At 45.9% G+C, this 70,873-nt stretch overlaps 4 protein-coding genes and 1 non-coding gene across 5 annotated transcripts; 3 read left to right on the forward strand and 2 right to left on the reverse strand.

Moving 5' to 3' along the window:
- Positions 1-11,543: 11,543 nt before the first annotated feature.
- trnae-cuc (transfer RNA glutamic acid (anticodon CUC)) lies at positions 11,544-11,615 on the reverse strand. The gene has a single exon. It is a non-coding gene; the product is annotated as a tRNA-Glu (tRNA).
- Positions 11,616-13,889: 2,274 nt separating this feature from the next.
- Positions 13,890-23,764, forward strand: smad3b (SMAD family member 3b). The gene is made up of 9 exons (XM_062462409.1): positions 13,890-14,288; positions 17,161-17,354; positions 17,469-17,603; positions 17,846-17,920; positions 18,030-18,080; positions 19,218-19,430; positions 19,545-19,682; positions 19,777-19,921; positions 21,666-23,764. Exons 1-9 carry the CDS (start codon positions 14,086-14,088, stop codon positions 21,787-21,789), a joined length of 1,278 nt encoding a protein of 425 aa, XP_062318393.1. The 5' UTR covers positions 13,890-14,085; the 3' UTR covers positions 21,790-23,764.
- Positions 23,765-23,843: 79 nt separating this feature from the next.
- Positions 23,844-27,057, reverse strand: aagab (alpha and gamma adaptin binding protein). The gene is made up of 10 exons (XM_062462411.1): positions 26,856-27,057; positions 26,050-26,237; positions 25,861-25,957; positions 25,655-25,744; positions 25,483-25,566; positions 25,290-25,369; positions 25,063-25,159; positions 24,832-24,936; positions 24,600-24,649; positions 23,844-24,428 (listed from the first exon to the last, which is right to left on the reverse strand). The coding sequence occupies exons 1-10, from the start codon at positions 26,947-26,949 to the stop codon at positions 24,351-24,353; spliced, it is 963 nt and encodes a 320-aa protein (XP_062318395.1). The 5' UTR covers positions 26,950-27,057; the 3' UTR covers positions 23,844-24,350.
- A 215-nt stretch (positions 27,058-27,272) lies between these two features.
- iqch (IQ motif containing H) lies at positions 27,273-47,252 on the forward strand. The gene is made up of 21 exons (XM_062462412.1): positions 27,273-27,528; positions 27,764-27,886; positions 28,046-28,143; positions 28,231-28,306; positions 28,448-28,567; positions 30,339-30,456; positions 30,551-30,670; positions 30,906-31,087; positions 31,219-31,788; positions 32,449-32,515; positions 33,500-33,583; positions 33,694-33,884; positions 34,808-35,080; positions 35,215-35,403; positions 39,687-39,807; positions 40,264-40,550; positions 44,075-44,242; positions 45,443-45,568; positions 45,695-45,756; positions 46,140-46,248; positions 46,461-47,252. The coding sequence occupies exons 1-21, from the start codon at positions 27,478-27,480 to the stop codon at positions 46,566-46,568; spliced, it is 3,243 nt and encodes a 1,080-aa protein (XP_062318396.1). The 5' UTR covers positions 27,273-27,477; the 3' UTR covers positions 46,569-47,252.
- On the forward strand, positions 47,174-47,925 carry c5h15orf61 (chromosome 5 C15orf61 homolog). The gene is made up of 2 exons (XM_062462413.1): positions 47,174-47,540; positions 47,638-47,925. Exons 1-2 carry the CDS (start codon positions 47,174-47,176, stop codon positions 47,763-47,765), a joined length of 495 nt encoding a protein of 164 aa, XP_062318397.1. The 3' UTR covers positions 47,766-47,925.
- The last annotated feature ends 22,948 nt before the right edge of the window (positions 47,926-70,873 follow it).

Consider the following 70,873-nt stretch of genomic DNA (forward strand, 5'->3'; position numbering starts at 1 on the left):
TGTTGTTTTTGGCACCTGTCAGTTTTTTTTTCTTCATGCCCCACCACAGGTCTGCCAGTATTGCAGGTCTCTGGCAGAGGCTCACACGCTGAGGTTCAATATCAGGGGATTTCTGCCCTCTGGCAGAGTGAGTGGTGTGGAGGCCTGTTCACCGCTGACATCCACAGAGAGACTCTGTCTGTGGATGTGTGTGATCAGTGTTAAAGGGAAACAGAGAATAGACAGTGACCCATTAGGGGAGATGGACTGAAGCAGCTTTGCATCGAGTCAAAGAGCTTTTTTATTTTGTTTTGACTGCACAAATATTTGCAAGTCCATTATGGGGTCACACCTACAGACATGGGCTTGGGAGACAGTAGGAGTTTGTTTTCCTGCATTTCATCTTTCTCTCACTCCCACCCTCTCTCCACCACTGCCCCCCCCCTCCCCCCGAGCAAGTTTTTAATATCAAAGTGTACTGTCTGACAGGGGTAAGTCCCAAACAAGGAGGCTTTTGTTGGATCTCTCTCCATCCAAACAGGAATGACAGGAACTTGTCAACCCTTGTTCAGTGAGAAAAATGCAAGGAAAAAAGTTTTGAATTGAGGTGTCTGGTATTGATTCTGAAATGACACTTTTGAACTTGAGCTCATTAAAATCATCTTCTCACACTTATCACACTTATGGGTGCTATATGTACAGAGACAGGCATGTCTATTCTACTCTTTATTTTGATAAATAAAATGATTTGTTATAATACAGGCATACGTTGTAGGCATACAGGCATACTATGTTTATTGTCTGCACCTTATGTTTATTTTCTGCCCCTTTGCAGACAATGGGGAACATTCTGATTCTGATACATTTATACGTCCATTTCCTCATGTCAAAGTTTTCAATAATAACTTGGTTGGAAATCCAATTTCATCTGTTTTGCTATAATGTTGCACCACTGCTTTAGAAACATTGCAACATTCACATTCAATAGCTCATCATTTAAACAATTTGGGAGATCAAATTGTTTTCGACAGTATCATAATAAATAATGGATGTAAATGCAGCCTCACTGAAATGTGTCCTCGCATTTCTACGAGCCAATGAAATAACATCCACACTTGCAACACTGAAAGCTTGAATGATATGCTTTGATGTTCTGACTAACCAAGAATTCCACGTGGATTTTGGTGCTGAAATGTGATAATTTCCATAGTTCCAAGGAGAATGGCTGTTGAAAGAGTGTGAGAGCTGATCATTTCAACTGTCAGAGCAGAAAATGTCGGTTGTCATCATAATATGTGAACGTACAAACATCTCAACGTTCTTTTGCAATGCTATCCAACCAGAATTCTTGCATTGCTTGTAAGACTTTAATGGGTAGATGTACATGACATGTTTGTGGTTGCGACGTCACATGACAAAATCTATCCATAAAATCTGTGGTCTTCACCAGGTGTAAACACACAGGGTCACAGCTTCAGAGACGTGTTGTTTTGGAAGCAAGATTGTTTCTCACGGCATTTGAACTTTATTTGACCTCTGCCCAACAGTGCCTGCGAGTGGAAACACAGGCCGTCTGAGTGAGAATGTACACTAGCAGGGAACCGTCAGGATACACAGAAGGTGTCTGTCAGTTAGCCAGCTGAGGTTCCAGATGTTCAGCCATGTTTTGGGCCTTGTTGGTGCCCTGGTTGTGTGTGTATGTATGTGTGTGTGTGTGTGTGTGTGTGCGTGTGTGTGTGTGTGTGTGTGTGTGTGTGTGTGTGGGGGGGGGGGGTTGCTACTGGACAAATCCAGCGGAATCTGGGCTACAGATGACTGCTCGCTGCTCCTAGCTTTTCAGACAACAGCTGTCACCGAGTCTGTCATGTCTATTCTCACATCCAGGTGTACACAACATTTTCAGTGGAACACGATAGTCGCCAAGGGAATTCTACCATCTTGTCACATATACTGTATATGTCTACCGGTTTCATTGATTTCCCTGTTATATTATCTAATCCAAATACCTTAAAAGGCTTTGAAGTTAAGAACGTATTAAGTTGAAACCCTGTGTCCTTCTTTTGGTGGATTGTTGTTTGGGGTGAGTTCAGAGTGAAGGTTGCTCTCTGTATTGGTGAAATCAGTTTGTTAAATGTGGGTTTGGCTCAGTGGAGCAGCAGTAAACCAGGAGTTCTCATCACCTCATGTTGCTCAGCTGGAACATCTTAACACGTAAAATATTCCTCCCAAGTTTTCTCCGACGTCCCAGAAACGAACGGTGTCTTCAACTCTCGCCGTTTCTCAACTCTCATTGCTGTGTTGTTCCTCCCCTTTCTCTCGCTCGCTCAGACCCATGCACTTACATGAACACACACACACAACATTGGTATATTCGGTTTGTCTTCACAATGAGCTGGGTTACCGCCGGTACCTGGGGCCCTGTTGTGTTAATCTCCCTCTCCCTTCCACTTTTCCTCTCTCTCTCTCTTCCTCCCACAATTCTTCCTTTTACCTCTCCCTGCTCCTATCCCTCCCTCCTGACTATTCCTCTATCCTTTCCTCCCTCTGCCTTCCCCTTCCTTCATCAATTCCTCTCCCTCCATCCCTTGTTCTCAGCCTCCCTCCCTCCATCCTCCCTCCCTCTCCTTCTATTGGTCCATGCATCAGCGCTGGGAGACTGTGTATCCCCACCTGCTTTGGCTTGGACTTTTCCCTGCAGTCAGACAGGTATGTGTTCCCACAGCTGCCCCCGGACACGGAGCAGGCTGGCCGAGGTAACGTTCATTCATCTTCTCTCTTCTTCTGTACTTTCCTTTCATTTCCACCGCAGTTCATAACAAAACTCCCTTACTCCATGAACACAGAATGAACCTGTACTATTTCACTAAGACACTTTTTTGGGGGGAAGGGAAACTACTCCACCCAACATTACGCAATGCCTAAAGATGACAACATTCCATATATTTTACTTCAGGTTTTCTAGAATGCTCCGGGACAACCATGTGTGGAGTGCATGCGGAGAGAGAAAGGGATGGGGCTTGTAGAGGACAGCGCACACACACACCCTCGCATAAACACACACACATTGCTCTGGAACTGAATGGAAGTCTGTCGTCATGCTTGAACATGGACGTCTGGTGGTGATTAGATTTTAGATTTGTGTCTGTCAGACCACATACCTGTAGCCCCATGAATGACAAATGAATTAGTGGAAGGATTAAAGAGAACATATCAATGAAAGACATAGAAAGCATTGTTTACTGCTGTGGGATGTTAACTAGAAAAAGGAATGAACTGTACAGCTGATGTCTTATTCAGTTGTGTTTACAGTGTACTATTCATGGTCAAATGCTCCCCAGGCTTAGTCTAACACTGCTCCTCTTTCAGTCTTTCTTTCAGTCTTTTCGTCTCCTTCCTTAAACACACGCCGCCACAATCTACACCCAGAACACATATATACAGACACACACACACATAATAAACATGCCGGCTGAGGACCTGGCTAATGCTCGTTCCTTCTGTTGAGAGACAGAGACGAAGACTGAGAGCAGAGGGTCGAGTGGTGTGTCCCCCCCTCCCCCCGCCCCCCCTCTCCCCTCCCCCCTCCCCCCGCCTCCCACCCCCCCTCCTTCCCCAGGCCTCCCCGAGGGGATCGGATGTTCTCAGCAGTTAGAAGCAAGCAGAGACGGCGGCCGGCAGACCGTCTGGCACCAGAGTGGCCCGGGCACACAGACAATGCCAGACCTTCTGTCATGAGGTTCACTTTCACTGAGGTCAGCTAAACAAGCCTGCAGGCCTCAACACTGACGTTCAGCCACACACTCAACCCCCTCCTTGCTCACACAAACACAAATGCACAATTTACCTTTTTACTTTACCTAATTGTTGTTGCTTGCTTTCCTTTGTCAACCTGAGGAAGCCATGGCTGCAGTGTATCTGTCTGTGTTTGCATTGTCGTCCTACATTCTGTCTGTAGGACCTCTACGGCTGCCTTTCTGGGACAGAAGTGGGGAAAACAGCTCTTCCATTAAATACGGAGTTGAAGGATTGTTGGTTCTGGTCCTGGCCGGTTCCGTTTAGCTGGTCAGTTTCATGTAGCTGTGTGTGGACTGCCAGAGACTCAGTCCAAGGCTTTTGTTTCCGTCTGAGCGGCTCCTAAACTCAAACACACACCAGGTCAGGCCTCCACCTGGCAGGCACAGCCCTGACGGTGCCCAGATCCAGGAAGATCTCATCTGCTCAGCTCGGGCCAAAGGCCACAGAGACCCTCCACAGCAAACCAACCAGGAGAGCAGCAGGGGGGATGGGGGGCTTGCCTACAAAATCAACTCTTTTGCTTTTGCCATTTGATTTGTAGTTTATTACATGTTCACAACCGAGAACCGTAACACATAAACTCTGCTGTATCTGGATACCAGCGTAATTTTCCACAGTCAGGTCCACAACATTTCAAAATGTTCCTCTCACATTCTGTGGAATGAGTTGTTCATTCAGGTCTCTGGAGACCTAGACCCTTTCGTAGCACTTCCCAAGTGTACGTGTATGTGCGTCTGTTTGCGTGTGCGCGCAAGCATGCTTGCTTGCACATATGTCCCTGCATGTGTGTGTGTGTGTGTGTGTATGTGCGTGTGTGTGTGCATGGAGAGTATTCCCCTCTCTGCCTGAGGACACTGAAGAGAAGGAGGTGCACGGCGGGATCGGTCGGCCCTCCTCTCCTTCATGGGGAGAAGCGCCTGTCTGCCTGCACTCAGGAGAAGAAGAGTAACTTTTGAGAGTGAGTTATTCCAGCTGAGGCTTCTTTGTGGGACGCTGGAGCTGTTTCTGATTTCACAGTCCAACCTCCTCCTTTCCCATATCCAGCTTCCCACAATGGATTCTCTTACAAATACCTCCCCCCAAGCCCCCCAAATAACACATAGGCACGCACACACACACACACACACACACACAAACACACCATTCACACAGAGGCATGCGCACACACACTCGCAGAATGGAGTCCAGACACGCACCACAACAGGTGTTTACACTTGCCTGTCTATCCGCACAGGTCTAATGGTGATTTATGAAGGATGAGAGGAAATTAAGCGTGAAGGATTACATTGTGTTTCAGACACAGGCGCGGCCGGCCTTGTGTGTGGTGTTAGTTCTCTGAGGAGCTGCTGCTGCTGTTCACTGATTCAGCTCTTTCAGCAGCTAGACCAGGTCCACACACAGCTGCGCCTTGAAGAAATAAGCACCAAAGACATTTACCCTGTTTTGTTTCATTGCCTTGAATATATTTATTATTGATTTTCACATAGACTAGCCCCGGTCTTCAGTTTCTGACAAGGAATTCTATACTTGGGTCATGTTCAAAGGCTGGTGTACAGTCAGGGCTGTTGCAATAGGTATTTGCAATGTAGTACCACTAGTACTAGTAGATAAAACTGATCAACATCAAAGAGGAGCACTGCAGAGTGATCTCGCCTGTCCAAATAGAGTTCAATAAATATCAGCTTGAGTCCAAGGATTTGGAAGGAGAGAACAAACAAATCTTCCACATTAGATTGAACTGTCTGCAGAGAGCTAGGCTGCAGTTCTGGGCTCAAAACATGTTTCTTTTCCCCTCCTCCCTCTGTCACTCCTTTCTCCTCTCTCCCTCTCTTTCAGTTTTTTTTTTCGGTCTCCATCTCACCCGCCCCTCTCTTTTCAATCATGCAAGCCATTTATCTCTCCATCTCTCCGTCCCTCCATCTTTTCCTACTCACCCCCTCTCTCTCTCTCTCTCTCTCTCTCTCTCTCTCTCTCTCTCTCTCTCTCTCTCTCTCTCTCTCTCTCTCTCTCTCTCTCTCTCTCCCTTCCTCCTTCTTCCCTCTCTCCCTCTCTCTCTCTCACTCTCTCTCTCCCCTCTTCCTGTCTTTCTTCGCTCTCTCTCTCTTTCTCAATGAGTCGGCCTAGATTATTAGGGCTTGTGGAGGTCTATCAGAAACATGTGTGGAGGTTTGGAGGCAGTTGCTGGGAAGTCCTGCGTCAAATGGCTAACGCTCAATTCTCCCCCTTCCAAAAACCCCACTTGCCAGTGGAACTGAAAACTTTCATCAAGTTCAAAGACAGTAATATATTGGCTTTTATAGGATATTATTTTCTGTTACGTAAATGAGGACAAAACAGGAAAAAACATTTCACCCCCAAAGCGCTCAAAATGAATTACAGGAGCTTGTTGTATGAGTCCAGCTCTTTCCTTCCTTACACCATTTTTTCTCTTCATTCGACTTCTCCTTTCTTTGGTCCTCTATCTGTAACTCTCTGTCTCTTTCTTTGTTGTTGTCTGCATAATCATTCAAAGCTGTTTCTTTATGTTTCACTTCCTCAAGGTGAAACATTGAAACCATCATTAGTTTCTTAATAAAGAATCATTTCAATCAGACCACACACTCATGCCAAGATATAAACAGTGTTATTTTACTCACTTAAAAATGTTAGCCACTATACCCAAGAATCTAAGGGGTTGCATAATACGACACAGCAGGCAAGTATACCAAATTATCAAACCCATTCATAGTGCCAGTACTGATTGTTTTTCTCTGGGTAATTTTGATTCATAACACCCTCAGAGACAGATGGGGAGGTGGCACCGTGAAAAGTTTCACAACTGCTCCAGGATATTCCAGTAAAGAACATAGACCCGCTTCATGAGCATGACATCACCATGACATCACATCGAAGGCTTTGCTGGCACTCCTGTGGATGTACTCCTTGAAGGGGTTATTTACCCATTTTACATACGTACTCAAGCCTATATATCCATAAACAAGCATATCACCGACCTGGAAACACGTTTATAACATAAACTGTGTATTCTGGTTTTTAAAATAATGTTTTAGGATTGTGTATCTCCTACTGCCATCTTGTGGTGCACATCTAAAACTGCTCATTTTCAAGAGGAGGGAAAGTTTTACACATTATTTGCTTAGTGTGTGTGTGTGTGGGTGTGTGTGTGCAAGCTTTGAGGCCTGCTGCAGCCTGAGGTGTGGGTGATGGAAGCGTCTAGCCTGGGTGGGAGGGCTGTCCTCAGTCGCTGGCACTTTGAGCCCTGGCTTTGTCTCTGGTCCCAGGAAGTCTCTCGTTATGGCCTCTCTACCCACCCTCCCCACCACCCTACCCACCCTCCCCACCACCCTACCCACCCTCCCCACCTCTCTACCCGCCCTCTTCACCTCTCTACCCACCCTCCCCACCTCCCTACCCACCCTCCCCACCTCTCTACCCGCCCTCTTCACCTCTCTACCCACCCTCCCCACCTCTCTACCCACCCTCCCCACCTCCCTACCCACCCTCCCCACCACCCTCCCCACCCTCCCCGCCTCTCTACCCACCCTCCCTACCTCTCTACCCACCCTCCCCACCTCTCTACCCACCCTCCCCACCTCCCTACCCACCCTCCCCACCACCCTCCCCACCCTCCCCGCCTCTCTACCCACCCTCCCTACCTCTCTACCCGCCCTCCCCACCTCTCTACCCACCCTCCCCACCTCTCTACCCACCCTCCCCACCTCCCTACCCACCCTCCCCGCCCCTCTACCCACCCTCCCCGCCCCTCTACCCGCCCTCCCCACCCCTCTACCCGCCCTATCCACCTCTCTACCCTGTTCAATCTCTGTCTGAGATTGAACAGTCAGGCATTACTGAACTTGTGTGTAAACAGGACATTCAATGAGAGTTAGAGTGTCGCATTCTGATACAACTGACGCACGTTTATCAAGCTAAGCAATTGTGGGTAAAACACAGACTGCTACATAAGTATCCACAGCAAAAAGCCTATCCGAACCTTCCCAACCCCCTTGTTGGAAAATATGTCCTTATGGACATTCTTTTAGCTGCTGGTTGCAAGACTGAGAGCGGGCCAGGAAAGGGGTGGAAAAATCCATGGCATTTAGGTAGAGCCATGTTGTAAAGGATGCAGTAATGAGCCTGTGGTTTTAAGAGGGGATGAGGAGGAGGAGGAGAAGAACGGGAAATGGTTTACATATGGATTTGAAAGAGCACAGCTATCAGAGGTATGTTGTGTATGTGATGAAACGTAGTCGTCCCAGTCTAAATGCTTCTGCCTCTGAGTGGGTTGATCCCCACAGATTCGGGTCTCTGGTATAGAGACAAACACTACAGCCCATGAACATGTTTCTCTCTCTCCCTCTCTCTGTGTTCCATGCTAACGTTATCTTGGCCTTTCCTTCTGGCTGGGGGAACGTGTCCTCCAAACACACAGTTCAACGTCATAGTCAGAGTGTGTTCTTTTAAAGTAGAAATGAATCAGTTGTTGGTGATCGTGGTGTTGTGTTTCCCCCGAGCGCTACTCTCCGTGACTGTGAGATAACCATCAGCAACACTGCAACACTTACATGGTGTCTTCATCCACAGCATGCACAAGTGCATCAGACACCAGCGTTTCATTCATTCACACCATTTCATCCCCCAGCCTATGTACATATTTCTCCTTGTTCTCCCAAAAAGGTTAAGTCCCGCAGTGTTGCCAGATGATAACGGTATCATCTCTCATGCTTTACACCACACATTAACCCCTTGCCTGCAAGCACTGTACACCACTTCTTCATTCACTGTGCACACTTACAGACAAGTGTAATAATGTGTGACGGGCTCAGTGGCCGTACACCTTGTGCTTAGATCAGATCATTGGCCCCACTCTGCAGGTTTGATGTGCCATTAACCCCATGTGGGATACAGTATGTGGTGGATATAAAAAGGCGTGGTGCTAGTTGAGGTTGGGCTAGGGCTAGGGCTGGGGCTGGGGCTGGGGTCGGGGCTGGGGCTGGGGCTGGGGCTGGGGCTGGGGCTGGGACTGTGGCTGGGGCAGGGGCTGAGGCTGGGGCTGGGGCTGGGGTAGGGGCTGGGGACGGGGCTGGGTCTGTGGCTGGGGTCGGGGCTGGGTCTGTGGCTGGGGCAGGGGCTGGGTCTGTGGCTGGGGCAGGGGCTGAGGCTGGGGCTGGGGTAGGGGCTGGGGACGGGGCTGGGTCTGTGGCTGGGGTCGGGGCTGGGTCTGTGGCTGGGGCAGGGGCTGAGGCTGGGGCTGGGGTAGGGGCTGGGGACGGGGCTGGGTCTGTGGCTGGGGTCGGGGCTGGGTCTGTGGCTGGGGCAGGGGCTGAGGCTGGGGCTGGGGCTGGGGCTGGGGTAGGGGCTGGGGACGGGGCTGGGTCTGTGGCTGGGGTCGGGGCTGGGTCTGTGGCTGGGGCAGGGGCTGAGGCTGGGGCTGGGGTAGGGGCTGGGGACGGGGCTGGGTCTGGGGCTGGGGTCGGGGTCGGGGCCCTCCTGTCTGGACTCCATGGAACGATTCAAGACAAGACACAGACCAGATTTAGACCTCAAACTGTAAATTCTGCAATTGTTCCATTTTACACAGTCGCTTTCCTAATCTGCATAGACCACTGAATGTATTCTCATCACATTGGCTTGAAACTTGATATTTAAAATGTCAGCAACATTGACGACACAAAAACAGTTTATAATACTTTGGCTCTTATCACCAGTCTCGTCTCATTACAATAAATGTCAAGATGATACAAGCGTTCATTGTCTAATAAAATTTAAAATTATCATATCACACAGCCAAACTGAAATTCACATCAGTTATGGTTATGGATAAGTACTTATCTCACACCCTGTGGAAAGGGTTTTAGAAGCATTAGAGTTTTATTGTATTGCTTGGAGCATCAGAATCAAAGGTGCGTAAACTTAATGGCACAATGTATGAGGTAAATGTCTTTTTCTACAGTGAACTAATTAAACAGTGTAGCATTTTGTTCTTTTAGATTAGTAGCTTAATGTCTAAAGATCTTTTCCATACACCATTAGAAAAAATAACTATAGCAGGGAAGTCTTTCCCCTGTCGACCAATGAAATACAAGGATGGATGGGCCTACCCCATCCTCTGTCCTGACAGGAGAGGGGCCTTGCCAAGCCTCTGGCCCTTCAAAATAGGCAAGTTTTCATGTTCGTGAGTATTGCTTAATTATCCATACATAGCCATTTACAAGCATAGCCAAAGGGTTCTGACTCCACAATAGTCCCCTGTTTAATGGGAAATAACATTACGACGTGCAGCTAAAATTATTCACTGCATTACCCACGTTTCATAACACGTATTAACTCCAGCAATTTCATGCATATGGATAGTGACAGGGATTCTTAGCAGGGGAGCTCCTGATTTTACAAAAACTAATTTCACAATGATTAGTTTGGGTGGTGATGTGAACCATTGTGTGTGTGTTTAGGTGTGTGTGTGTGTGTGGGGGGGGGGGGGGGGTAGGGGAGGGGAGGGGAGGGGGGGGGGTCGAGACATAGGTTGTCATGATGGTGTTGTTTTGATTCTGCATTAAAGCAAGAGAACACATATCACAACCATTGTGTGTCCATCATTTACAGCAGCTTTGCCAGCTCTTCAAAGAGCTCATCCAAGGTAGAGATACTAGTCATAAATAAAGGGCTGAGCACAATGCAAACCATTTAGCCTCAGGAAGAAGTTAATGAGTCATGGCCAAGTGCGGGATTCCATACATATGTAAGTTTAGGAGATATTCAGCAAAGCTTTAAAATCACGAAAACATTACCAGGGACCATTGCTCACAATAAATATTTTAATTGTGTTTATGAAATGGGATGTACTGGGATGTACTGGGATGTACTGATACTAACAATTCTCAATAGTTCATACTTAATAGTTTGTTTCTTAAAGCTGCAATAGGTGAAATAATATAATTAGTTCTAATATAAAATATTTTCATATTTCACATACTTTCCTCTTGCTCGAGTTTGATTGACAATGGTTTCACAAATTAAGCCAAGGCAGAAGACAAGCTTATATATTCTTATATAACATCATATTTACATTTAGCAGACGCTCTTATCCAGAGCGACTTACAGAAAGTACAGGGACATTCCCCCGAGGCAAGTAGGGTGAAGTGCCTTGCCCAAGGACACAACATCATTTTACACGGCCGGGAATTGAACCAGCGACCTTCTGATTACAAGCACGACTCAAGCCCGACTCCCTCACCGCTCAACCACCGCTCAACCACCTGACTACCTATCATATGTATATATAAAGGCATTAGTGTAAAAGTAACAAATGATATCCCTTGAAACATAACTCAACTGGTTCGAGCCATGAAATTGACTTGACTCCCCCTTTATTTTGTCAGAATTTGTGTTGCAAGGCAGTAATGATTGCACAACACCACTAGGTGGCAACACACTATCTTTAACTCATTGCTTCAAGTTCTGAACATGACTTTGAACACCAAGTATATTCGTTAAGAATGTTACAAATCTGTACAAGATTATATATCTAAAATACATTGTTATATCAATATATATATGTATATACGAGACATTGTGTATAGCGAGACATTGTTATTGTTATTTTAATGTTCGTTCCTTGCTTTCGGAATATTAACGCCAAACACGGCACTGTGGGTTTGCAGATTAGGGACAGAGTGCGCGCTTTGTGTTTGTGAGGTCCTCCATGCAACGCTGCCTTACTGGGGGAAAAATCAGAGAATGGATTGTTTTCACCGCTTTTCAAAAAGTAGTTCCCTGACCGGGAATCGAACCCGGGCCGCGGCGGTGAGAGCGCCGAATCCTAACCACTAGACCACCAGGGATACTATAGCGAAGTAAAATGTCATGAGCACCCTCTGGCTAAGGTCTGCTCTTGCAGAGTTTAGGATGAGTTCAGACGATTGTGTTGCGGCGCGTGTGGACGACAGAAGGGCTCGATAGGAAGCAGAGAGGGAAGGAGGGGTATAGATGACGACGAGGAGGATATTAGGAGGTTTGGTTCAAGGCAGGGAGAGCGAGGGGGTACATGGTCACTGCTGTCCCAGATTTGGAGGTGTCACCGTCTGGGGAGAGATTGATGACTGCGAGCAGTAGATAACAGCTTGCAGTATGAGGGCAGATTAAAGCAAGTAGAGATTTTGCGGGGGAACCTCACCCCACCCTGACTGGGCTGTGCAGTAATAACAACGGTGATGGTCTCACATCCTCAGAGACTGCAATTACTTCCAAAGTTAATTGCAGGGTATTACAAGGAAAATGTATGCTGCTTTTTTTAATGACATAAGGAGCACAGTGTGAAAATAAAATGGTATGACATATACTCAGACACACAAGTTTGGGCATAGTCTGATATGTGAAAAAACGTTCTTAACAAGCATCTCACTTCCCTCCCCCTTCAGCTGCCAGACCCCACTATATTGCAGAGTTTAAGTGCAGACATACAAGCCCCTGTTTACTCTCTAATCCATTACCCCTCTCTGTCTGAACATTGTAAGGACAGTCCAGCTGATAACGTCTCTCCCCCTACCCTGCCAAGCTTGCTTCCCATGAACACTGTGAGAGGTCCACCACAATGCCATTGTTGTCCATAGGATTGTCTGCAGTCATTACCTATTCAGCCAGCCGTCATGCCTTTTGTCCGAAATCATTCTTTACTCCGGCCTTAAGACCTCTCCCTGTCTGCCTCAGCCCATCTGCCCCCTTCTGCAGCACGTTCCGCTGATCCCCCACTCCCAGCCCCCCGTGCTTCTCAACCTCACGCACACTCACACACACTCACACACACTCACGCACACTCACACACACTCACACACACTCACACACACTCACACACACTCCACACCAGCTGTCCTGCCCCTGTCCCTTGGGTGTAAACAGGTGCTGGGCTTGTGCAGGCCTCTGTAGAGTGCACATGGTAGAAACACTCGCACAGTCTCCATCCGGCAACTAAAGCTCTGTGAAACACATCTTGATGTTACTTCCTTTTTGACAGCCCTCTTGTTATGTCCTGTTGTGCTCTGTTCATTTCCTTTTACCGCTAGTGCTTAGATTGTGTTGGTAAAGAGAAATCAGAAAGGAGGTGACAAAAGTTGAGTAACTTTTCATTCAACTGGAAATCTATAATATAATGTGTCATCATTATTTTGAAACAGGAAACATTGAAGTTAGACAAAAAAAAGTAGAAACTAGGGTGAACACAAACAAATGCTATTAGTATTGATATGCACTCTATACATAATATAACTTAGGCCTAATAGTCCACATGCGTATCAGCTGATATTTCCACTGAGAAGTGCTATCAGTATCAATTTGCTTTGGATTAAGGATGAAACCTTATATTCCAGCTCCTGTCCATGCATGCGGACAGGATGTAAGGTGCTGGCCAAGTGGTTATGTAAAAATAGCTCCCAGTAGTCATTGATGGGAGTTAAAAATAGAGAGAAGGAGAGGGGGCTATCATGAGGAGCCTCTGGTTAAGGATAATTATAGCACAGGCACAGTGTTGTTTACCAGGAGGCCGCCAGCTAGGGGTGTACTTATCAATAACACCATACAAACAGACCAAAATAGACCTGCAAGCCCGGTCACCTCCGTCATTTGTGGACTGATGCAGCCAAGGTGAAATTAAATCACTTTTATGAGGGGCATCAAAGGATTACTCAGAGAGGGTCATCTATTTAAGGATGCCATGGTTGTAAATTAGGAATTGGTCTCTTCTCCACAAAATACGGCCATCATATGTAACATTTCTGTATTTAATAACCTTTGTAATTGTTGATGGCAATACAAAATAATTAATTGTAGTAGATTAAATTTCGAGACCATCAATGACACTTGCATATATTTGTGCTCTAGAGTTTTTATTCAACATATTGATAGGGTTTAACTGTGTATCGAGATTATGACAGTTTAACTTGTCAAAACCGAAGGTTTTACACAATTAATATATAAAATGAAGCATGTAGGCCTACTAATCTCACATAACAAAGTACACAAAAAACATGCAAAGTATAACGGAAAAAGTACATTAACTGAACAAGGTTGTATTCTCTTGTGTGTAGGGGGAGGGGCAGACGGGCGCCCGGAGAGAAGTCCACAGAAAAGAGAGCCAGTCAACTTGAACTGAGTACCGCGAGCGGCCGTCGAGCGCACACAGCATTCCCGTTGCCAGCCAGCTTTAACATTTCTGACAAGAAGAAGACCGCGACGTTTTTGTGAATTGTGTGTCTAGATTTTTAGGAGGGCCATAATACGGTCTTGAAACGTAACTTACTTCTCACTGACAATCTCAAGATGTCGATATTGCCCTTCACTCCTCCGATTGTAAAGAGGCTTCTGGGCTGGAAGAAGGGGGAGCAGAATGGACAAGAGGAGAAATGGTGTGAAAAGGCTGTCAAAAGTCTGGTGAAAAAGTTGAAAAAGACGGGACAACTGGACGAGTTGGAAAAAGCCATTACAACGCAGAATATAAACACGAAATGCATAACTATTCCGAGGTAAAAGTAACTAGCTAACCTTCTATTTGGGTGGCTCTAACGAACGTCACAAGCTAGACAGCTAGACTAGTAGCTTGCTAGTACTGACTAAAGTAGCAAGTAGTAACCGCTAGCTACTGTACTGATAGCGAGCTGCGTTGTTATGGTTTAATACTTGTTAGCTTGTATTAGACTGCATGATGAACAGTTCACCGCTTGTTTATCACTCAACATTGCTATTCAACACTTGATTTTTTTTTCGAATGTTAATGGAACGACATATTTAGTACCCATTGATTAGTTATAAGTACTGTAGCATATCTACGCTAGTTATCAATCTAGTACTAGCTAGCGAGGTTTTGGCAAATGCAGCTATACGCAGTATTTCGATTTTGCTAGCTACCAGCCCCTTTATATTTGAAATGTGCATGTTTGCACTTAATTCTAGTTACAGCATAAATTACTGTTACAAGGTACTGCACAATTCTACTTTTAATTGATTGTGTATATGCTAAACGAACGTTAGCACTAGGTAGCTCATATCTGGTAAATACATCTGTGTCGTGGCCTCACGACTAGTATTTGCCCAAGCTAGTAGCAGTTAGCTAGCGTAGCTAAGCCTGTTACAGTATGTCCTAATGCAACTTGCTGGCTAGGCCGGTTTGATGGCAGCTACCCTTATTAACCGTTATATCAGGGCAGATGTCAGTAGCCTAGCCAAAATATGACATGCCAGACTAGTTATCTGAAATTATCAATATACTTATATATAAATATGGAGAGAGAGAGAGAGATGTCTTCATTAGTATGAAGCCTGTTGCCTTGGTTAGTTCTTGCGCTTGAGCGAGGTGACAAGCCATAACGATGAGTCTTTTTCCCTGAGGGTTTGAAATGCTTCTACAAGTCCTTACAGGACAGATGGGTGGCTGTTACTGGTGAGTCAGTGGGCAGGGTCAGTGTTTTGACTATAGAGTGAGAGTTGGAGTGAAGCTGGATGTGGGAACTCTCTAGTTATTTATGTAATACAGTTTAAGAATTATGTGGAAAAAAATGGCACTGTGAAGTAATAATTATTCAGAAGAAGAGTTATTCTTTATTTTATTTCAAGCCTTCGCCTCAACACACATGCACACATAGGAGGTGGAACAGGAGACCTGCAGACATCCTGCTTCTCTGCGACAGCACTGTGAAAGCCAAGCCAGTCCAGCAGATGCATGGATTCCGCTACCAGTAAAGACGCATGTGTATCAGTGCAGGATAAGCTCTGGCGTAGTGTAGCTTGACGCAGGCCTCTATGCTCATATCCGGCGTCTGCGCTGCACGGGTTGTGGGAGGGTGTGGACTGCTGGTTGGTTTGTGGTGTAGCCTCAGGCCTCAGTAGCAGGGACTGCTTCATTATCTCCTGGGGCCGTTCTGCGCACAGACAACAAGCCCGCTTTGTGCTGCACTGTCATCACCTTGTGTGATGTGGCCATGGGAGAGGCTGCTTTTCCAGCGTTTGGGGGGGGGGGGGGGGGTCAAGGTGGGGCGCCAATCCAGTTTTCACCCATCACTAGGCTGTCCAGCCAATATGAGACAGTGTATTATCACCCTCTTATCCTTATCCATAACCTTATACCCAGAAGGCTTGGTGTCGGTGGGTAACTGGTGATCATAATGAACCAACCTCTTCCTTCAGGCTATGGTGACCTACACCCCTGTCCCTAGAGTGTAGTGTGACTGTAGGTTTGCCATGAACCTCAAAATACCAGTGTCTCCATGATGGAGTGCAGTCAAGCAGGCTACATGTCAAAAGGGCCGATAAATGGATCAGTTTACTCTGTGGGCCTCTTGGTTTTGGGTTGCTAAACTCACACATGCACACACTCTCTCAGGAAGTAGCTGTCTATGCGGGGGTGGTGGTGGTGGGGGGGGGGGCGGCAGAGCAGAGCAGGCTTATCGTCTTGGCTGTGACAGGAGGCTGTGGGGGGTTCAGGGTGTCTGTGTTTTTCCTTCAGTCTCCCCCCTGGTGCCTGGTCAGAGGAGGCAGAGCCACCGTGAGGAATGAGAACCACACGTATCCCGTCTGTGAGCCCTTCAGAGGAGGCTGGGACTGGGGGAGAGAGGGCCACCACACTGGGGTCTGTGTAGGGAGCGGACCTGACAGTAGGCAGCAGAACGACCTGTTCTGCTCGCAGACAAGCCTTTACCAGACAGGGCCGCTTGTAGCTCTCAGTCAATGTATCTTTCTTCCACTGCCTGAGGGGTTTTCTGTGAGCTTGAATTGGAACGTTTACACCTGAACGTTTACAGCGTCTCGTTGGATTCATATTTGTATTACTAGTCTGGCATGTGAGTGTTTGTATACTGAGACGGCTCATAGCTCATGTTGAGTTGTGTACCTTGTTTGGAGAGGGCTGTAGGGAAGTCTGGTGTAGAATACCTTCTTTCATGCCCATGCTAATACACTGAATTCATAAGCAAACAGTACATTGAAGGCTTTTGAAAAAGCGCAAAACTTAGGGCCTGCCTACTCTGAAGGTATGTCCTACAGTGTTTCCCCTAGGTTTACAGCTTTGGGGGGGGGACCGACCATGTAGAGACAGAAATGAAATGCCGTCGTGTAAATAAGATAAATAACATAAGGCCATTTAGTTTGTTTAATAAAACAGCAAGCTATAGACCTGTTTTATAGGAAAGATAACCTTAAATGACTTATTTTGTGATCTGGCACTATAGAATGTTTTTTTTTTTTTTTTTCACAAAATGAACTTGACCTTCCAGGGGGGGCGGGGGGGGGCCCTAATATAATGGTAGGGGAAACACTGTCCTATAAGTGGTGGTTGGGCTGCCTGTCCATGACAGTAAAATACTGTAGCTGGAGGCTAATGTCCTGTGTGGTGCGTGTCCTCAGGTCTCTGGACGGGCGCCTGCAGGTGTCCCACAGGAAAGGCCTTCCTCACGTCATCTACTGTCGCCTGTGGCGCTGGCCGGACCTGCAGTCCCACCACGAGCTGAGGGCCATCGACCTCTGTGAGTTTGCATTCCACACCAAGAAGGATGAGGTGTGTGTCAACCCATACCACTACCAGCGCGTGGAGACACCAAGTGAGTACAACAGCCTCGTCCATGGACCAGGCCTGAAGTGTGTGTGTGTGTGTGTCCAGGTCTTCTGCTGCTGCTGTGTGAGAGACTGAGTACCCGTGTGTGTGTGTGTTGCAGTCCTGCCTCCTGTCCTGGTACCGCGCTACTCTGACGTCCCCACAGAGTTCCCTCCTCTGGACGACTACAGCCACTCCATCCCTGAGAACACCAACTTCCCTGCTGGGATCGAGCCCCAGAGCCACTACATACCGGGTGAGAGCCTCTTCATTCTGCATGAAACTGTTCATTTAGCACACACACACACACACCAAATTGGGCATACTGTAGAAAAGTTAAGTCTTTAAGGTTGTTATTTAAATTGAACTAAGGTGCTAGTCTAACAAGCTTACAGTAAACTAGAAAGGAAAGACCTATGACATACGTCTTAAAGAAAGCACATGGCTGACCTGTGCTCTGTGGTGAAGGAACATGTTGTTTGTGAATGTGTGTTTCAGAAACCCCTCCTCCAGGGTATCTGAGTGAGGATGGAGAGACCAGTGACCACCTGCTCAACCACAGCATGGACACAGGTAACACACACACACACACACACACACACACACACACACACACACACACACACGCATGTACACACACGTTAACTTCTACACTCACAACCTCCTCACTCTCTTCTTGCAGGTTCACCCAGTCTGTCGCCCAATCCTGTTTCGCCAACTCACAACAGTCTCGGTAAGGACTTTCAACTTGCTTGCAGCTAAACCTGGACAATTTGTGATACCGTGAAAAGTAAACGTACATCTGTGTCTTCAAGGTCCATCCTTCTGAGGTTCTAGTGAGTTTGGAGCCCATGTCGATCCAGATCTGGTCACAATCACACGGCTTCCTTCAGAAGGTGGAACTCTGGATGTTGTCCAGCTGACTTTATCCCAGCCACAGCAGGGACCTGCTTGCCTGACCGTCGAGCCCGTACCCCTCAGTCTGCTACCATACAGAGCTGGATGTGTCCCCTCCTCAGGGAACTGTCTTATCTCTAGAAATACCGCCCTCCCCCAACCAGGAAAGATATTAATCTGCAGGATTATATCTGACATGTCCTGGGCATAACTGGAGTTCACTGGGCCTCTGTGCAATTAGGAGCCCAGTGTGATCGTGCTACTTCCCTGGTGCTGGTCAATCGAAGAGATTAGCAGGCCCAAAAGCAAACAGCTGACTGCCAGCAGCATTCTTATCAGGGCTGTGTTTATAAATGGTTGGAACCACCTGCCAACAGTCTTGCCCAGATTGGAATGTGTATCTAGGTGTGTGTGTGCGTGTGTGGGTGGGTTGAAGGGAGAGAGCGAGGCAGCTGAAGGCCCGTGCTGGTATACTGCAGGTCTGGGAAGCTTAGCCTGGGGGTGGGGGGTGGGGGGGGGTGGCAGAGGAAATACACTATGAAAGAAGCCTTTGTCTCTAACCCTTTGAGGTCCTCTGGTAGAGTTGACACAGACAGCACAGGGTAATGTAATGTAATAATGATCATATCCTGTTGCCTGGTTATTCTATCTGGATGGAGGGCCACTAGGGGGGTCACCAGCAGAGAAATGAGAAATGGTTATTTCACGTGGCTGGCTGGTCTGACCAGGCTAGGCCTGACCCGACTCCTGGGAAAGAGGCAGCGTTGTGTTCACAGAGCTCTAATGACCTCAGAGCATCTCCTCCATCGATTACCGGTCTGTCTGTGGACTGCTTTACCTTGCCCCCCCCCCACATCGAACGCCACTTTAACCTAACTTGTTTATCACAGAGCTCATTCCTTGTCCTCCCTCCCTCACGTCTCCTATTTGCTTTCGTCTCTTCTCCCCCCCCCCCCCCCCCTTCTCCTCCCAGACCTTCAGCCGGTGACGTACTGCGAGTCGGCCTTCTGGTGCTCCATCTCCTACTACGAGCTGAACCAGCGCGTGGGCGAGACCTTCCACGCCTCGCAGCCCTCGCTGACCGTGGACGGCTTCACCGACCCGTCCAACTCGGAGCGCTTCTGCCTGGGCCTGCTGTCCAACGTCAACCGTAACGCGGCTGTGGAGCTCACGCGCAGACACATCGGTACAGCGCCTCCACCCCTCCCACCCTCCCACTCCCTCTGCCGTGTTTGTTGGGCCCGACCCCACAGGGAGGGTAGAGCTGCTCTGACTGCCTCTTCCCTCTCTCCCCTTCCAGGTCGGGGGGTGAGGTTGTACTACATCGGCGGGGAGGTGTTTGCCGAGTGTCTCAGCGACAATGCCATCTTTGTCCAGAGTCCCAACTGCAACCAGCGCTACGGCTGGCATCCTGCCACCGTCTGCAAGATCCCCCCTGGTACACACAGACACAGACAGACGCTCGCACCACCGACTCAGCACGCACACGCACACAGAGAGTCAGGATGTGGTTGTGTGTTTGTATTTCCTAGGTTGTAATCTGAAGATCTTCAACAACCAGGAGTTTGCTGCCCTGCTGGCCCAGTCAGTGAACCAGGGCTTTGAAGCCGTCTACCAGCTGACCCGCATGTGCACCATCCGCATGAGCTTCGTCAAGGGCTGGGGAGCCGAGTACAGGTACACACACACACACACACAGCTCCTTAGACTTTTCATGAACTCAATTTGAACAACTCGATCCCTATGCCATGAATGTGAAAACGTTGCATGCTCTCTCACACACAGAGAGTCATCGTTGTTTTGAGAATACTGTCAAAATGTCAACTTGTTAATGCAAGCTGTCTGTCGAGGTTGAGTCATATCTAGGGGTTTAAAATCCTCCCTGTCCCTGGCTCAGTCCAGACGACAGACTGCAGCAAGAGAATGACTCACCTCCCCTCAGCAGCTCCACCACAACCTCTTAGATAAACACATAAGTGAATGTGGGAGCTTGCAGGCTCTCTGTCCCCCCCTCTGTGGTCTGTGGTCAGGGCTGTCCACTGGGCCGGGGGCCGGCCGGCCGACAGGGGGCCTGCCCTGGTCCTCAGGAGAAAAGCTGTCTGCAGACACCACAGCATGTGGAGCCACTTACAACCTGGCTCTGATTACACCCGACACCCACTCTACTTTTCTCACGCCTACTCCATCTCCTCGCTCGCTCACTCTCACTTTTTCTCTCTCCTTCCCCAGTTCTCTCTCTTTCTCTCCCACTTTTACTCCCCCCCCCCAGAATTGTAACACATACTTACTGAACTAATACTTCAGGTTTTCCTGTGTTCAGTGTGTCAAAGCCTACCCTGTGTATGTATGAGGTTGCCATAATTGTTCCAAGTAGAGGGCCCACCCTTTTTCTTTATCTCATCTGATAAGACATTTAAAAAGGCTCTGAGCCCTGCTGTTCTGAGACTACTTTTGTTTCAATAAAAGCCTGAGGTGTAGCCTTGTGGACGTTGTGGTTGAACGTGGCTGACTGCCTGAGAGCCATGGCTGTGTGGCTGATGAGGTGCCTCCAGGGAGGCAGAGGAGAGCTGGGTTGCCGCTGGTGTGTTTGGCCTGGCAGAGCCTCCTGTGTTTGGGGGAGTCTGAGTTCCACAGCATTAGAACGTCACATCCTGGCCCAGACGTGGAGCTGCCCAGGCCAGGAAGGGCCACAGTCGACCGGTGGTCAGGATAGGGGACTCAGGAGCCGGGCAAGAGCAGGGCAGAGCAGGGCAGGGCAGAGCAGAGCAGGGCAGAGCAGGGCAGGGCAGGGCAGGGCAGGACAGAGCAGGGCAGAGCAGAGCAGAGCAGGGCAGAGCAGGACAGAGCAGAGCAGGGCAGAGCAGGGCAGAGCAGAGCAGGGCAAGAGCAGGGCAAGAGCAGGGCAGAGCAGGGCAGGGCAGAGCAGGGCAGAGCAGGGCAGAGCAGGGCAGAGCAGGGCAGGGCAGAGCAGGGCAGGACAAAGAGCGAGAGGCCTTTGTGCTCCGGCAGGCCTACTTGGAGAGGCCCTGGTGCGAGAGGTAGAGGGCGGGGCGAGACGGCTGGAGAGAGTTGAGTAACTGGGGAGGAATGTTGGAGGCATGCAGGGGTGTGGGGGAGGAGCGGAGGGAGGTGAACGATGCACAGAGCACTAGGGGGATTCCCACCGGAGTCCTAGTGGCGTGTGTCACGTTTCAGTCTCAAAACACCCTGGAAGTAAAACAGACCTGCTAGAACCATGGTTGGCTCTGAGAGTGTCTCTGAGTGTCTCTGACTGGTCATGTTGATGCGCACGTCCAAATATATATATATATATTTTTTCATTTCTCAAATGAGTCATCTTATGAAGAATCATTTCTCATTAGTCTCAGAGTTTATTTGGATTGCCCCATGGTGCCGTATATTAACTTTGTCCTCCCACCAGGCGTCAGACGGTGACCAGCACCCCCTGCTGGATAGAGCTGCATCTCAACGGGCCCCTGCAGTGGCTGGACAAGGTGCTCACTCAGATGGGCTCCCCCAGCATCCGCTGTTCCAGCGTGTCTTAGGACCAGCTCACCCTAGCGCCTCACACTCAACCTCACCCTCGCGCCTCACACTCACCCTCACCCTAGCGCCTCACACTCAACCTCACCCTCGCGCCTCACGCTCACCCTCACCCTAGCGCCTCACACTCAACCTCACCCTCGCGCCCCACACTCACCCTCGCGCCTCACACACCCTCACCCTAGCGCCTCACACTCAACCTCACCCTCGCGCCCCACACTCACCCTCGCGCCTCACACTCAACCTCACCCTCGCGCCCCACACTCAACCTCACCCTCGCGCCCCACACTCACCCTCACCCTAGCGCCTCACACTCACCCTCGCGCCCCACACTCACCCTCGCGCCCCACACTCACCCTCGCGCCCCACACTCACCCTCGCGCCCCACACTCACCCTCGCGCCCCACACTCACCCTCACCCTAGCGCCTCACCCTAGCGCCCCACACTCACAGCAGACAAGAGTCAGGATAGGTGTAGATTAACAAGTCAGTATTCAGATGCAGAAGACTGCATTCAGGTGCATTATTTCCTATTAGTACCATCAATCCTACTATCTGTTAACAGACTCCTACCATTACACCACACACTCACTGTCAAAAGCACTTTCTTCACAAGAGTAGCATTTAGCGTGTCCATTTGATGGTTGTCTAGATTTGTACGTTGTGTAATTTTGTTCTGAACAGTCAGACATAGCATGTTAGCCATAGTTCTAAGAGAAGTAACAGACACATGTCTTGTTTTTCAATGCATGATTTTATAATCATGTCTTTCAATTGTGGTTCTTTTTTATCATATCTGATAAAGGAAAATATTACAACTTTTTTTTGTTACGTAAAGAAAAGTAATTGTATGATTTTTGTAACTATTCTTTCATGTTGGGTTCAGAGACAACAGCCGAAAGGGTTATGAGCAGATGGTTTCATGCGTATTTGGAATGTCTAAAGTTAATGTGTTCTCAAGATTAGTAGATGGATATAGAATATCTTTGTATAAGGACAAATTTAAAAACTTGTGGGCTATACATTTAGTGTTAATAGTTTTCTAAGTACTGAGTACTTTCCCCTCATATCTCAATAACGATATAAACAAACTGCCCGGTCAGTCACTGAATTTGTATTTAAACTATATTGTTGATAGAGAGAATCCTAATGTGAAGTGTAATTTGCTCAGTGAAAAGAGACATTTTGTCAATTATTTTGCAAACAAAATATATTTTTACTGTTTCCCCATTGAGGTTGAACAAACCTATTTATAGGGTAATGAAAGATGGCTTGTATTAGAAACACTTGAGCCAAGGAGTCGGATCCGCTGCCACAGGGATTTATCTCACAACAGTATACCTGCCAGACAGACGCATGACTTTTTAAAATTGAGATTTTAACACATTTGCCACAAAGAACAGACTATTTTCAATAAATTGCGCCAAAGTTGGCAGCTGTAGATATATTTTTGAACTAAGAGGAATTTGGCTACATTAATCTGAGTCAAGCTCTGTTTTATTTTTACTAGAATTTAGGATCTATTTGAGAGTATTTTTTATTAGTCATGCAAAACCCCAATGTGTCTGAAAAAAAATCTATAAATCCTGTATGTAAAAAAAAAAAAAGAAGAAAATTGGTATAGTATAAACCAGCGCTTGATTGGTTATGTTTTGTCTGCCAAATCACCACATTACTGTACTCATTGATTAAAAGGAGACTGGTGAGTTATGTAATATATTTTAGTAGTTATGGTGCTTAACTGAAATACTGCATAAAAGTAGTTTGTCTCTCCAAAAGGAGATGTTTTGTAAAGAATATGTATGAAATAATGTGTTGTCAAGTATCAGTACTTATTTTCCTTTGTACTCTTAAATTGCTTCGTTTTATTATAAATGTTACTTTCCTTGTTATTTACTTAATGTTTAGTTGAATCTGTTTTGTTATCCATGACCATTTCATTAAATGTTCTTTAATAAAGTAAATAATGTAATGTTCTGTCACTTTCCAACTGATGTATCAAGTTCAAGATATTTATTTAAAGAAGAGTTAAGACCGGTAGAAATAGACATGGTGCTTGATTATAGAGGAAATTTATTCAGGAGCCTTTAACGATGTATGTAGAAGTGAAATCCTGTAGATTTACATCTTAAAAATGATTATCTGATGAGGCCATTTGTGCCCTGAACAAATATGGACGATCAATACAAAAGCTAAACACAAACCAGACTAATCCACCTACAGTACATGATGATTCTTTTGAACTTTTACCATCATCAAGTCTTCAGATTCACTCATGGATGACAGACCATAAGAGGAGACACCGTAAGCAAGCGTTACCACAGCAACCCACTGAGCTTTGTGTACTTGCTTCCAAGTTCTCTGTTCTTAATGAGAAAATCCAACAGCATGAATTCACACTGAGACCGAAACAAGTAAGTAAATATCATGATGAAGTCTCAGTCTGGCGTGGGTCCTACCCAGTCTCTGGTCACTCTCAGTGTTAGGAGCTGGGGGGCTGGGTCTGGGAGCCCTAGGGTAGGTGTCAGGGATGGACCATAGGAAAAGAAGACTTAATCATGTTTTAACTCTCTTCTCCAGATGAAAGGCCTTCGATCTCATCCTGGTCTCCTCCGATTGCCATCCAAAAAGCTTTAGCAACCTGAGAGACAAGTAAACTTGGGGTTACTCGTAAGATGCACAGTCATTGTTTGAATCTGGTGACATCACATCCTGTCCTTAAACGATAGCCTGGTACTGGTTGACATTTTGCGTCTCAAATTGTTATTTTGTATTTTTTTTATGTTTTCAGGAAGAGGATGATGTTGCCTACCTTTTCTGCATGAACTTTTCTCTGCTCATGGGGTAAGGAAGAGGCTTTATCTACGACGAAAAAACAGAGTTTATTTGTACACAAGTTTGTTGCAGCTAACTTACTAGTTTTAGAGCACTGAAAAAATCGAATTCAGGCATCCTGAGTGGCATCTTTACTGGTGTCTAATTTATGTTAATTTTAACCTGGAAGAATGCATTTGTATGTAATTGACATTCATGGTTTTTGGCACCTTTCATCTCCTTTAGTTTGGTAAAAAGACGTTCAAAGTTCTCCACGTCTGCATCTCCGACTGTTAGATTGGCCAACTCCTGAATGTCCATGTCAATCATTGGATCTAGAGATGCAAATGAGGGATAATAATGAAGCAATTATTTGCCTAAAAAACCCCCACAATGATTTTTGATTATGGTAAGAATAATACTAGATGCTTTGAAAGAAAAAAAATGCAGCTCAAACTCACCAACTAATGTGTCAATCTGTGTCTCTGAGTTCTCACTGGTCTCTGTCCTTGCTGCCTCTTCGCTGTCATTTACGCCCTCTCCTGGCAAACTGGAGCACTGCCGATCAAAACGAGATTCAGTGGTGCCTGTTGCTATATAACCACACAGATGGAAAATCCATACAGAGATGGATACCAACTCACAGACATACAAATACATTACAAAGCGGGCTGAAGATGAGACTCACGGAGGATTCTTGGCTGGGCCGTGGGTTGTTGTGTCTGGAGGCCACTAGGCTGCTCATCAGGCCAAAGCCCTGATTGTGCTCTATGAGAAGGAGATCATGAATGTAATAGTATGGCCATCTCTAGTATCATATTTGACACATATCTAAGTGACACGATAAAATTCAATAGATATGGTATTTAACGGCATCTCACCATCCTTCATTTCTACACTGGACCACACATTAGCGTTAAGGGCCTGGACAATCCTCTTCACTCCGGTAGACTCTGGGAAGTCATCTGACAAACAATATGAAGACAGCGAATGTGATGAATGCTTTAGATGAAAGTAACCATGAAACTTTTTTTGTCAACAGTGCAGTCTTACCATCTTCATCTGGTAGGTCTAGAGGGTTGAGTTCCACCAGCTCAAAGGCATGGCCTAAACACCACTGCTGTGCCTCGTGTCTAGTAACACCTGGGACAATTCATACACTTAGAATGGATCTCCAAAATCAGATTTAAAATGTAACTGAGTGATTCCATTGTAGACATGGAAGTGTCCAAACCGTAACAAGCTGTAGTCCAACTCACCGCTCTCACATACACGGTCACACACCAGGATAAGCACCTCAGGAGCAAGATCTTCCACCACAGACACCCACGGGGACAGTCTGTCTAAACCATCCTTCTGTGAGGGGGAAAATAAGGTTGCGGAGGCAGCTGATGCACCTGTTGTGACCTTCGGGTGTCAATGCACATTTCAAATATAATGTGACTTACCACTGTACTGTCAAAGTAAGCTATGAAAGCTTGCATGGACTGCGCTATCTCGGATGTCATTTGGAACGTGCTGGGCACTACACATAGACTGACGTCTGCTGTGTAGTACTTGTTGTTGATCGTCCATGGATACCAAATCACAGATTCTTGCTGCTTTGAGGGCTCTGGCAAAGACGTACCAATGATTTCTAAAAAATAAATAAAAGTGAGGTAGATTCAAACTTTATGGATAGCTATTGTTGGAGTGATTGTATTTGCGTATCAGTTACTAAAGTGTATAACCTGAACTCTACGGATGTGGCTAGCCACTAGGTGGATATGACGTGACAATGACAGTTAGGGGTAGATATATATAAAGACCTGAGTGTTAAGACTTGTCTACATGTCTTTTGTCCCATGAATATAAAACAGTTCTGTATCAATGACATGCTGCATCCATGATGATTAGAAATTAACCTTATTATTATGTGTGATACTGGACAGTTGAGTGTGTGCTCAACCTTATCATTGACTAACGTTGATATTAGCAAGGCAGTTGACAGCTGTTAGCTAATACTTATGTCGACGACAATGTAAAAACATACATAGCACACACGAATAAGACGATCATTAATTATCTGCTTCAAAAGGGAAGCTAGCCAAAGCTTATTTCCTCAAATTACTACTAAAGAAAATTAGCTATCTAGATGAAGTGAAGACATATATAGCTAGTAATGCTAGCTAGCTAACTCACATAGCCTAGACTAGGGCAGTAGTACTGTATACAGTACCCGGCTTCCAGTCACTGTCTCGTTGTTAAAACTTACGTTTTATTAGTTCCTCCTCTTTAAAGCCAATGTCACAGCTTGTAATGAGGACTGACGGAACAACAGTTGCTGTGCCTTCTTCAGACACTGACATATTGCAAGGCTCAACAACCGTTAATATAAAAAACTACCCGGCGAGCTAGCTCAGCTGTTACTAGCAAAACAAACCTTCTTCGCAACTTGACTCGAGTGAGTCACGTCCTCTCAACTCTGAACCTGCAGCGGTAGCGAGTATTTCCGGTACCAAAATGTCCATACAGAAACAAACGCATTTTTAAGCGGCTTGTGAATGTGTGTCTAAATGTATTTAATATCTACCAGTTTGACATGTTTGGTAATATCTCCAATATACACGTTTGTATTTAGCTAGTTTGATATTCAATTTAATGCACGATGTTATTTCTGCTTCCGGAATAAGTGTCCCGTTGTCATGGCTACTGTGTTACCAATTTTGTAGCTAGAAATTATGTGGAAAGTGACATGCTTTCAGTAACAACAAGTGATCTAGACAGACGTGGTATTAATGGATGAAGAGGGGAAGCAATCAGATCAATCTCACTTTACCATGAATCTCTGAAAAAGTTTTGTTTTACAAAGACTGTAGACTTTGTTTTACAAAGAAATGGCAGATATCCTTCACAACACAGATGAACTGGGAAGTGTTTTAATCCAGGTAAATGTAGTCTAGCTAGACTAGCTACTACGAAAAAATGTGTGAACCGGCTTTAAACAAAGTTAGCACTACTGTAGAGCTAGGTATATCAATTAATTAATGATTCAGAACTGATATAAGAAATCATAAGGAGTTTCCATAGAGCTATATGGTTGCCTTTTATTGAGCTATGTGTGGTTGTAGAAGACCTGACGGTTTTCATTATCAACGTTTTATAATCTCTATGATTATCCAGGTTCAAGATGATTTGAAAAAACTGAAGCGTAGTCTTGGCAGGATTACACTTCATGAAAAAGGAGAAACATTTAACATCAAAGCTTTGGACACTGCCATTCACAGGACCGAAAATGGAATCAGAGTGAGTGCTTGGTGGGCCTTTCTGTTAGACCATTTTACAGAATTGGGACCCTTCACATTTATTTGATGACAGATGTGCTAGCAAATTAAAAAAGAACATCCACATTTTTTGAAATATAATAGTTATTTCTGCATTATTATAATAATTATCTGTCAATAGAGGCGAGCTGAAGAGTATTTAAAGACAGTGAATAAACAGGTGCTGACACTTCCAAGCATCGAAGACTTGGAAAAAAAGAAAGTTCAGATATCCAAATGGTAAGCAAGCAATAGGACTGCCAAACCATCACTCTGACCTGTCACTCTTTTGTGAGAGGTATGAAAAACTTGTGGTCTTTTACACAGGAAACCATCTCTTGAGAGTATCCCAGACATGCGCCCTCAAAGAGGGCAGGGTGTGATGCCTTCAGCTGGGGAGAAGGTTAAGTATCCTCCTGCACCCACTAACCTTCAGGACTAGATTTTCTTAAAAACCGTCACGACTAGAACAAGCCAACATTATGACAATACATTTTAGAACTGACAGTTGGGTTGAATACGTTTCTAATGCTCTGTTTCACAGCACAAGGCGGCATTGACGATGCGCTTGCTTTGTAATCCCGTTCACCCAAAGAACAGAGTTGTCATGCACCAGAGCTATGGAATACAGCTTCCTGACCTGCCCAAAAGATCAACCATCTCAGTGAGTAGTAGTCTTTACTGTACGTAGACTTGTGTGAGAATTTGTGATATTTCTGCTGCATATTTTCTTCAGAAATGACAGTAAATGATAGTAAACGATCTGATGTGACCAGTAAGTATGTGGATTTTGCAAAGATGATTGAAATATTTGGCCGCCTCTAAACATGTTGCTATTAGAAGCCACTATTTGTTTATGTACTTTGTAATATTTTTCACGTTTTAAAAGGTTGATTCACTCAGCACATCTTGGCTTTTGTTGATGTGGCACATCAATACATACATAAAACACCTACTTCTGGACTTGATTAGAAATTATTTCAGGTTTGTAATTGAGACGAATTAGACAATTGGTGTTCAACGATGGAAAGTTTCCAGCTCCAAATCATTGCCTGAAACCTAAAGGCAGATGCCACCCGCTGAAATAAGAAGTGATAGGACAGTTTATGTTAACAGATGACTCAATTCCCCATGCCCAGAGACAGACTGTGGTGTGAAGGTCACATGGTTTAGAGATGACAGCCAGCACATGTCTTTGTAAACAAATTAATCTTTTCAAAGGTCGCCATTCGTTCCAGACAGTTTTCATGCTCAGCTTTCCCCTCCAATCTCCCCCCTGCTCCCGTATACTGGGCTTGTCACGAGGACCGAGGCTGTCACTCTGAATAAGAGGAGGACGTAAGAGCTGGCTGCAAGAAGCGGAGAGGAGCAGATTGCAGTACATCAGCATTCTATTAAGGAAACCTGCGCCTGATTGCTGTGCTATGGGCTGCTGGTTTACAGCTGTCTCTGGACAGGAGTGGATACCTGCTCCAGCATGCCAATAAGACAGCCGTAGCCTACCCAACTGGTAACCACTGGCTCTCTGCCCGTTGCTTCCTCTTGCTGCTTCGGCCAGCTCTCCTCTCCTCCAGTCTGGGAAGCAGCTTTTGCACTTTTGCAATTTTTCGCAAAGATGCCCCTATTCCCCCCCCCCCCCCCATCACGTCTGAAACAGATGTGTGCCTTTAAGGAGTGTCTCTCAGCACCTGGCTACTGCCAGAGGTCTGTCAGAGAGCTCAGTGGTCTGAGGAGACACAAGCAGGCTAGCATCAGGTGAAGAGTCTGGAGGAACAGCAAGGCAGAAATGGTGCAGGCTGCCTTCGCTTCAGTGTTCTTTTCAAGCACAAGTTTGTGCCTTGTGTCGGGTGAAACCGTATAAGAATTTCATCCCATAGGTCGTATCTCATACATCGTTTCTACAGTGAAGCTCAAAACGTCCAGCTTTGGCTGGACGTTTTTGTATTCCAAAGCAATAAAACATCTGTGTAATTTTTGTAGAACAGTAAAATGAATACGTTTTATCATCTCCGACTGATTGACTGCTGCAGGGAGGGAACTTATTTGCCACGTTACAATAGTTTTAACTGCTGTGTTTTTAGCTTTCTTTCCTTTAATGAATGCAGAAAATCTGTTGGTTGTAATCACACAGCATTCCTTCCCTCCCTTTTACACTCTCGCTGCCAGAAAGTCATATTTCCTGACATCAACAAGCTGCCACTGGTCTGATTAATGGATGGTTGCCTCCTAGCCTTTCGCAAAGTTTTGTTTTGAGGAAACTCTAGTCAGTGATCCGAGACTAATAGCCCTCTAGTTGAACAAGCTATCAAACTTGTAGTTTGATGTTTCTTTTTGATGGGCCTCGAGGCCAGTATTGTGCTACAGTCAGGGAGGGTGGTGGGTTCATTCCAAGATCCATACAAAGCAAGATGTTTCCTCCTGTTTTGTCTCATTAGGTTCCATCACACAAAGTAGTCACAGGGCCCACCGTGGGAAGTCTATCCATCGTGCCAGGGGCCACGCGCTGCAACCTCTACTTGGCTCCCCCACTGTCTGAGGATGACATGAAAGCAGGTGAACACACTTCCTTCTCTTTCCATACAGCAGTACTGTCCGCAAGGCGCTGGGAATGCTCTAGGTCCTGATGTGTAGTCTTTTTTTATTCCAGGCATGGCGAGTCTCGTGGAGAAGGGTTTCCCCCTGTCAGCTGCAGAACTATGTTTGTTTCAGACCTCTGTGCATCCAAAGGCAGCTCCTCTCCATCACAGAGAGCAGTCCTCTAAGACCGGTCAGTACCTTCCTCTAATCTTGGAAATGTAACCCAGAGAAAAATGAACATAAGCTGTCGTTTTGCTTTGGGCCTTTCTGTCTAAATCCTTTACCTGAAGTCATCTGTATTTAAAGAGCTGGCTTGCCTGTAGGGACAGCTGCCAGTCAGATTTGACAGTGATGTCTGTGCCTGGTTAGCTACAGTAAACACACAGCCTGTGTGATAGAGTGGAAATGCCACTGGTTTTCTTCAGCTTCACCAGAGAGGACGTCCAAGTGTCTGAAGGATTTTACTTTGGGTAAGGAGATGACGAAAGCTGAACACGAACGGCCACCCACCTGGACCCACACCCCTCCCCCCTCCGCCGCCTCCAAGACCTCCAACCAACGGCACCTGTCGCAAGGCGCTGCCCGACTCGCGTCTCTCAACCCTCAGGTATCATCCTTAAACCAGCCCCTAATTACAAACGAGAGCGAACGACCAGAGTAATGTTAGTACTTAATGTTTACCTTGAATTTCGTTCAACCACAGCGAGTTACAGTACTGCCCCCCGTGTCTCTCCGCAGTGTCGGCCCTCTCCAGCTCCCCTGGTCATCAGTAAATTGTCCTTTGTCATCACAGAGGGGCGGATCAACCCCACAGCACCTGATTTCTGCTGCTTCAAGCAGCACTACTGCCTGAGCTGGAGCACCGTGGTGGAGGCTCTGTGGAGCCTGGAGAGGCTGCTCCGGGAGTTTGCTGTGCCCAGGGCGCAGGTGAACGGGAGGCGCTTGGTGGAGCTGGCCCAGGGTAGGGGGCCGGCCCAGGGTAGGGGGCCGGCCTGGGCCGGAGGTGGCGGCAGCTCTGTGGAGCGCCTCCTCTCTGTGTTGGAGAACAGGGAGGAGGTGTGGGACCTGGTGTACCGCCCAGGTCAGCGCTACAAGGGGGAGGGCGGCACAGAAGTGGCCGCAGTCCGCATCCAGTCCTGCTGGAGGCGGCACACCGCCCGTGCTGCCTACCTGCTTCACCGCAAGCGTAAATGGGCAGCAGGGACCATAGCCATCTCCTGGCTGATGCACGCTCAGCTGGGCCGTGTCAGGAAGGCCCTGCAGGCAACACGCCTCAGACACCTGGAGAACTTCCGCACCAGAGCCCAGGTGCGGCTGGTTGTACAGACCCTGTCTCTACCTTGCAACACACATACAAACACCCTTGACGCACGCCAGCCCTTTCATGTGGATATAACCTTCATTACCGACATCTAAATTAACTGGAGTCTAGTAAAATGAATAGTCTGTTTTTGATGAGGAGTTTTAGGCAGGTATATGACAGCGCAATCCTCCCATATGCAATGTGTATAATTTCCATGTGTCAGCGCAGATGTCTTGTTTAGGCTGTCATCTTGCTTGTAACATCTTTATGATCACAGGCAGTCAGTTTAATTAGCCTCTACAAATTAATTTATTTTTACCAGAATTTGGTGCATGTATACATGCACGAATGTATGTTCTCAGCATTTAAACATTCATACCCTGTTAATTAAGCCCTTAATCTTCCCCTGGCATAATCATCATGTACCTTACTAAGTGAATTAATTTAGAGAAGATGTTTCTAAGTAAGCACATAATTTAATTAAGGTGATTTTTTATGCTTGGTTGGTCCTGTTAGGCCCAGAGAAATACAAGCTTGATGTGTTTTAGCTGTTCAGTGAAGTGTTGAGTTTGTGTGTGTGTGTGTGTCTGTGTGAGTGTATGTGTGTGTGAGTGTGCATGAGCAGACAGTCCTCTCACTCATCACTGTTCCTATCTCATCTCCAGCATCTGGCAGCCAACTGGAAACACATCCAGTCTTCCTGGAGGACCATTATCCACATCCCCTCATTAGGTAGCTATCTCTCAGCCTGCCTGCCCTCAGCCTGTCTGCTCTCAGCCTGCCTGCTCTCAGCCTGCCTGCTCTCAGCCTGCCTGCTCTCAGCCTGCCTGCTCTCAGCCTGCCTGCTCTCAGCCTGCCTGCTCTCAGCCTGCCTGCTCTCAGCCTGCCTGCTCTCAGCCTGCCTGCTCTCAGCCTGCCTGCTCTCAGCCTGCCTGCTCACACTGCACCTCTCCAGGCCTGCCTCACCACACTGCTGCTCTGCTCCGATCTGGAGCCTGACTGCAAGCTGCCTCTCCCCTGAATGTGTCTCGGCTGGGAAAAAACCCACTCTGAACATGATGAGAGTGCAAATGCCAGGGAACTGAACAATTTAGCCTCAATTGCCATTTAATTTGGAGATTAAGCGAATGAAAATCCATTATGGATGGATATTTCATAAGGGACACTAGAGAATTGAAAGCAATGGACTAAAAAAAAGGCTACTCGAGAAACAATCCCTCCCTTTTACTGTAAGCAGAACGGGCAGGCTAGAATCCATCGTTACGTCAGTTTGAAAAAGTATGTCTCATTTTGACAGTAATCAGATGTGCATTCTAAATCATTAAACAATAGTCTGAAATTATTAGGCCTAATTACCAGCAGATGGAATGCTTTATTTGCACTTAGGGTGGCTGAGGAGAGTGCTGTGTGAGCAAGGATAATTAGGAAGTTGAACCCCATTGTTGTTAATTAGCATGAATTCAATCATTTAATTACCTTTATTCATTGGAGAATCCCCTCACATACACTCCAGAGTGAACCTTTCTCGGTCTGGCCCTGTCTGTTTGTTCCGGAGCTATCTGATTTGACATTGGTCCGCAGGGCTTATTATGGATATTACTGCTAGTTAGTGGAGGTCACAATACTGGAATCTGGAATAAGCCCTCATTTGATACTACATGTTGTATTCTACCACGGCGGTAAGCGGTGATTGTAACCCTGCTGTCCCTGTGGCAGGCTACCCGCATCCCCATCGCTTCAGCCTGAAGGGCTTCGACATCCTGCAGAACATCCAGATGGGTCGTCTGTGTGACGTGAGGGGTAGGAACACACACACACACGCTGCCGCAATACACACTGCACTGTTTCACGCTACAGCAGCCTCATCTGCGGGGCTCTGGTGCGCTTGTCCCGGCTGCTGTGTTGTGCAGATGAGAAGGTGCAGGTGATCTATGTGTCTCCGGTGAACCTGGGGGAGGATCTGGCCCTGTACTACACCAGACTGCTGAGCCTGCAGGGGAGCAGGGAGGGGGACGGGGAGGGGGGCAAGGCAGGGCCCGCTCAGGCCCCCTGCGTCGAACGCTTCACCATCATCACGCCTGACGCTCTGGAATACTTCCCGGTAAGGACTACCTCATCCATGCAGGTTCCCCAGATGTTTCTCTTAAGTAGGTTATTTATTAGGCTAATTGTATTTTTTTTTTTTGCAGATTAATTATTTCAAGTATTACTCTTGCCTTACTGGATGGAGTCAGGCACCAGTTGATTTCTGTGCCCATCTGAAGTTTATATATTCTCCTCAAGGGGGTGCTGGAGGAGGTTTCTTTTGAAGCCCACCATGAACAGTCCGATTTGATTCATCCATGTTAGCATTTTTATTACCTTTTAATGAGAATGATCATGAGACACATATTTCATGTTTTCATGTTTCATGTAAGGCTGTTAAATAATTAATCTAGGTTAAACCTTTAAGGGAATTCGAAATCACGATTGGGTAGTTTAATGCTCTTTACCATATACAGTACATTTACTTATTTGGATATTCCTATAGACACCACCTGCTTCAGCAGAGCACTGATTTGACGAGATGAGTTAAATCACTTATTATTCACTGCTTCATGTAAGTGTTTCTTGCTCCAGATGAAAGTGTAGCATGGCAGCATTCGTTTTTCTCTATTGATTTTCCTGCTGCTTTGTTGTTAAACTATGCCAGACGTGTTGCTGAGATGAATCACTGTTACCCATGGCCGCCAGCGCATTCTGCCAGTGACAGAAGGCATAATTCCATGTGGATCAAATAAATACAGATGTTAAGTAATTAGTTGTTTTCCCAAGGAACCCATTGCTATCACACATTAAAGATGTGAAGGATAGGGGAAGGCTTCGCATTGGCAGCTTTTATCAATTGAACCCGCTGAAATACAGGAGAGGTCACGACCCCCGCTGGCTGCTACCATGACGGAGCAGTTGTGTGTTTGCTGTTGTGTATCTATCAGGACCGAACGCACACGCGACCACTCTCCTCTGTCCTCTCCTCTCCTTCAGACCCACAACATGTGCCTGTCCACGCTGCTCAAGTACAGCCCCCACACCCTACGGCGCATCCAGAACCTGATCCAGGGCAAGCGGGCCTACATAGTGGGCGGGGTGGCCCACGTGGACGACCTGGCCGTGGCTGACGAGCTGGGGGTGGCCATCCTGGGCCCGGAGCCCGCTGTGGCCCAGCTCTACGGCACCAAGTCTGGAGGCAGGAGGGTCTTCACCAGTGCCGAGGTTGACGTCTCCCCCGGCCAGTGGGACATCTACTCCTTACAGCAGGTCCTCACAGCATCCCTACCAGACCCCCCCCCCCCACACACACACACACACACAACTGATTCTCTCCCAGTACTTCTGGAAGTTTCCTTTATCGCTGTTCCTCCACATGAGCCTTTCCCTCCCGTGTCCTCCAGCTCCACGACACCCTCGCCCGGCTGATGACGGACAACATGGACGTGCGGCGCTGGCTCTTCAAGATGGACGCGGAGCTGGGGGGTCGAGGCACGGCGTTCTGCGACGTGTCCCACCTGAGCTGCTACGCCTGGGCCCAGCAGGAGTTCCAGCGCCACGGGCCTCAACGCTGGAGGACCGCCTGGGCTCAGGTACGAGAGGTGACCCTTTCCCCCAACACGACCCCTCCCTCCCTCCCCTCCCCTCCCTCCCTCCCTCCCCTCCCCTCCCCTCCCCTCCCTCCCTCCCCTCCCTCCCTCCCTCCCTCCCTCCCTCCCTCCCTCCCTCCCTCCCCTCCCCCACTCTTTCACTCATTTATGACAAGCGACCGCTTGAGAGACTCCACGGAGGGGCCCACGGTTCTGTGCAGCACCATTATCATACGATTATGTCGGGAACAGTCACAGGCGTTGCGATCGCGAGAGCCTACATGCCAGTAGGACATGCCATAGAACTGCCTAGGGTCAGTTCTATGACTCAAATCATCCAAAGTCCTTACGGCACGGTATTTCCTCACACAGCAATCGATAAATGGCGTGAATAGATACAAGTTCCTCGAGCCAATATCCATTATTTACAGAAGCGCATTAGTTGGATTTTAAATGTAGAAGAGGACAGCAAACTAAGTGCAAAGTAGGTTGAATGAATCCAGTAATTCACCTTGGCAGTGACAGTTTCGAGCCGTCCAGAGTGAACATGGCTCAGAGAGAGCTTCACTCCCACTCACAGATCTGTGCATTCATTTTCACCATAAATCCCTCTTCAACATACCGGAGTGAATCATGATGTTAACATGGTAATCCATGGCCAGTGAAGGTTCTATTGTGGTAGACTAATGTGTGAATACTACTGTAGTGGACTATGGAATGAACTTGAATTGAAACGTTTATAATTGAAGCACCAGCATATGAATGAAAGTGTATCTTTGTAGCATATTCAAAACAAAAAGTGGCATGCATGTGTTTAACAGTTAGCAATGCATTAATGGAGCACCCTTCTAATGAGTCCACACAGCTTCTGGGCCTGTGGCTCCTATTCCGTATATGCTTTCAAAGTAGCTTTTGATTTCCTGTCATGTGTTAATTACTTGTTTTGCCATTTAACAGGATGCTTTGTGCAAACTAATTACAAGCTAATCATTATGGGCTTGGAGCACACTGCTTTTGCCGTTTTTATACCGTCCCTTAGAGCAGCCGTCATCTCAAGGTCTGGAGACCCAACTCTCCCTTTTAACCATTAAGTCTGTCCCTGATTCACGGAGCGAGTGGGCCTCGACCGGGGCTGTAATTGTTGGAACATCGGTGCTGTTAATTACGACACAGAGTGGTTGAGCCACAGCCAAGGTCCATAATGGCGGCTCGGTGGCGGCGGCGTAGAAGGCAGAGTAAATGGCTTTTTTTCCCCACCAGCTGGGGTCCCAGGGAGAGCCGGGCAGCAAGGCCCCCTGCCTGCCCCAGGCCCACAGCCCTGGGGCTCCAGGCCCACAGCCCTGGGGCTCCAGGCCCACAGCCCTGGGGCTCCAGGCCCACAGCCCTGGGGCTCCAGGGCCATATGGAGGCAGCACTTTGCCCAGGCCCAGCTCTACACCTTGCTCTTTTAATCAATGACAAGATGGGGTGCATTGAGGTTATGTTACTGTTAGTCTCTCTTCTCCCTAAATGATCGCCTTGCCTCTCTTTTTTCACGATGCTTTGTGTATCTTTCAGAGTGGGCGCTCGACAACTAATGGTTGTAAAGTATAACAGCTTGCCTAGCCTGTGCATTGTCCGTTAGATTTAAGGCAAACTCAAACACATCAATATTTGATGGGTCTTCTAACTTATCTTCATGGTGGGAAATACAGACAATCAAACACAGCAACAGATATTGAGATAAAGTTCTCATTACTGTAGCATGAAATGCTGCAATTGCAGTAGTAATGGTATAAATGCCACTCTCAATGAATTGAATACATATTGCTATTTGTAAACAACTATCCATGAATAGGTGCATACAGTTAATGTTTGTTGATAAAGACAATTGCTGTGTTCATTAAAAGAAATGCAGCTCACAGTTTAAATCAATTATTCATGAAACACCGTAATGTAAAAATGTAAATAACCATATTTCCTAGGATCTGCAGTTTTGCCGGGGGCAATTGTTATGCCTGCCTCACACCTCAAAGATAAACCATGACACTTCAGAGAGGGGAGGGAGCAGAGAGTTGCCCCTGTGTTTTTAGCAGACTGTGCGCATATTGTTTAATTATTGACTGTTGTGCTGGGCTCAGCGTGAAGAGAAGGCTGGCTAAACTCACAGAGAGGAAGAATAGAGGAGCGCCATGTGGCCTGCTAGAATAATGCCTGGGCCAGCCAGCTCCAGGCTGCTGGACGGGGCCAGCCCTGGAGGGGGCCAGCCAGCTCCAGGCTGCTGGAGGGGGCCAGCCCTGGAGGGGGCTGGAAGAAGGACATGGCTGCAGAGCCCCCCTACACATCGTGGGGTCCATGGGCTGCAGCCCCCCCCCCCCCCAGGACCTCCACACCATTTACACAGAAAGAAGTTAAAGACGTGTAGATCTGGACCCATTCAACGCCTGAATGGAGCCGTAGACACACTCACGCTTACAAACACACAGTCTGAATGGATCATTAGGTTGCAGAGGGAAAATGACACGTAATAGCATCAACAGATGGAGTGAATATGGCCTTTCTCGTCGGCTGTGTGCAGACAAATTGAGTACGACAACTTATTTTAGTTATTCACATAGACACGATGTGGGATAATCACAACATGTAATATCTTTGTTAGCGACCATTAATGTGACCTCTATAGCAACTTTATTTCCAAATGGGCTCCAAGGTTCCTGTTAGTACAGATGATATCCAAATGGATATGCCTAATAGCCTGATTGCTCAGACTAAGAAATATTCACTTATTGCCCATCCCTATTTCCATGCGGTCCATTTACAACACAGTACAGGCTTATTCCCCACAGAGCTTTGGACTAATGCAACGACTGTGTTACTGCTTAAGAATGAAACCAGTCAGGACTGTCCCACTGTGTTAAGGCCAGAGACTGCACTCAGGCTAGTTCCAGGACATGTCCCTCGAGTTGTTACAGTCTATAATGGAGAGATCAAACGACAATGAAAGAGCCAAGGCAACATCTATTTTATTTATGGCCAGATTGCTTAGTTTTATGTGGACGCCAAGCAAGGCATGAATCCTCTCATATAGTGGCGCTCGCAGTTTAAGTCCAAATAAAATATTGTAAAGTACCCCCCTTTTTCTTTTTTTCCGAGCCGTCGTCCCTGTGAAGCGCAAAGGCAAAGTCTCGGGGTGAGGCTGCTCTTCCGTTGAAAACGGCACCCGTTCCCGCACACTTTTTGCCGCACCATTGTGTGCTTTATGGCTTGTGGAGGAGGGAAATCACTGTGCAGCGTTTGACCTCGACTCTTACAGTACTTGAATACGATGATGGCAGTTACATGACTGGAATATCAACAGCCTAATCTGCTCGCGCCTCTTACCCAGCGAAGCCAAACAGAACACGCTCCAAAACAGATTTCAGTTAGAGTATGTAAAAGATGACAAAGGAAAACGGCCTTCTTTTCCGGAAATGTATCCACCCTTTCTTTTATTCAGTAAATGGTGTTGTGTGCTCTTGTTGGTTTCAAATTACAAGGATAGTTTTTTTAATATTAAGCTTTTATTTGCAATTTGATGCACACAATTAAAAGTACACAGAAAAAGATCTTTTGTTCTTTTAAAAAGCCATAAAAATGACCATAAACAGTATATTTTATGGTAAGTTTAATATGTTAATTGCGCCACGATATATCAGTCATGTTGTCAGGCACACCACTTTAGTGCATGAGAGTATGCGGTACATTATTTATACAGTAAAAAAGGTCGGACGAGAGTGTGCACTAATTACTAAACTGTTTTCGGGACACCTGCTGAAAGTGAAACTTGGCAATTAACAACATAATTAAGTGGCAAAGCCATTAGGGCATTTCCTAGTTACAGAAACAAGAGCAGTATTGATCATAGTCAGGCCCTGATTGATCCCCTGATAGATGGGCCTAGCTTTGGTATTCATCAGGCTGCAGGGAAGGCAGTTGTTATTGAGGGCAGGTGCTGTCTCCGTGCTTGTGAGTTAAAGCCATTAGACTGCTGAGGCCCTCTGATAATAGACTGTCACTCAGACCCCCCCCCCCCCCTCTCTCTCTCTCTCTGGCCATCTGAGACTCACAAAGGGATTGGTCAGCCATCGAGGGTTTGAAGGTTAACAGCCACAGTTAGTACTCGTACAGACACTCTGAGACATGCCTTAACGGTGGACACTGTTATGACGTTAACATTTGTAGGGCTGGTGTATTGGATGATGATGTGTGTGCCTGTGCCCACACACACACACACACACACACACACACACACACACACACACACACAGGAGGTGGTTCTAATCAAGTACCTGGAGGAGGTGCCAGTGTGGTTGGCTCGTCACGCCAGGCCTGTCCGGACCTCATGTTACCCAAACTGGGCTGTCTTCCTGGAGGACTTCCTCAGACAAGGTCACACACACACACAATTCAATAAATATATATATTTTTTCATTTATTTATTGGTCATCCCATTCATTCCCTTTTTAAATTCCTTATTTCTGACTCATCTACCACGCTTGTGTTGTACCCCCCCCCCCCCCACACACACACACTCCTCCTCCACCCCCCCTTCCTCCTCCTGCACCCCCTCCTCCACCCCCCCTTCCTCCTCCTGCACCTCCTCCTCCACCAACCCTTCCTCCTCCTGCACCTCCTCCTCCACCCCCCCTTCCTCCTCCTGCACCTCCTCCTCCACCCCCCCTTCCTCCTCCACCCCCCCTTCCTCCTCCTGCACCTCCTCCTCCACCCCCCCTTCCTCCTCCACCCCCCCTTCCTCCTCCTGCACCTCCTCCTCCACCCCCCCTTCCTCCTCCACCCCCCCTTCCTCCTCCTGCACCCCCTCCTCTGGCCCCTGTGTGTGTCCAGGTGGAGTGGTGGAGGCCTACCCCCCCTCTGACAGTGTGACCTGCCTGACAGTAGACCTGCTGCTGGAGCCTGGGGGGGAGGTGACCATGCTGTCCTGTGGAGACCAGCTGCACGGCCCCAGCGAGCTGGAGGCCGCGGGCTCCTCGGTACCCCAGAGCTCCGTGTGCCCGGACGTCCTGCACTCCGTCTGCAGCAGTGTGGGCCGGGCCTGCCTCAGACGCCACATCCTGGGCTACGTCTCCTTGGACCTGGCCACATTCCTCGACCCCCGAACCCTGGAGCAGAAGGTGAGAAACACACACACGCATTATTGGCTGTCTCTCTGTCTCTCTGTCTCTCTCTCTCTCTCTCTCTCTCTTTGAAAGCCAACCCTTTAGCTGTTGAGGCTGTCTCTCTCTCTCTCTCTCTCTCTCTCTCTCTCTCTCTCTCTCTCTCTCTCTCTCTCTCTCTCTCTCTCTCTCTCTCTCTCTCTCTCTCTCTCTCTCTCTTTGAAAGCCAACCCTTTAGCTGTTGAGGCTGTGAACTGTGGTGTGGCTGTCGATGAAGCGTTCAGTTTTACCATGCTGGTCAGAGAGATCAATTTACCGTGGCTAGGGCACCGATCCGCATCAGCAGATAGACGCCTCCCCTACTGGCCCCCTGGGGGCTGTGAAACAGGACAGGCAAACAGTGGACAAGGGGCCAAATGTTTCACAAGGACATCTAATAAACTGTCAGGTCTTATTGTGTCAATGAACTGATTCCCCTGTTAAAGACGTGCCCTTTAACCTCGGAGCAGCCCAGAAATTCAGTGCTTGTAGACGATAGGTCATTCGGAGGTGATTTGCTGGCTTCGGGAGGTGGGTCTGTTAGTGTGCTACCATGTGATGGATTAGTGACATGTTATATTCTGATGATCTCAGTGTATTTGCTCTAACAGCAAGTCTTGGTCCTCTCAAATGTGGGTTTATTTCTGGCTTTATTTCTGTTGACAGCTTTGATCTATGAAATTGGAAACAGAGCGCTTTATGATTGTTTAACCTCTGCTCTTAGCATGTGGCTTCATCGACTGCGTATTGATCTGCAGCTATAAAATGAAATAGTTCTGCGCACGATATGGCCAATGAAATAATGAAACAGAGAGGACAGTCTACATCAGGTAACAAAGTGGAGAGCGGGATAGTGGCCCAGCGAGGAGAACCTTTGACAAAGATACTTCTTATATCCTTTATCCAATAATACCAGTTGTATTCCTACAGGATTTTAGATCCTGAACAGACTTTCCGTCCAGTCAGTGGTTTGTTTCTCTGCCACTAGAGGGTAGCATCATATGGACTGAGGCTAAGCACTGTGAGCCTACTTTAGACAAGTCTTTGTCATGAATTGTGCTCTCTAACACTTAGAAATCTGATGGAAGAACTGAACATCTTGAGTGGTACCACCACTGACAGTAAGGCAGGGGGAGGGGCCTGGCACACATGGGGTCTTCCTTTACAAAGGTCTAATGGGATCCATTTAGACCAGGGGCATTTAGAAATTGGAAAGGCTTTGCAGAGCAAAGAGGCTGGCACTATTTGATGTGATTTTCTTTGGCCCTCAGGGCCAGTAGGACTGTGCACCAACCCACCAAAACCACTGAGGAGTCTGGATCTATTACTTACTACTAGCATGACTCAAAATTATACGGAGAGTACAGCATATAATGAAGGCTGTACTGAGGTGCAGTGTTTTTAACGCAGGAGGAGAGCTGGGACAGACCATTTCTGAACCCGTATCGCTCCTGCTGTGCTGAGGCTGGATGCTAGACCTGTGAAGCGAGACCTGTGTTTAACAGGCTGAAATCCAAAAGTGGCATTGAACATGAATGGTATTCTTCTTCCAGTCAACATTTTCTAGATCTTGGGACAATGTGGTTTGCTCTGTCCCCCAAATTACCTTTACATTTACAACAAAGGGTTAAAAAAAAAATAACCCACTGAATTATGAATGACTCCCAAACCCTTGGTTTCATACAATGAAACCGATTTGATTGCAATGCAATTCCAATTTCTGGGAAGAGCATTTCATTTGGAGGTTCAATGATGAGGCGTGCATTCAATGGGATTCAAAGACGGACGCACTGAGAATAAACTGTGTACTTCAATAGGAGTGAGAAGAGTGTGCTTGCTCCTCCCTGGGTCCCCACACAGAGAGCCCAGCCTGCCTGGGCAGAGCTGTCTGGATTTAAACATCAATTTGAATTCAAACCTGTTGCTAAAAGCTGCCCACTTTTATTTGATGGGGGGGGAAGTGGGTCACATATGTTTGCCCTTGTAGTCCCTCCTCACATTGTGGAATGGTGGAGCCACAGCTGCTGCCTGGGAGCCTTGTAATGAAAATGCTGGGCCATAGAAACCAGGTAGAATCAGGGCTTATATTTCAGATGGCTTTGTAAAGTATAACAATAGGGCGGCAGAGGAGGGAGAGGGTTGATTCTTTGGGGCCTGTATGAATGGTTCTCTGGTGTCTGCCCATCTCCCAGCTCCAGGTAGCACCCGGACAGGACTCAGCTAGGCTTCCTCTGGATATACTGGTGTCATAGAACAATCTGGGCTGATGCCTTAGTTAATGCCTAGATGTCCTGCTTCTTTTTTTTTTTTTAAAGCAGCAGATAAAAAAAAAAAATGCAATTTCTTTCTCTATCCCTAAATGAAAGTATCGCTTTTCCTGATTGCTCCAATAACTTATAACTTGTAATTTGACTTAATTCACATTCATTAGAACTGATGCATTATTCAATAGGGCTGTAGTATGGTCAGATGTCCGTGCTGTTAATAGAGTTGGAACCATCCGGCAGCCAGAGTGTCGGGGTTCAAGAGGCAGGCAGCTATTTGCATTCAGTGGCAGGAGCGTTTACTTTGACAAATAGGAACGACACAGAGAGGCAGTGGACTGCCACTTAGTTATTAACAACTCCTTTGCCACTGATTTATTTGCCACTTTTTGAAGAGAGGGCATAGCTATTAGGTTATTATCGGGAAAATTATCCCTGTTTAAGCAGAAGGCCGTGACCATGTCTGACCTCTTAATATACTTATAATGATGCCATTTACCATACACATCTGAAGTTGGGCTCTCACTAGACCAGAGTGCAGTGCTGAGGCCCTGGGCAAACTGGCCCAGACGCACTTAGGAGAGAACCTGTACAAGCCTCATTTCAAAGCGGAACTGCCCATCTTACTAGACAAGTGCTTACAGTAACAGTTCTTTTATTTCCCATTGCCTCTCCATGGGGATCACTTGGTAAGGACTGCAAGGTATTATGACCTGTTTCCTGTATCTGCCCACTTTTCCCTGTGAGTGTTTTTAATGATCTCTCTGTGATAACCCGATGTTAGTTCCCTCAAGGATCACAATGACTCTTGCTCAGAGACTTGTTGCTCTTGTGGTTAGTGGTAACTGATTTAAAATTGTTTGTACTCGCTGTGATATATTGTTTTTTATTATTGTTGCTTGTCTTTGTTTTGTTTTTTTCCACAGGTACACTTGCACTTATAGCAGTTCATGTTGTTTAATTGTAACTTGTTTAACTACATGCTCTTATGGTTCTTCCCTTTGGCACTTACTTTGGTTGTTCACAATGTGTGCTTCATGTTTTGGCTACTCGCAATGTTTTGTGGCTATCTCGTTGTTATGATCAGTGACCTATGCACTTTGTAAAGCTCTCTCTTGGAAGTCGCTTTGGATAAAAGCGTCTGCTAAATGAATAAATGTAAATGTAAACATAGGGTTGATATTTGATATCATTTGACATGGTGTGGCAGACTTTTGTGTGTTTATGTACGTTATACAGGTGTGGCTCATTGACTTGGACCTGACCTACAGTAACCAACTGGCCATGACCCAGGTGATACTCAGCATCACTGGTGGAACACTGAATTGCCGCACAAGCCGCTTGGAAGTGCCTGTACCAGTCAACGAGAAGACTTCCTCACACCAGAAAGGAGCTAAACAACACACTGTAGGCGTTTTTTGGGGTATATTTTTCTCACGGTAGATACCATTTAGAAGCTGTGAAAATGTGCTGTGAATGCTCGTACCTAAGTTGACTCTTTAGAAATGATATTTCTGTGCATCACAGTAATCGCTATCCATGCACTGGTATTTATTTTGGTTAAATACAAGTAAATACTGTAATTATGCACTCTTAAGCCCAATTGGTGTTAAGGTGCTGAATTCATTATCATTTTGATAGATGAGCCTAAATAATCAACACATTAATAATTCATAGAGTATTCATTATGCATGTGTATGCATGCCTAAGCACCTCATCAACCTGATGCCAGACCTTAAACAATGGAGTTCCTTTATTAGAGCCATGCCTGTGTTTACGCTTGTTAATCCGCGACTTGTATTATTTTATCAAACATTCATTTAGTTTGGGACCCAGTGCAACAGCACAGCATTTCAGCCACTTCGGTGCTTAATGGCTTCAGCAGTGGCCATCATTAGGGGCCTGCATATTGCAAACGCAATTAAATCCCTGCCTGACACTTTTATTGTTGTCAGAGGACACAGCGTTTGACAACTGGAAACACATCGCCATCACTACGAATTACGAGCCCACTCCTGGGGTCTTACTAGCCCTCCTCCTCTCCCTGCAGCCCAAGTCCATCTCATCCCTGTGTCCCCTTACACCTAGAAGTGATCAAACTCTCTAGTGCTATGCGCACTTTCTATTCTTTTATATATACTTGTCCTGAATGATCTGTATGTCTGTGATAGTCAGGATTTTGTCTCACTACTAAAGACAGTCTCTATCCCAAAAGGACTGAGGAGGTTTTACAACTGGAGTAAAGCAACTGTGTCTTGTATTGGCATGTCTGTCAAACATTCATTGTTTCCCCCCCTAAGTTAATTAAGAAAGGCCCAACAGTTTAGCACATGCGCCCATGCTCATCATGTTCTCTAATCACACATACTCCCCAAACTGTAGACTGACCCTAAGGACATACGCACAGCCAGCAGACAACTGAATGTTGCCTTGGTGATGCCACTGCCATTCTAAATAAGAACGTTATCGCCATGTTATTCAAAATCATGCCATTGAAATCATTTCTGAGTTATGGCTAAAATCAAACAGGAATCCCACTGGAACAAAGCTAGCACTCAAAGGTACACGCTTCGTCTACTCACTGTCCATCTGACCTGCTGTTTTCAGGCTCCATCACTGAGCAGCCGCTATGCTGTTATTGGGAGCAGGTTGCTTCACACGAACCTCTCCATGGTGCATTACAGTGTGTTCTTCCAGATGTGCAAGGCTCATGGAATCGGCTTTGACATAAAGGTAGAACCTTCTTTTGAGTAAAATAGTGTCTGTGATTTACATATGTCTCTTTACAGATTGCTAAGCGGAAAGATTGCAAAAACATCTTTTAATGGTCCCCATTTAAACTTGGTACATTATTCACAGGAAAAGCAAGGCACTGCCTTTGCTCTTCATGACAGCAATGAAAGATACAGCCTTGGGATGATGTGAGTAATACTATGTAATTTCACACACTCATACAAATAATGACATTTCAGTCAAATTCTAAAATGCCTATGTAACCCATCATGTGCCATGATTTTCTTTGGAGGATTGAGATGTCATCTCTAGTTTTGTAACACGCCTATTGCAGTAGGTTGTAGCGAATGGCTTACTTAAGATATATCTCACACAAATCCTTTGACTTACACAATGCCTCCATGGTTAACACAGTCTGTGCTCACATCTTTCCCCCAAAGACTGGTGAGCTTTTCAGCTGAAAGTATTAATTTAACTACCTCCAGCGCCACCAGACAAACAAGGTGATTGTTTCTTAGCTGGCAGCAAGGGGATCATTAGTAAACTCGTTTGTTTGGGGTGTGGATAATAGAACAATTTCAGAGGATCTCCAGGGAGCCCTACTGACCTTTGCTCGGAATCTGTCAGTCATTCATCAGGAAATATCAGCCCCTAACATGCAGGGAGAGACCAATTTTAAGGTACGCTGTTAATGAGCTAACTATTGTTCTATTCAACTGCATCGTGCTTGACTACTTATTGTACATGTTAATGTTAGTTGACTCAGGCCTGTGCCTGCTACATTTCTCTGGGTTAAGAAGGACACACAGAGGAATCAAATGATGATTGCTCTTTTAACATGCACTTAAACTGAGCAACTTCAGATACTGTTTATTTTCGTTTTCTTTGGAAGGATCTGATCAAGGACATAGAAAACGTGTTGGGGGTGACTGTTCAGAACAAATCCCATGCAACGAAGGAAGAAGACACAACTGTTGTTCAATCTAAACTGGATCACTGACATTCCGTAATTCAATCAATTCAAATCAACATGTTGAGAACATGCTTCAATATTAGGCAGTTTAAGCACTGTATATTTAACAACATTAAATGTTTAACAAGGAAAATTATGCTACAATTATTCATTTTAGTCATTTACTCATTTAGTAATTTATACCTCACAACTTCAATTTAGAAATGCATTCTATATATTACTAGGAAATGTAGTCTGGTTCATCTTTTTTTTTTTTTTTTGCACAAATCTTCATCTGCTTAAAGAAAAAATGTACTGTTCCACAATAAAATCCTAAATGCAGTGATCAGCTTTGAAGTTGCAGCAGTGCTGCCTGCCACCATGCCAAGAATCGGGAACGCAAGTTCGCATGTTAACGTTTTGCCCGGAATCTATAGAGTGTCGGTACAACAACGTCTAGCTTGTAATAGACGCTGCAGCTCAATGAATATCAAAAGAAGTACAATTACCTACTGCTACTATTCTTATTGACAAAAGTAAAGGGTTTACAATAAATGTTAGGTGTATAATGTAGCCCGTTACATTTAGCAAGAAAACGTTAGCCCTCGGTTGTTTTTCAGTCTACACAGATGGACAGTCGTGGTGGATAATTAATGTCACTTCATTGCCGATTAGGTATGAAAGACATTTTACGTCGGATACATACAACATTTCTCAAAGTTATATTGTTTCCGAGTACTATTAGAAAAAATGTACGACGCCCTTCAGCTTCGGAAGTTTTAACATGTCACCTTGCGCAACGCAAACTGCCTCCATGGACCTCCTTCTGTGTGCGCTACAGTTCCGTCTCAAATGACCAGTTCGGACTGTCCAACTTCAACTGGCCCGTTCATGGAACCAACTACCAAATACTGAGAACTGGATGTTTTCCTTTTATCAAGTATCACTGCACTAAAGCACCTCTAGAGAACCTGGACTTTGAGGATAGGTTCTTCACCATGTTGAAAGTGATCAATCTAGGTATGTGGTAGGAAAAATACATTCATGGAATTGGTTATGTCAAGTGTTAATGTCCTGAATCTTACAGTGAAACACAATGCCTTTTCAATTCTTTCAGGTATCCCATGCTTAGCCTATGGCTTAGGCTGCTGGATGGTGGCAGGAGTTACAGAAATCGTACAGACTAGCACGGGACCTGTCACTGTTTATTTTGCATACAAAGAAGATGAAGGAGCACAATTCTGAACAGACCAAACACAAACAATTTCCTGTCTCTATCTGTCCCATTAATAGCAGAAATGCCCTAAAATATTTACTGTAGTTCAGTTTGGTCCTTAACGTAATTTATCAAACCTCACTCTGAGGTAATGTGTCAATGAATATCATTAAAGTGTCTTTCAGATCATCATTGTCTTGACCTTGCTCAATGTTATATTGTTTGTTTATTCCAGTGTATTGCTGAACAAAAAGAGGCACATCATTTATCCACAGTACAAAATCTCACCATCAGTAAGAAATCGTATTATTTGATGTGTGCTGAGCACAGGGCTTTTAGACTGGTTACAAAGTTTAAATTGTACTTCAACCTGTCACCCACGTTTTGTTTTACCTCGTTTGCACATGCAGGGATTTGTAAAGCTCATTTATTTAAAGTCAAATTAGGGATCCTTCTCCATGCAACAGATTGTCAATAGTGAGAGAGGAGCGCTGGTGAAAAAAACAGGTCTGATAAAATGGTTTTTAATTACAAAAGTGCGTCCTTTGTTTAAGGCCCTCCGTTGGCCCTCCTAAGGGCCTGTTCAGGGCTTTGATTTCTGATAATGGGCTTTGCTGACTTGGCACAGTCTTGTCTTCGCAGCAGAGGCTCTCTCCCGCTCCATACCGATATGGCAGTTTGACAAACTGCCATATTGATTTCCGCAACACCTTTTACATTTATCAGCAACCTTAATTTCCTGGCCTTGGCCCTTAGTCTTTAGCAACAATTAAGAGGTTGCAATAATTTCATGTTCTACATGCAAATCAATGTACCTTTTGCCCCCAATTGCTCTAGATAATTGTGAGTGTTTAGTTGTGATATTGAAGTGTGATAAGGGTTTTAGGTCCATGTGCAATACTTAACAAGTAGATCTTCTGGCATTCAGGCATACCGATACTTACACTATCTCTCAATTAGATGAATTGCCTGTAACAAAGAACATTTAGACACACTTAAGGAAATCTGATCGCCAGGATCATTCTGCACCGAGATCTGTCGTCCTTTCATCTCCAACCTTTGATGGGGCTGAAAGTGAGCATGGGGAATGCTCAGGCAACCATGTCTTAATTACTCATTGACCCTTTGACCCCTGCCCTGCATTGATACTGCTGTACAGCCCAAGACAGATAATAGCAGGGGGTAGAAACAGACTGCAGCTTTGTATCGGGCCTATTAAAGGAAGAGGTGAGCCAGTGAAACCCAAGCTGTGGAGGTAGTGAGCACACTGTATTTGTTTTCACTGCACCTTTGGGCCTCTCAAAGCTGTGGGGGAGGGCATCCGGGAAACCCATCCATCCTAGCATAAGCTTAGCGTTACGTTTACAGTAGATCTGTGGTCAGTCCCAGCTCAGAGCTAGGATATCTTTGCCACAAATGAGTGACTGTAAATTAAAGGAAAGCATAATAAGAGAGATCAGGGCCTTATTGAGACTACATTGGCTCGTCCTCTTTCTCTAATTGAGTGACTAGATTACCTCACATATAATGCAGTAATCAACTAAGGATTAAATGCTTGTTTTAGCCAGTTTAATTGCATGCTAATACATTGTTCCAAGGTGAAATCTTTAAATACCAATGCTATTTACATTTTAGGTAAGTAAAGAAAAATGGGTCTGGAATGGAGTGGAGTTTGTGGGAAGTTACGTTAACATTTTTAGGTCTTGTTAGTGTCTCATCATTAGCTAGGTCTGTGTTCTGTAGAACTGTGTTTTGATTTTAATTGTAAAAAGACATTCAATAGAGTCAGCCTTATGAACTCTACATCCACAGAAATAAAGTCCCATCGTGGTGGTTTATATTCAGACTATATCTGTCCCATCCTGACTTACAATCAATTATTTAAAGAAAGAAAAACACATTAATTTTGCCCTGACATAGAGATGTATGGGTTGGCAGAAACAATTATTGTATGAACAACCCCTGCAGCTGCAACTGGGGAGGTTATCATTGAGCCTTCAGCCTCTCCAGCAGCACACCTATCTTCCAGCCCGCCCCGTAGCAGCGGGGGGACAGCCCAGACAACACCGTGATGGCAGCAAGGACAGAGAACCCGGAAATGAGGTCTCTTCAATGTACAGGCAACTGTTACAGTTACACAACTGCCAGAGTGCTACATATGATTAGTTTCAGCCCAACTAAAACATCAATGATATTACTTTGCAGCTAGATAATAACTTTGGTTGCAGACTAATGTTGATCCACAGTCTTGAGATTTTTTATGTAGCAGTACTGTACATATGTTGATTGAGCGTAACATTAACATCCAAACAATTGATTTACGATCATACTTAAAGGCTTTAGCAATTTCAATGGATAATAATTGCTGACCTCATACCATTGAGACTGGAATTACTACCTTTTTCATGTGCCACTGGGTGTGGAAGTGTTTTGTTGGGGGAAAGCCATTAAAAATCTATTATAGTGGATCTTTTCACCCAGAGGGAAAACATTCTCATTACTAAGCAGATTGGAAGGGATGACAAGTGGCACCATAATTCTGTTTTATTTTCTTCTTTCCATCTTTTGTCTGTTCTTTTTTTTTGGAAAGGCCAACTGAGGGACTGTATGCCTGCTGTGCCAATCAGTGTTGTCACAGCTACAGCCAGTGGGTGGTTGAAGTGTCTTGTCAATCATTTACAGGCCCCACTTTCGAGGTGACCACGCATATGCATTCAATGCACCACGCATTGAATTCAATTAATTGCAATTTTGTTCCGTGTGTTTGAAGTCAGCGGTTTGAACGTGAAAATATTCCAGCAATATGCTAGTTTAGTTGCAACTTGCGCTGTCATTATTTATTGTCGTGAAAATGAACTCTGTTTATCTCATGGGGCAGTTTAACATATTTGAACCTGAGGCTTAATTTGTCTTTGCTCTCAAGTTGATTGTTGTTGATAGTATGTCACATCGTGTTCACTTCATCCGTACTTACTGATTACGCTGTTGACATTAAGAGTAATGGGTTTTAATGGTTTTATCATGACTTATCAAGGGAGTTAAATTAACTTGCCATTTTTATTATATATTATGCAGTATTTAAAGTTTCGGCTCATTAAAAAACAAACGCGCCCCCCCCGCCCCGCCCCCCCCCCCCCCCCCCCGGGCCATGTTTTACCCCCCACCAGCCTGCAGTGAGACTCCTCTAGACACAGGCTCCTCGTGAACTATTTTTGTAAAATTAAAATAGACATTTTTATTTATTTGTTATTTTTCCCTCCATTAAACAACAACACAATGCCATTGAGACATTGACCTCCGTGGATTACTTGTATCTTTTTGTAATTCCGGAGGAATGCAGATCAGTGCTTCTGACGTGGGGGCCCAGGGTGGTTTTTATGTCAGAGGCTCTCACCCAAAGTTGTACAGAGGTCACTACCTTCATTTTACACCAAGATGGGCTTCTCAGCTTGTTTGATTCCCTCCTCACATCAGTGTCATAACCAGTTACTACCTCCCCCAAACAGCAACTCTGCAGAGAAATGGACATTTACATTAAATACACTGACTCTTGCTGCATGCAAACGGTGGAGTTGGAATAAATCAATTCTATTCCCCCGAAATGCTTCACATACTTTTTTTTGATGCAGTGTGATCTCCAATTTTTCTGCAAATGAGCTGCAGCCCCTGTAATGGTTTTCTGCTCCTCGTGGGAGGCCTGTGTCTGCAAAAAGCTGCTGATTGAAGGCGAAAATGTAATACAGGTGTAAAGCAGACTTGATGGGGGTCTTATGTGAGGGTTATGAATTTTAACCGTTATTATGTACATAATGTTGCATATATCAAAGGAAATGGAATGTGCTTGGTTGACTTTTTTTCCCCAACCCGCAGAGACTCAAGGGGTTCTGCTGGGGTGTCGTTAATTCCAGACGGGAGGATAGCTATTATGTTAGATTAATAGGAATTAAGGGGGCCAAATTGGTTAAGTAAGCACTTCATTAATAGTGAGAGGTTTGCTGGGTAGAGTATGTGTGAGTTGAGCACTTGAGTTACATGCTGCGAGGGGGGGACTTCTGGAGAGGAGAGAAGACTGGTTAACTGGCCTGCATAGCCCACAAAGGAAAGGTACAGGACCAGAGCTTTCCTCTCACTATTCCTCTCTAGTTTCTCATAATAAAAAAAACTAGATGTTGAGGGATCCACACTCTTGTTTGCTTTTGTTTTCAGAGACCACAGTAGTCCTGTTAAAGGAAGACCGTAGAGTAGATGAGCCGTAAAACAAATTACGATGGGAAGTTTGCAGTTCGAGATGAGGAGAACACGATCCTCTGAGGGTGTGAGTCCGCACTCAGGAGTGGCCTGCTGGAGACGGAAGGATGACCAGGTTCAGCTGGAAACATGTGACCAGGTCGGCTGTCCCTACCCAGCAGAGGTGGACTAATTGAGGAGTGTTCTTATCTGGGCCTGCTAATGATGATGAGGGAGCAGAAGGAGGAGACTGTCCCCCTAGGCTGAGGGATAGCCTGACATTCTCTGGCCCTCTGTACTTATTGTCCAACAAAGGGGGAATTCACTTAATACAGAGCTGCAGATTAGTGGGTAATTGTTGCCACAATCAATAAAGTAGCAGAGCAGAAAATGAAAGGTATAGTATGTTTGTGGGTAGAGACGCATTGTAGATATGGATTTGAAAAGGCTGTGGTTAAAACAAAGTGTTTGGAATCCTTTTTTGTTTTTCTTGGTCGTTCCAGCTAATGCTTCCGGTTAACCAGTTTATGGTTGTGTTAATCTGTTATGATATCTGCATGTTAGTTGAGTGTGTGTGTGTGCGCCTCTGTATGTCTGTGTGTGTGCACGTTGCTGTGTGTGCATGCATGTGTGTGTGTCTCTGAGGGTGTGTTTGCATGTTTGTGCGTGTGTGTGTTGGATGTACCACATTGTTCCTGTACCGCCTAGTGACATGGCTGGAGGGCAAAGAGGGATGGAACCTGAGAGGGGTGACAGTGATAAATAGCCCTTTTAATAACAGCTGCCCCACTTGGCCAGCTAGTCCCAGTCAGTGTCCTCTGTGTATTTATGCCTATGTTTATTTATGCATCCATAGAAGCAGGAAATCACCACCTCAGGGGTACAATCATTCTTTTTGGGGAGGGAGGGGATTGCGTAGGTTTAACTTTGGGTGGAGGTGGCCCGCAAAATCACAGATATTTTTTATCTTCACCTATGCTTGGAAATCTGAGGTTGTTTATTTGTGCTAAATGCTGATGATCAACACACCGACTCCTATATATTGAGCTGAATAATATGTATGTTAATCAAATTATAAAAAATAAGCCTGTGCTAGTAAAGATGACAAAAACAGCTTATTAACCGATTATTAAAAGTAAATTGTTTCTGTGAAAGATATATATATTTATTTTTAGCTAAAACCCCACATGTCAACTGGCTCCATGCTGCTGCTTGGACGTGCATGCAGTTATGATGCACTTGGCTTCATTGCCACTGTATGACTGAGGGAAAAGTCCTTTTGTCTGCTGAAACACCCCAGGCCTGAGCAAGTGAATGGGGAGAGAGGAGGCTGTAGATCAGGGGTGTCAAAGCCCCTTTCTCCAGGGCTATGTCTGTGCTGTTCTCATTCAAACCAATTCCCCTCATTTTAATTGGTTCAATTAGTTAAGTATCCGTATACATTATCATCTATGCATTTTTCATGATTCTATTCAGCGCTCAGAACAACTTCCGGCTATGATTTGCCATTTGGAAAAATGTCAAGGAGACTAAATGATGGTGCTAATTGAGTAATTAAAAGCAGATGTTGGAGCAAGAGCTAACAGCGTACACTTTAAACACTTTGCCCTCCAGAAAACTTACAGTGTTTTTGACACCCCTACTATGTCTGGATATCCCAGAGGTGCCTTTCTAATAGTTACAGTTTCACCCTTGTGATTATTCAGTTGAAGTCTTTGCTGTTGAGCCAAAATTGTGTTTTTATGCTATTTTGACCATGGGAAATGGTCTGAAGAAAAGCCCATCATGGTTCCTAATGGCCAGGGATGGTAGATCACTGCTCCAGCCTCGGCTCTCTGCCAAGACAGACAAAGCATCTCCCTCCCCGCCATATCAGCCCCTATATGCCCCCCACTGTCCTCTCTGGTGGGCCCATGAGAGAGTCCTGGAGGGATGATGTCATGTAGCCTAGATGACAATTAACATGGGAAATGTGTCTGTAGCAGTGCCAACATGGAGAGCATTTTCATGCTGTGGACAGCTGTAGTGATTGGAGTTTGGCTGGCAGGCTTTACAAGGTGCGGATCAATAAGTAGCAAATTTCCCATTAAAGGAGAATGACTTGGACATTGCAGATAGCTTGTGGCTCCCTCATTTACTGACAGACTGGGAGAGGACTGGGAGATTCCTTGGCAGTTTATTGTGATAGTGTACCTACCTACGTGTCTTTGTTGTGGTGGAGACCAGTAGTAAACAGATAGATGAAGCAAGTAGACAGTTGCAAAATTCCGAAACAGTGTTGATGTCAAATCTTGTTTTGATAAAACTGTTGCCCACCAGCGCAGTTAATGAACTCAGTAATTACTCTTTATTGGTTGGAAAAGCTTAGCTGGTAGAGAGTGAAAGCGTGGCTGCTGGGAGCCACGGGAATGGCACAACAGGCAACAATCAACACAGTGTCTGCACAACAATCAATCACAACTGTCAGGTTCAAACAGTCTGAGTAATTTGTTGGTGTTCTTCAGAAATGAGTACACACTGTAAAATGTAGCTAAGATCACTCTCTCGAATTGTTCTCAGCACAATATTTTAAGCCAATCTAGGCCTGTAACCCATGGTTTGTCACAATGCTCTTTCATTTCTCTATCTTGCGGGCCAACAAGCCCTATTCCTGAGCTCAAAATGAATCACCAACTGGGCCGAGCTGCGATGCAAACAGAAGCGCGGTATTGCATATTATATTGCATAACATATGTAACCTAACCTCCAGTATTCTGCATGTATATGTAAGTCGTGATGGTGTTTGAATATGGGTTATTTTATTGGGCAACAGTTAAACTGTGCTGGTGTTTAAATACGACTCAGAGCGGTGTGATGTGTAACACTGGCCCAGTCACAGATGCTGTCTCCTGCAGAGCTCTAGATCATGCTAGCTAATTCCCAGAGCCACATCTCAATCATTTTCCCTGCTAATTTGAGGCACCCTCATTTCTTTTTAAACGATTCATTTTCGGCAAATTTGTAAATGGCCCTGATGTGTTCTACAATTTAGTCAATTACTGTTTCAGCCAGCAGGACTCCAGGGAGCAGGAACATACATGGCCTAGAGGTACCATCTCAATAATTGTTTCAGAAAAGTTGAGAACGGGTATCTAGCACTGTGTGTTCCACTTATTGAAATGTCAATTGGAGCCGGGACCTTTTTTACCGCTTGCTGCTCTCCTCTAGCCCACCTTCTGGATGGCTATTTCACACCTTCATAAAGGTCTCTGTCCTACCTACTGCAGATGTAGGATAGAACCCCACACAGTGGAATATGTCTATGTAATATGCCCCTCCATTTGTTCTCATAACATACAGTATAATATCTAGAATCAACAAACCTGAATTTGATAATGAAAGGGAATCAACCATGTGAATAGAGCCATGTGTGAGTTAAACAAAGCTTTAAGTTTAAACTTGTTTAAACTTGTGCTGCTATTTTTAAGTTAAATAACAACTTCAAAGTGTTTTATCCTACACTCTTCTTAAATGTATTTTACAATTGCTGATAACTTTATCTGTCATTTTTCTTTAATTATCAATTAGCTTGGAGACAATTAAGAGATGATAACCACAAAAATTAGGTCTTAATGGGCACTAATTAAGAGAGGAAATCCATCTTTACTGAACCAGAATGACCTGCAGACCCCAATTATTGAAGTTAATAATAGTCACCTCCCCGTGTTTGGTGAATCTGGGAGTATTATTTGATTGAGGGTATTAGATACATGCTCAGAATCCTAAATGGCAAAACAGTTTGTTGCTCTATAAAGTCTCCCTCCTCTCTCCCAGCCAATTAACCTGTGAGCTGGTGTGAGAGAGCCTAGTCCATCTCTGATTAATTAGAGCAGGAGAAGTAGGGAGGGTTCCACATGACAGTGTGGAGAAGCCCTCAGGTGAGCACATGTTAGTGCTTGGCCATTATCAGTCTCCCTGCCCCCCATGGACAGCCTCAAAACAGGAGGTCTGGAACCAGGGTCAACCACAAACAGGTTTTGTTAATTATAAGGTTTTGTAAACAATATCCCATTGAGGCAACATAGCCAGTCACTCCAAGTAAATAGAATTACCTACCCAAGGTGTATGCCAGAAGAAAAAAACAAGTTTCCTAATAATTAAAACAATGTTTAGACTGATACTGTTAGTTAACAGTTTTCTTTCTCTATTGCTGTATACTGTGGGTGTTTTTTTTTCTGTGTCTCTTCTGATCACTGGATGGGTAAGGACGCCAAAGACGCCCTTCAACTCCATTCTATAATTAACTTTTGCCTGCCTTCTTCACTTCCATTCCAGACCTGATGTGTCTATAGTGACTGTTACACGTTACCGGTCGGCCTCTCAGTATGTATTAAACTGTCAGGGTGGGCTGTTCTCCCCAGCCGGCCGTCTCCTCTGTACAGCCCAGCCTATTAACTCCTATTGACTGTGACACACATGTCCCTCCAAAATGAGTGGTTACTTATTGATTTTTCCTGAGCGCTGCTCACTTCCCCTTTTATGTCGCCACGGGTGAGATCTTTATCTTGACTGATTGTATATGTTCATTGTCTCGGAGTCCTGTTGCCCGATTGCCATCTAAGACCCCTTCACCCCAGCACCCCTCCTCCAACACCCCTGTGCATCAGGGGCCCGCTAGCATGCTGCTGCGTGTCAAAGAGACAATTAAGAGGCCCGAATCCCTTGTGTCACCTGTAACACTGTGGACTAATGGAGCTGCAGCCCTTCTACACACCATACACCCTGCCTCCTCGCACACACATTCAAGACATGACAGCGAGACCCTCCACCCCCCCACCAACGCACTAGCAACTAATCAATGAGCCTGAATAGACAGGGCGCCATCTCCTCCAAGCCACGTTCTGTCTAGCTGCCTTGGCTGAAATGAACTCTGACAGCATGTATCGACTTCATATCAAGCCGCACCATGGTGAGAAAAATGATTATCTGCTGGGAAAATCAACTATTGACAGGCAGCAGACTAGCCCACTCCTCCCCACCGGATTTATTGATACAGTTTATATGGTATAAATATTTCTTCTTCTGCCTCGAATCCGTCTGAAATGTATTCCTTGCGTTTTTAGTGGAGATGCGGATTGTCTGTCTGTGGACAGTTTCTGACTTAGACTGTATATCAGGTACTCAGTGCAGTACATCAACAGCCTGGCCACTCAACCATGAGTCTTTCCCTCTGGATATTTCTGTCTTCGGAGGCTGGATGAAATGACTTTGGTGTTCCTATCATAGGGAGGTGGTGTTTTTGTCAAAATGTTGACTGTATAACTGTTGTAATTAAATTTTGTGACTCTTTTTGCCTTGCAACATCAAATGCTTTAACTTTGTGGCCTCTGGTAGATAAACGTGTCTGACATTAAGTAACAACCTATAATATCCATCTTCTTCAGAGTGTAGCTCCTGAACTCACTTCATAATGCCACGTCATCATCGCCCACACCAGGGAGCCCGCTGTGTATTTGACCCATCTGAAGGGTGTCACAACAATAGTGATGTTGAGATATGGGGAATAAAGACCCAATCACTATTTCAAACTTGCTCCACGCCAAGAGGGATCTTATTTTTCCATTGTGTTCTGACAGCTTTTATCAAAATCAAATGAAACAATCCCATATTGTGATTAAACCCTCCATCACTTTTTGTCTGGTCTTATGCTTTTATTGTAGAGCGAATGTTGTATTGATCTCTCGCCTTCCTCTTTGGTTGAACTTTTAGTGACTTGGATTATCTGCTCCATTGATTATAAATGGGGTGGTGTGTCCTTGACATTTGACCCTCAGAACATTCGCTTACCTTTGTAACTGTTCCTTTGGCTCTGATTTACATGTGTGCATGGAGGGGTTACTGTAAAAGTACCTAGATTATAAAACTAAGAGAGCTTGTTTGTGACATCTGAAATCATTTAGACAGGAGCATGATTTTTGAGTGAACAAAAGGTTGTGGAACATAAACCAGATGACAAAGGCCTACACGATATTGATCCTGAAAGTGAAGGAAGACTGCTTTCTCTGCGGACTGGCTCAGGGCAGACGGTTTTTATCCCCGGGATGATGCGTCACTGCTTCCCTGCTAACATGACAGAGAGCCCCAGATCGCATCCCTCTCCCCCATCCATGTCACGTCCATTACTGTCGCCGACCGAAGGGCCTCGATTGAGGTGGACCTATTGACCATTTCTCATGCTTATTGCTCAACAGAGAAGCAGTTTGTAGTGATTGATATCAAGACGGCTCTAACACCACCGTTCTAATCTCTTCCCTTTTTCTGTCTAAATCCCTTATGTGGGTTTAGAGCAGTGAGTGGGCTTCATTAATGGCCTTCCGTATTTATGACAACATAATTAGAGTTGAGGAAAAGCACCTGACTACCCAAGTTCCGCCATACTGAGAAAGTCAATAATGCAAGCCAAACAACTTCTCACACAATTGAGCCCTGCAGAAAATCCATACACTCTGCTGGTCTATCTCTTTATGGCACAGAGTGAACCCTGCTTTAGTCAGGGGCTGGCTGATTTGTTAGTGCTTTGTCCACTTTTAAGTAATCCCTTGGAATTGATTAAGGACATGAGCCATATCATTTAACTACAGTACCACAGCCTGCTTCCATTATGTTTGGGGTGTGTTGTGGATGTCCTGAATTGGGAACACAGTTTACCCTTGTCGCCATTACTGTGGGCCTATCTGGTCTATAATTTGTTTTGTGCTTCGCTGCTTGTATGCACACCTCCTGTAATGTAAAACACCTAGCTTGTCTGACCTCCACGCCTGTGTGCAGTTATTTGTGTTGAGCAGGTCATTGGGGATATTACATTAGATTGCTTTCCCAGACAATAATTCAGCCAGGTGGCCTACTGGGTGTTCAGCTGCCCCCCCAACCCCTCCCCCCAACACACACACACACACACAGCTTCTCACACACACTCACACACCCCTTGCATTTCTTTACCTAAATTTGGTGTTGGTCTTTTTTCCACCCACAAACACACACAATCGTTTATTTAATCACCCAAAGGCCTTTTTAATTAAAAGAAAATAAAACTATTGAATGAAAGGTAAAGCTTGGGACAATGTCAGCAATTGATGATTACATTTGCGTAGCACTTTTTTCAGCCTCTATGGAGAACTTGCTACTGGTACTTGCTCGATCCATACTGCAGTTTTTCAAAGATACGGTGTTCCCATGGACGCCCAGCTTGTGGAGGTGCCTGGAGTCGCTCCACCCGAGCAGGGGCCTCGTGAGGTGGGTAACTGTAACCCTCTGCTCCCAGTGGGCCCATGATTGTCATCTGATGGGCCCTTTAGAAAGCCCCATGAATAGTTGATGTCAAAACGTCCACTGCAGCCCAAACTTGAGAGTAAATAAGATGTTGGTGACTGGGGCAGATACAAGGTTCAAGCTGACTGTGAGAGGGCAGATTTAGGCCTCGCTCGGCTATCTTGTAGCATCTCTGTATGTAAGCCTATCAATTTGATTGTAGTTCAGAAAACCATATTATTAAAGGAGACTCCAATGGAAGCAGATGAGTGGGGCCCTATTTGAGAAACCTTCCCAGGAGTAGAGCAGTCCCTGTGCAGGGTGTGTTGATACAGACTGTGTTCATCAGTTATGGAAAACATGTTGGGATGACAGCAGTCTAATGACTTGTCTGCCAGTATACAGAGACGGGTGTAATCACTATTAAATGTCAGACACCATAAGGCCCGGGCCACTAATGGCTCAAAATGAATATCCCTCCTTTGCTTTAATTAACAGGCCCTTCTTGCTTAACAGGTATTGATTGCAGCTCAAAGGGAGAGTAAGACCTCAAACTATAAAGTGGAGAGCGTCGCAATGCAATGAGCTCCGTGGAGAGGAGCGGGGAACGACAGCAGTCAGGTACGCTCAGCCTCCCCCGCGTCCGCAACACAGAGATGAACCGGCGCGGGGTGAGAGGGCGACGGGTCACACACGGGTGTTCATTATTATAAGGTGGTGGCCATTAATCAAAGCAGCCAGACATGTCTGACGCAAGCGTGCGGTCGTGGTAACCGGACTCCCCCGCGTGAGGTACTCACTTTGCTGAGCGACTGATTAGTTGGTGTAGGTAAAGGGAGAGTGGAGAGACCATGGTTATCTGTTACAAATAAACTAGGCCTCTGAGAGAGAGAGAGAGAGAGAGAGAGAGAGAGAGAGAGAGAGAGAGAGAGAGAGAGAGAGAGAGAGAGACAGAGAGAGAGAGACAGAGACAGAGAAAGAGAGAGAGACAGAAAGAGACAGAGAGAGAGACAGAGAGAGAGACAGAGAGAGAGACAGACAGAGAGAGAGACATAGAGAGACAGAGAGAGAGAGAGAGAGCGCGCTGGACAGGGAGCGCAGCAGTAGAGTAGGCCATGCCCTGGGGAGTTCGTCGTCCGTCTGGCCTTACGGGGAGATTAAATGTGAGCTGGGAGTCTCTGGGAGGTCTTGTAAGCGTAAACCGTGCTCCGCACATCTCCCTACCCTGGGCAGGAAACCTAAACTGCCTGGCTGAATTAACCAGTATCATAATTAAATCATCACACAGCTTCACTTTTACTGTGCCGGCTGCAACCCTAACCACGGCTGGAGAAGGGTAACAGGAGCAGGTTTGCGCTGACAGCATGACTAAAACACTGAGAGGTGCTCTGAATGGTCCAGAGTGGTGGAGGCTGCTGGGTCTGGGGCTGCCCACCTAACACCCGCCCAGACCTTATCTGGATATCTGTGGCCTTGGCCACTTAGTTACTGTTGCTCTACCTTTATTTACCGCAGGCTCTCACACATGCTTCTTAGAGACCTCGCATCGGCAGACATCTCTCTGTATAGGAGGTAAAAAAAATTATTGGCAAAGTACCCAGGTGAAGTCATATTTAAGCATGACCTACAGTAGCTGAAGCATGCAGATGTTTCCTGTCTCAGATTATAAGTCACCTTAATACCTTGTGGCTCACTGTTCTTGGTGTGGTGGACCTCTGTGAGCTTATCCGGTCAGTGGAGGATATTAAGGAGGGTAGTTACTTTGTTGAGGCTTAAATGTGACCCCTGGCTGCCCTCCACTCTTGAGATGTGGGTCCTAGAAGCAGACTAGCTAGCCTGGGCAGGTGGTGATGAATGACTGTATTTGGTGGGCAGATTGTTACAGTTCCACACTAATTGAGAGGTCAGCACAAGGGGTCGAATGGAGTAATTGAGCCACTTGACTGTGGCCATGAAGCTTTACAGAGGTCTTCTGACCCGGGTCATCCCTGGAGGTTAGAACACTCCTCCACTCTCTCACACAACGCTCTGTTTTTCGCAGTCTCCTTGCTCATTTAATTCCATGATTGCCTGTGGTTGTCTTTTGTAGAAACTCCTCCAGGGTTGGTGTATGTGATGCAGTGTCTAGACATTTGAAGGCTGGATATTTAATTGTTGAAGCCTTTTCAAAGTCTTGATATGTGTGTTCCAATGTCACTTATTATGAATCAGATCTCTGGGTGTGTTTCTCACACCCCGGCTGTGGTGCGGTGACATGCTGTATATCTGTTATGTATATGTTATGTGGTGCCTGGAGAGGGATGCTTGGTATGCAACTGTCTTAATGTGTCTCAGTTCTCCTTGGGTTAACAGGCCTTGCGACTGGAGCTTGATGGCCCTATTTAGTGTCGTGTTAAATAATTTACCCCGGCAGCTCCCTTACATTTCTTTCTGTCTGGGACGCGGGCAAATAGGTGAGGAGGACACACAGAGTAACACTGTTTGATGCAGACGACTCAGATACCGTATTCCATGTGTCTCAACTTGCTTCTCTTTGTTTCAGTTTCTGATTGATCCTGTGCATTTTCTCTCGGAGTGAAGGCTTTATCTGCTTCCACCTTTTTTGGATCCGTGTGTGCGTTTCCTGATGCTCAAGGATATACTGTGGTTGCCCGTGCTTCGGGGATGAGGTCAGCGGGGACTTGAGAAAACACTAGTCTATGAACATCCATTTACACCCTGTGTGAATGTGATGAGTTGTGAACAAGGTTGTGTGTGTGTGTGTGTGTGTGTGTGTGTGTGTGTGTGTGTGTGTGTGTGTGTGTGTGTGTGTGTGTGTGTGTGTGTGTGTGTGTGTGTGTGTGTGAGAAAGACAGAGGGAGAGACACTGAGTATGTGAGCGAGCGAGTGAATGTTTTTGTGCTAAAAGCTAAAAAGGACAGATGCACTCTGCTTTTAATGAGTGTGGGCCTAGGGACACCAGGTAGTTACAACTGACAGCGTGTGAGACGGTCCCCACCCTAAGAGACTTTACAGTTGCACTTTAAATCGGCGACACACCACTAAACTGCACAAGGTTCTCACAAGACACAGAGAACTCCAGCAGTCTCTGTGGAACTGCTTTGGTAGACCAAGCACTCTATTCCCTTTCTCTCTCTGCCTGCTCTTCTTACTACTCACTTCTTTCATAGATAGCAATGAATGTCCCATAGGGAGCAGGAATTATACCAGAATGAACATATCTGGAAATCAGGCATATCTACTACAAGAGTGCATACAGTTCACACGCATCTAGGACAATCCACAGCTCTGCCCAAACACTTACTCACATTTGCCTCCGATCTCAATGTGACACTGCACCCCGAAAAAAATGTGGATGTTGTAATTACCATTTGCAGAGAAAAGATGGCGACTTCATTGATATGCTGCTGAGGATCAGTGGAGAGCCCGCCGTGGAGACAATGGACAGGGCCACCAGGGGCTTCTCCTCCCCTGCTCCAGAGACCGCAGACCATCCTGCCTCCGCCTCTAGAACAGTGGGCCAACAAAAGCTGCCCGCCATTCACCACGTACAGACGTTTTAATTAATTTTCACTCGGCTCTCCTCAGAGTGCTTGTGTGGTGGTGACCCCAGATCAGCCCGTGTATACCCCACTCTCACCAGCTCTGCCTGTCAGGAGGTCAGTGGTGCAGGCTCACCTATAACAAACCACTAGACTCAGGAGAGCAAGTCTATTGTCCCACTCAAGTGTGTGTGTGGGTGTGTGCGTGCGTGGTGTGTTAGGGGTCGGTATGTACATTTCAGACTTGTATGAGGACATGTTCCTCAGAATAGTGTTATTGATTCAGATTTTTCTAACAGGAGGCAATCTTGCATTCGCAACCAATGTCATATTGCCCATCGCTAATGGTAAAGATCTTCCTCACCACATGATACTTTTTCTTGACTTGAATTGTTTCAGTGAATTTCTCCTTTAGCTCTCAGTAGCCTGTGTGTGTCGTCTTCCTCATGTTAGCGGCCCCTCTCCCTGCGAAGCTCAACTTCATGGATCAGTCGAGGCTGTGGATAAGCCTGATCAGAGTTGATCAAATTGCTGTTGTCCTAAAGCTGTTCCGATGGGGATTAATCCACGGCCACGGAGGCAGATCCTCCTTGCTGTCCTCCGTGCCTCCTTCCTGCTGGTACCCCACTGGGCCCTGGGGCCTGCTGGGGCCTGCTGGGGCCTGCTGGGGCCTGCTGGGGCTTTGGAGGGATGAAAGGACGCGAGACCTGGGTCTTAGCTCGGGGGTGCCCATGTTCAAGGGGCTACTGACATGCGTGCCCTTGACCCATGCTCGTGCTTATCCCTGCCAGCGTCCGCCCCCCCCCCCCCCCCCCCCCCAACCTTGGGCTCTGCAGGGGGGAGATTTGGACTGATTAACTAATGGCCAAAGTGCTGGTTAGGGATCAGAACGAGTGGGCGGAGAGCCGCCTTCAAAGCCCTCTGTTAATACAGCAGGTCTCCTCCTCTGCAGGTTTCCTATCGGGAGATTAGATCAGGACCCCATCTTACAACTTCAGTCTGACCACAGTGACCAGTCAGTCGGCTTAAAGCCCGCAGAGAGCTCAGCACAACCTGGTGGTTTAATGTGTCCAACTCCTGTTCATCAAACATTATGGTTACCCCCCCCCACTTCCAACCTTACCTTTGGTGGCAATTCCACTCTGTTTTTGCATCTGTTTTCGATTCATCGATGAATCTTCTTAAATATGATGCCACCTTTAAAAGGAACTCCAGAAACATAATCTCCAGCACATTCAACATCTTCTTCACCGTTGAGCCTGCCTCATGTCGTTTCAGGTGACTCTTATGGATCCAACCCTAGTGGTGGGGAGAAGATCTCCCATTAGTCTCCAAATGCATTGCCAGTGCTGGTGAACATTTATTCTTACAATTAACAGAGTTCCCCTTGAGAGTGGGAGCCTATAGACTAGTAATAATACCAGAGCAGGCTTCAGGCAGGCGGGTGAAGGTGGCTTTCCTCCCCATCACTCAGATCTGCGGTAATGGCACAAGAGCCTTAGTGGCTATTCCCCAATGCTGCGTATGTGTCTTTGAGCCCACTGCCCCAAGCATGTCTCATTTCACCACGCTGTCGCTCTCTGCTTCCCGGCATCCATTAACACCCGCCATTATCATGCTAATCTACATTGTATGATTACATAAAGTAATTTATGCATACTTCCATCGCACTTCGTCAACTGCTGTTGAAGGATTGGAGAATAAATAACATCTCTTCACAATCTCTCTGACTCCTGTTTTGGGGATATTATCCCCTCTTCTGTAAGCCCACGTTTGAACACATCCAGGTCCAAGCCATGTTCTGGCTTCCATCCACTTCCATCCTTTTCTCTGGAGCCCGACAGAGTGAACTGCAGGTTTTGTGTTACAACGGACTGTCAAGGACACAATCTTCAATGCTTCAGATGAAAAAATGTACATAGCTTCGATCTTCCTTTGTTCATTTTTAGATTATCCTTTGAATTCCAGTCAGGTTTTTTTTATTTCTCTCTGTTACTCCTGGAAATACCAATAAATGGAATACAAGGGAGAGAAGGTTGGTGGTGTTTTAGAGCAGAGGAAGATGAGCTCTCTTTTCTCATTTATTCACAGCTAGTGGAGTAATTAGGAATGCAGAGGGCTGTTAAATTAAAACTGAATTGCACTTATTAACATTTTAACTACCAACCCCACCCTCTTTAGACACTAAACAAGGACAGTTTCAGCACTAATATGCCTAAGGAATCCCACTGTGGAGGAAGCGACTTTATGTACTGGTAGAAAACAAAGCCATTCTCTAAAGTAAGATCTCTTAAGTCGCCCTTTGTTTAAACAACCCAGCGCTTAACATTCAGACTATTACGCCACAGCTTCCTCCATTCTGTGTGGAAACACATCAGTGCCGTAGAAACTCTCGGTTTAATGGAACGCTATTTGTGGTCCAATTGGAATGGCTAAGGGTGTCCCTTTGAGGGTAACTCTCCAAATTAAATAGCATGGATTCACATCTGTCAGACAAAACCAGAAGGCTCTTTGTAATCAATGACCCAGACTGAGGGGGGGCTCCATGGGGGAGCCCTCTGCTATGATGGTACCAAACAGGAGGAGCCACCAGGGAGGACGGCAGCTCACCTGCATTAAGAGCCACGGCGCTGGGTTTCTGTGGAGCACATGGGAGGAAGCAGCAGCAGGGTTAATGTACATTTATAGAGCAGGTCAAACTACTTAAGCCAGGCCTCTCTGATTTATAATTCAATGACACAATATGACTAAACTGTAAAGGGATCTCTTGTTTTCCTTCTGCAAACATTGCCGTCGGTGTTGTTTCAAAGTGTTGAACCCCATTAATTTTATCGCCTCCCCCCCTCTCTCGTTCCTCGACGTCTTTAAATTTTGTTTGGAGGAGAGAGCAGCCAGACCCCCTGCTGTACTGGAGAATTTCCTCTCGTTGTTAATTTTCCCTGCTCCATATGGCGCCACAGACACTTCACCTGCAGGCTGTTGCAGCCTCTGCGTGGCAGCCAGCAGACGTCCTCGGGCCCGAGCTGTCATTTACACAGGCCGGTGCATCTGTCTGAGCAGAACAGAGCAGAGGGAAGGAGGAAGGAGGAAGCCCATCCCCTCCACCTCGCCTCACACACACAGCCTCACACACACAGCCTCACACACACAGCCTCACACACACAGCCTAGAACCAACACAACCTGAGAAACACTCAAACTTGAAGAGAGGGGTTGGAGGATGGAACGAGAGTATGTGTCACAGGAGTTGTGTGTGTGTGTGTGTGTGTGAAAGGGGTTGGCGGGGTCAAGTTGGGACAGATCCAGAGGGTGTGTGGTTGAGGGGAGTGGGAGGACGTTGTGCTGCTGCCCGGTGGCAGAGACATGGAAGAGAGGGTTTCATCCTGACTTGTCATTGATTAGAGAAGGGTCTTTAATTCCATCTCACCCCATGTTGTGATTCATTTGCATTCTGTGTCAGGAGGTAATGGAGTTTTGCTTTACGGTTCGCTCTGGAAATCCTTGAAGGCGTGATCTAATGTGCATGCAGCCGCCAGCGAAAAGCTCTCTGATTTATCGTGTCGCTTGTGTTTGTTCTCCTATTTTCAGCCTCCTCATTTTTGAGTCGGTTTGAAGAGCAATCTAAAGAGAGATGCCAGAGAGATGCAGTCACATCTGTCATGCTTATATTTACTACTACAGTTTACATAGCCATAGATACTATGCATAGGGGAGGGTGGAATGGAGAAGACCTGTGGATCTGTAGTGTTTCAGTGACTAAGACAGCTTGCTAGGCTGAAGTCCCAGTTTGTAACAGTTTGAATCTCCCCCTGTTCAGTCCTACCCTGTCTTATCTTCAGGCATAGAGAGTGTGTGTTAGCAGGCTGTCTCTTAACATTCTCCCACACGCTCCTGTTTTCCATGAATCTTAAAAGATATCTGCACACGGAGGGTCTGATTTTCTCGTTAAGTCTTAGATGAGATGTGAAGGCACGGGGAGACTACTGGACCCGGGAGGGTGGAGAGGGGGGGGGTCCTGAGGAAAACTGGGAAAATGTGGTGATAAAATTTGTCAACCGCTGGGGGAGGCCGTGTCCAGGGTCACGGATAAATCTGTGTGCCGCAGGCAGAAGGCCATCCCATAATTCCAGCGCAGACGAGCAGAGAGTTGACCTCAGTGCAGCTAAGGCCAACGCACACGGATTTCATCTCACCTGCAGGATTGTCATTGGGGCTAACAATGAAGGAGAGGGAAGAGCTGGAGAGGATTCTCAGCCCTCTCCTCTTCCTGTCTGGGGTTCGGAGAGGGCGGGAGCAGGATTTCTGTCCTACAAGAGCAGGACTTTCTTCTTCCATTGTGGAGGACACCCGGGGAAGCAGTCCTTGCAATTATCTGTCTGTCATCTGTTGTGTGTTATGGATGGTCTGTATAGCGTTTGCATAATAGCTAGATGGATAGGCTATCAAGGTGCTGATGGCATCCATGAAGACATAAGATGATGAACTGGAAGATCAGAACAAATCTATTGTCTATAATTTGATCCATCTCCATTCAGATCAGGTTTGCTGGAGTGTTGTATCCACATACAATGTTTCTTGCCTATTGTGGATCAACGCGTATTCCATTGGCAATGCAATGCCATGTAAATTAAAAGGTTTGAGAGTTAATAAAGTAATCTTATTTGTATCTTTTGGACGAAATTAAATGAGTTGTTGCAGGTGATCAGTTTGTAAAGTGTGTTGAAATCATGGTTGAATTAAAAAGGAAATGAGCAGGGAAGATAATGCACTTTTTTATTACAATTTTAATGACAAATGTTATTGACTTGAACAAATGGAAAATTCACCTGGCAAATGTGTATTAGAATCACTTTCCAATTTCTTCTTCTGTGTAGTTTGCAATTATAGTTATTTCAACAATGCCAGGGGAATTAATTTTCCATGCAGACTGATAATGTTTCCAGTGTAAGAGGAATGGATATTGTGCTGGACAGGGGGTCTCTAGGTGTTTACAAGGAGTGGGGAGAACCAAGCTTTATTTAATTGAGAGAATGAATCAATAATGGTGGTGTGGCTTTGTCAGAAAGAATTCTGTGAAATGAGCAAGTAATTTACTGTGGACAATCCCAAGATGGAGGGAAAGCTGATTGAATGAGGATATCCGAGGCGTATGCCGGTCAAGGACTGATAGTTTCAGGTAGCTGTGCTAGAGAGCCCGTCAGGCCAGAACCTTTCATCACGAGGCTAACGGGCTCCTTGGGTAGCTGTGGGCATTATCTGTCCTTGTATCGCTTAAAATTTTGAAAAACTTTACTCAGTTGAGCCTGAAATATTGGCAATGATTGGAATAAACTGTAGCCAGTGCACCTCTAGAGTGTGTTGTTTGACTTTGAGCTGTTCATGTACATTGTACATTTTTCATTCCAGTTCTCCAAGTTGTTGGTAAGAGGGCATCTATACATTTCAGATAATCATGTCTTCTAAATGAATGTTGCTGAATGTTTTCATAGATTTGACTCATGCATCATTGGTCTTGTGCCATGAATGCAACATGAAAAATCTGTCTTTAAGGTAGTAAATTGTTCTACATGCTCCTTGGCAAGCGTCCCAATATGCTAATCCATGTGCTAATTCACAACATGTGATTTCATTTCAACATCCAAGTAAATGAGATTTTAATTGAAAAAATATTTTTTCCATGGAGTCTCTCACAGGAAATGTGTGGCATGGGAACGTCACTTCTCACATATTGTTTTAAGAGGGAAGTAGTCGTACTCTTTTCCCAAGCCATTTTGATATAGAATATTGTGGATATGTGCTTTCTCAACCCTGTATTTCCCCACAACCTGGGGGCTGTTGAAAATTCACTGTGAAATTAACATTCTGCTTTCTCCCCTCGTCCGAATCAAGATGCAGGCTATTAACATGGGTGTGTTTTCATTATGTTAATGGTGTTAACACATGCCCACAGATTGCCACCAGCCGTGCAGTAATTTTCTCTCTGTGATCATAAAGTGTCCGAGTGGGTCATTTTGATTATGACACGCTAATTACATATTGCCTTTCCTCTCTTTATTCTGCTTCTTTGACTCAGAGCGACCCAGAATCTTTAACGGTAAGCTTTTATGAGTTTGAAGAAAGGAAAGGGGAGGGGGATCTCTGCCTGTGTTCCTGACGGCTATGTCGCACTCATGCTTCAGTGCCTCCCTTTAAACTTCCCAAATTGTGTTTCACAATGAAGAGATGCCCAGGCCTTTAACTGTCTGTATTAGATTAGATACCATTAGATGTAATAGAACATTCTACCCCTGCAATATTTTCATAGAGTTGGAGCATTTGATTAATCTGGCCACATTTTATTGCATTAATGATTTTCCTTTCCACTCTGCTGTAAAGACATTGTATACAGGCTAATGCTGTTTTCTCTCTCTCCCCCCCTTCTCCGACAACATTCATCCTCCGCGGTTATTGCAATGCATTGTTGATGAGGTGAGTCGGCGTCTTATGTGCTTTCACTCCTAAAGTCATTCCTAATGGACTGGAAACCTTCTATTTTGTTTCTTAATGAAGCACAGGAGTAGCAGCAAGCTCTGCCTGGGCTCCCTGGTGCCCCCTGCCCTGAGACAGGCAGAGCTGAGGGGTGCAGGACAGAATAAGCGGGAGAGGGCTGGAGCAGAGGGCAGGAGGGGTAGGGTAGAGGGTTGGGGAAGACGGCTGGAATATTGGGCTGAAGGGGTAGGGTAGAGGGTTGGGGTGGTTGGCTCGAGGGCTGAAGGGGTAGGGTAGAGGGTTGGGGTGGTTGGCTCGAGGGCTGGAGGGGTAGGGTAGAGGGTTGGGGTGGTTGGCTCGAGGGCTGGAGGGGTAGGGTAGAGGGTTGGGGTGGTTGGCTCGAGGGCTGGAGCACCCCACTGAGCTGCCCAGGGGTTTGGGGGGACAGGGAGGATCATGGACTAATGGACAGATAACATTAAGTCAAACTGTCATGTTAATGCAATTTACATTGTTTGTTCCCACTGTGCATCCCAGTTCTACGAAAGCAATTTAATCTAAGTGTCTGTAGTGTGTGTGACAGCATTTGACTAATCTATTAACATTATAAATATTACACCAGCCCAGCTGTGAGAGGATAAAGGTTACAATGACACCATTTAATGTTTAACATACTGTTTAAACAGAACCTTTAGTTCTGGGTCTGTGCCCATAGAGTCTACAGAAAACTGTTTAAGCTATTTTGAGCTGAGGTTTCACAGCAAGGTCATTTTTTAAAACAAAAAGTCTCCGCTACAATCTAGGTCAAAGAACACTCTGCTACTTTCTCTCAAACTTCCTGCCTCCAGTTTCTAATTAAACACACCCAATTATCCCAAATTTAATGGGATTTCAGAGCCAGTGTTTTATTTAAGAGGTAATGAATAATATTTTAATTGCATATGTAACTGTGTGATCCAAGAGTGGTTCTCTCGCCACGTGTAATTACTACGCCATACTCCTAGACCTGATGTAATACTCACATAGGTACATCTCTTCTATGACACCATTCACTTCTGATGGGTACAATTAAGTATGTATTTAAAGTCACTACTTGGCATTTTACTAATTGCAAAATGATAGAGGCAGGGTGGGGGTGGGGTCACACACGAAACATACGGAAGTGATCCTATTGTTTATGGACGTCTGTAATTAATGGTAAAATGCTTGCAGTTGGAACGTGCTGACCTTTGAACTGATCATTACTCAGAAGGTAGCGGCATCAATCTCGCTAGATTTTTTTATCCACTCTGATGCTGCACGTCCCCTCAGGGACAAAGCACCCAACCGTATCTGCTCATCTGCATTCAGATGACCAAAGCCTTAATACGCTTCACTTCAAACGGTTTGAGAGCTAGAGAGAGGGGGGGGGGGGCGGAGAGAGAGAGAGAGAGAGAGAGAGAGAGAGAGAGAGAGAGAGAGAGAGAGAGAGAGAGAGAGAGAGAGAGAGAGAGAGAGAGAGAGAGAGAGAAATTTGTAAACAAATTGAGTGGGTTCTGATGAATACTGGAGAGTATCAATATGAATGCTGGCTTCTTCATTCAGTCACATTCAGCTGTTCAAAAAAGACGACTA

The sequence above is a fragment of the Osmerus eperlanus genome, chromosome 5, assembly GCF_963692335.1.
Source record: "Osmerus eperlanus chromosome 5, fOsmEpe2.1, whole genome shotgun sequence".
NCBI classification, from domain to species: domain Eukaryota; kingdom Metazoa; phylum Chordata; class Actinopteri; order Osmeriformes; family Osmeridae; genus Osmerus; species Osmerus eperlanus.

Coding starts and splice junctions, on each gene's coding strand:
- smad3b (XM_062462409.1), top strand. CDS start 14,086: ATGTCGATATTGCCCTTCACTCCTCCGATTGTAAAGAGGCTTCTGGGC. Junction 17,604..17,845: donor CCAGAGCCACTACATACCGG/GTGAGAGCCTCT, acceptor TGTGTGTTTCAG/AAACCCCTCCTCCAGGGTAT. Junction 17,921..18,029: donor CAACCACAGCATGGACACAG/GTAACACACACA, acceptor CTCTTCTTGCAG/GTTCACCCAGTCTGTCGCCC.
- aagab (XM_062462411.1), bottom strand. CDS start 26,949: ATGTCAGTGTCTGAAGAAGGCACAGCAACTGTTGTTCCGTCAGTCCTC. Junction 24,937..25,062: donor ACAGATTGACACATTAGTTG/GTGAGTTTGAGC, acceptor TTGCATCTCTAG/ATCCAATGATTGACATGGAC. Junction 24,650..24,831: donor CAAACTAAAGGAGATGAAAG/GTGCCAAAAACC, acceptor TTTTCGTCGTAG/ATAAAGCCTCTTCCTTACCC.
- iqch (XM_062462412.1), top strand. CDS start 27,478: ATGGCAGATATCCTTCACAACACAGATGAACTGGGAAGTGTTTTAATC. Junction 27,529..27,763: donor TGGGAAGTGTTTTAATCCAG/GTAAATGTAGTC, acceptor ATGATTATCCAG/GTTCAAGATGATTTGAAAAA. Junction 30,457..30,550: donor TGAGGATGACATGAAAGCAG/GTGAACACACTT, acceptor TTTTTATTCCAG/GCATGGCGAGTCTCGTGGAG.
- c5h15orf61 (XM_062462413.1), top strand. CDS start 47,174: ATGTCACTTCATTGCCGATTAGGTATGAAAGACATTTTACGTCGGATA. Junction 47,541..47,637: donor GTTGAAAGTGATCAATCTAG/GTATGTGGTAGG, acceptor CAATTCTTTCAG/GTATCCCATGCTTAGCCTAT.